Source organism: Plectropomus leopardus, chromosome 11, assembly GCF_008729295.1.
Source record: "Plectropomus leopardus isolate mb chromosome 11, YSFRI_Pleo_2.0, whole genome shotgun sequence".
Lineage (NCBI taxonomy): Eukaryota > Metazoa > Chordata > Actinopteri > Perciformes > Serranidae > Plectropomus > Plectropomus leopardus.
Genome location: NC_056473.1, coordinates 7,750,631 through 7,822,719, shown reverse-complemented (window position 1 = coordinate 7,822,719; position 72,089 = coordinate 7,750,631). Strand labels below are relative to the sequence as shown.

Genomic DNA, 72,089 nt, shown 5'->3' with positions numbered 1-72,089 from the left:
CAGCCTATCCCAGCAGACAATGGTTGAGAGGCTGCTGGACTATCACACAATTATGGGTTGTATTTAAGCACTGTGTCACTTTGTGAATGTTATATGTGTTGAGAAAAGGTCCTTGTGACTTCAATCAATGCAGAAGTAATACGTTTGTGAGGGAAATGACTTTTTTCTGTGGAATTGGATCTTGGGGAGAATTGATTCTCTGAGACAAAGCAAGTGGTGTGCGTGATGCCTTATACTCATCTTTATTTCACACCCTGACAAAATATGAAATTATACCTGAATATTAACGACACGTCGGTTCCTCACCTGTCCATTTAGAGAGATTTTTGGGGAACTGATAGCACACTATAAATTGCTCCTAGAATAAATCTAATCACTCCTGCTTGCATGCTCCACTCTTCCCTCCAGCTCATCTCACCAATTTTCCTGTGCCATCAACTGTTGCTCTGCTCCATGTTGGCTTCATGCTTTGTCCAATATATATATAACAATATATCATAATTACTATTTTGACCATTTGGGGAAAATACCTTTGAGACTGTGTACAATTGTATATGATTCATCCACTGGGTAACATCTTGAGATGTAAGTGTGCAGTCAAATGTAAAAAATAGATTACAAAGGAGTCATGCTTGGTGCAAATGATAAATAAGGGAGATGTAAGGTTCTTGGGGAGAATCTTTGGCAAGCTGACAGATTAGAGCTGAGGCTGTGAGTGGGTGCACAGTGTTGTCTTCACACACCTCTGCAAACACCCACAGGCACGGGAAAAACAGGTGGAAAGAAAATAAATGGACTTTTCACTGTATCGGTAATAGATGGGCACAATTTACCTCCTGAAGTGTGACAAAATGGTGATCATGGACCTGCATAGAGAATGAAAAATTAGCTCCTTTATTAAAAATCTTGAGTAAAAGATTGTGCTGCTTCAGCTCATAAAGTAAATAAATCCAAAAGCCATTGAATCATAAGTCACTTTACGTCTGCAGCAGGCCCATCCCGTGCCTTGATATCCAGCTGAGAAAGATTTAGATAACCTCAGCTCACCAAAGACGTTCTCGTGTGAAGGCATACATTGATTTGTCCTGTATCCTGCTGACAGGCCGGTCGTTGCATTGATGAGAAGAGAGGACTGAGAGTACTGTTCTTTCCTCTCCAACAGGAGGTGAAATAAGACCTTGACTGGCACTCTTGTAGTCTCTGCTCTGCCTGCTGAAATATGATAGCTCTCCAGCAATCATTTAATCATGATAATCATGACTTAATCCCCTCTACTATGTATATGTGGGAATATGTCCCCCTCAATATTTGTAATGACCAGGCATGTCATCACATCCTCCAAAAGCTGAAAGAACGCTATCTGAACTGGTGTTTGTCAGTTTAAAGGCCCAGACACACCAAACCGACATCAAAGAACTAGCAGCGACAAAGGTTGACTTTTGTGCTGCCTCATGTCGCTTGTTTCTCTGCCAAAAAGTTGCACATGAACACACAAAAAGGCTACAGCAGACAGCCAACCAGTACATATGTTCAGGCCTTTGCGAGAGGAAATACTCTTCCATACCAGAGAAAGGCGGTCTTCTGTAATCGTCATTTAAAAAGGAAAAACAGAAGACTGTTATGACGCTAGTGGCACATTATCAACACAGTCCAATTTTAACAGAACATAGCATATTTACCATGTATAAGTAAGCTAGAATTGATACACACCATAAGGAAACGTTTCTGCCAAAGAGTTAAATAGCTAAAGAAAAATAATGTTACCTGATATGAAAAGTTTGTTTCAATCTCACTCCCTCTCACCTTAAGTCAATGTACTTTTTTCACCTCTGTTTTTCTTCCCGTGCGCTGAGCTGAACAGTGATCTCATTCACCGACGCTGATTTAACATGCCAAATCAGCTGAAAAAAAGTTGACAAGGGCTCTTGGGTCCGAAAACAGGCTACTCACTCTCCCAAACAGATGCACATTGTTAACTATTATGCACCCACCATGTGTGTGAAGTTACCGGGTACATGTATCCGTTAACACTGATTCCAGACATGGGTCACTTCAAACATGAATGTGAACAGTCTAGGAGGAAAGATCTGATCTAAGGCGATAATCTGAAGCATTATGTCCTGTTATATAAACATAGCCTCATTTACTTTTAGATTGCATCAGACTGTCTATATACTAAGTCGAGCTGCTGATTCTGGTGTCTGACAGAAGGTTTTGCCCTTGCTCTCTAGGGATAAAGAAGGACAGCCAACTTCTCTTACACTTCCCTCCAGTGCTTTATCTTTGGATCAGGATATGTTTCCTTTGGAGCACACAAAAAGCCAAAGGCAAAGTCAGTGTGATCCTTCAAAATGTTACTGCAGATATTTCAGGCCAGCGTTGTCTTTCTGTACCTTCACAGATGAAAATCTTAACCAGTTTTTTCTATAGAAGTAGGCAAAATTAATTATCAAGTACTTTTTTCTGTGGCTGTCATTGTTTAACACTGAGAAAGTGGCAGTGAGACATATAATGACTGCAAAAATTCAGACCTGTATAAAGTGGCACTTGGTAAGGTGTAGTATATGTAGGCTACTGCGCAGTTGTTCATTGCACAGTGGAGAGTACTGTTGTCACAAACAGAGCAGCAAAATGTCTGGCACAGTGAATGTGACACTTGCTGTTCATTGTGCTGAATCTAAAAGTTTGCATTCATTCACTCTAACAGAGACTTTTTCTCAACAAAATATCTGCCTACTGCTGTTTAAGTTTTTACAGTTTTTATTTTATTCTTTGAACAGAGCAGAATCCATATCTGACATCAGAATTTAATTTGGGCACACAGTATGCAGCAGCGCATTTACAGTGCCTACACTGTAAGATAGAACACTACTCTCCATCACAGCCCTGTTTTGTGATTTAGGTTGTTAAGTGGTTTTTTTTTTTTTTTTTTTGATAAGTGCTGTGTGAAGTTTTTTTTTTTTTTTTTTTTTTTTTAACTTAAAATACCCTGCCTAATGCATTGTCAAGGCACTCATGGTGCTTCAATGGACTATTATGGCAAACACCACCTACACACTTATCTTGTAGCAAAGCAGGCTGAAGGAAAAACTTTTTTGATATGTCTGAAAAACTAAAACAACTGATATCTGGGAACATTATTGGTTTAAAGTTTGATGTTGCGTTAATCAGGCCCTACTTATCCTTTGCAGAGTATCCAGTTAGGTAATTTTTAGTCATGCTCATGTAAAATGAGGATGAAAATGAGAGGCAGAGACAGAGGGAAGTGTATTCAGGTGTGACCAGCCTGCTGCCCCAGGGACACCGACGTTATTCACATTGCACCATGAGACTGAATCTGAGCTGTGAATAAATCATTCCAGTCAGCAAAAGCTCGGAGGAGAGAAATGGCAGCGTGAGAGGAAGATGGAGAGAGAGAACTGTGGGAATACATAATAGGCTGAAAGAAAGTTTAAGTAAAAATGAGAGAAACAGAGAGAGTGGTGAAGTTTTTTTTTAATGAGCATGCTTCATTTGTGGGATTTGGGGACTCATCAGAAAATTGCAAAGATCATATTTCAAGGTTTTTATCATTTATACAAGGTACCAGGTAATTTTATTGTTATTTTTCTTAAATGTAGTTTAAGAAATGAAATTTAAGGTGATCCTAACATTTAACATCCACTATATAACAACCTACTCATTACAAGAGTAGCTATACAATAATTATTTGTAACCTTTGAGACAAATGGACCAAGGATGCCCCTGACTGCAATGTGTACATCCATATTATTATCAGTGTTCATAAAAACAGCAATAATGTCATGATTCATACCAAATATTTCCATCCATGGGCTCAAACAGCCACATACCAATTACCTTGAAAACCATAAAGTTCCCGTCTCCATCAGTGATAGAAAAACATCCCAGACAGCTGAAAGTAGGCCCAGGAGGAAGGCAGGGGGAAATGAAAATGTCGGATGATTACACAGAGAATGTAATACAAGACCATACCAAAAAGGCCCGATTGCACTGGGCAGAGTTGATGGTCTCAGGTCTTCATCTCCCAGTCTCAAAACTGCTGTGAGTGAAAATGCCAAACGTTATCTTGTTCACAGTAGTTCAGCGCCTGTGCTCTCCTGGCTGGCATTTTGATGGTGTAGGTGAGAGATGAATTTGATGTCACTTCTCCTGGATTCGCCATCGACATTTATGTTGGCATATGATCAATGAACATCAGCTGTCTTTATTGTTACATTTACAGTATTTCATTTGTCACCAGCAATAAAGACATCTATCTACACACAGGCAGCTAGTTGCACTGATCCTTCCAAAAGCGGATCATGACTGCATGGTTTCCTCCAGGGCACTGTGAAACATTGTTTCAAACCAATCGCAAAATAGCCTGTGACTGACTGCACATGCCAAACTGTGGAAATCAGCACCTGCAATGTCTGCTGTTAGACTTCTAATCATCCCTCTCAACAGGATATTTTGGGTCGTTTAGTCTCACAGGAGATTTACTCAAATTAGCCAGTAGATGTACAGTATATTTCTACCCATTATCATTTATGATTTTAGTTTTTTTAAGACTGCATTTTTTTTAACAAAAATTATAAGTTTTTGTCCTGTTATGCTGTATCATGACTGTTTTATTTAGGTTTAAATTAACCTAAGTCTTATCGTGAGACATGTATCAATCTATCTATCTATACAGAGTGAATATGTTCAAAACAACAGCATTTAGTTGAAGTGTTTTTCTTATTTTGCACAATGAATGAATATTACATACACCGAAAATAATTTTATTAGTATGCAGAATATGATGTCAATTCCACTACAGCCAAGACTTGATGATCACAAAAATTAGACAGAGAAAGAAGTGGATGTATTGATATCGGTATCTGTTATCAGCCATTTGATTTGTTATATATCAGCATTTAAAAAAATAATCCAATCTCATGTATCCCTATTCATTATGCCGGCTTTGCTTTTTTACACAAAACCAAACAATAGTGCCATCATGTTGTCTTAGTGTGGCATTTTTAGATAGCATACTGGAGTTAGGGAAGCAGACATTTTGGTTGCTGCTCTTTTTCTTTGAGTTAGCTGCTTACTACTGCTTGCTACTTTTTGTAAATCCTGGAATTGCACATCGACCCCCTCCCCTTACACATTTCTAACACCATATTTAGGGAGCTTTTTTCCCAAAATTTCTGTAACTTTTTTAAAAACTGGCAGTCTGACATTCTCACCCACCGTGATTAGCTAGCTGTGCAAAGGAGAGAGCGTTAAACTGGGTTTAGCTTTTTAAAAATCTCCTTGTCCCTTCACACAAAAAGTGCCACAAATAGTTGAACGACAGAGTGCAACACAATGAGAGTGAATTCCAGGAGAGCCTTTCTGCTAATGTGCCTGTTATGTGCCTTCATGATTTGACTCCTGTGTGGGAGAGGCTGTACATGATGAGGTTCACAGGAACCGTGGCTTTGACAGAAATAATAAACTGTACTATTCTCATTCTCAGCCAGAGCAGAACTAGTGAGACACAACTAACCCTGACACACATAATTAAGCTAAAACAATACATGCACACACAGCAACACCGGGTCCTCGGCCATCACATTAATGGCATATCAATAGCTGTCCAGCTGAGACATTGTTTTCCCATCCATAAGCATCTGACTGTGAAACCGTGCTTTGCATGTGAGCTTGATGAAAAGAGACAAAACAATCAACCACCGCTGCAATGCAGTGAAGTTAGAAGATTAAAAACACCAGACAGCTCTGTTTCTGTGCTGATTTTGTGTGCGCAATGAGCAATCTGCAACTCCAGACCAAGACACAGCTTCAAAGGTGAAAGCAGAGAGATCAAGAGCTCTAGCTGTGTCTGTCTGGAAAGTGAAGCTGCAGGATGATTACAGCCAACTGGTTCAGTTCATCTACTCCTACTGAGGTCATGAGGAGTCCCAAAAGACAACTTCAGGAGGCAAAAGTTTAGAAATAAGCACAGATGGTAGTCTCTTTATTGACTGACAATTCAATTAGGTGTATCTGAATTACCCTCATGGAACAAATCCAACACATTTGGCACTCCAAATGAAGACAACAATCTTATGCAAATAATAGTCACTGTAGCTTTTCTTCACGTAATACAGGGTTTAGGTTTTTAAAAACAAAGCCACAGAAAGAATAGATGGAATCGCAGAGAGTGATAAAAGAAAAAATAGATTGTGCTGCTGCATTGTTATATAGATCTCTGACTCCAGCAGTGGAGGGGGGCACTTTGTAAGCTTGAAACCATCTTCAAAGTAGTGCAGAGGCTTATCGCTTCTGCTTCGTTTAATAGTTTTTCCCAATTTCAAGAGAAAAGTGTTCAATTTGGAAGCTGGCGTTTAATTTCCCCAGCTGCTTTCTATCAGAGGTGGCACTCGCCAAACCTTTTTCCCAGCTACGTTGCCTTCCTTCACCAGGGAGGTGTCTGAGATTGTTTCGGGTTTACTTCTATTCAGTTCATTGATCAGTCATGGGACCTACAGATCCAGTCTGTTCACTTAAAGGTTCAGTGTGTGGGATTTACAGGGATATATTTACAGAAACACTATATAATATTAATAACATTTGTTGGTTTTTAATCTCCTGAAAATAAAAATTGCTGTGTTTTTGTTGCCTTAGAATGAAGTGTTTATATCTACATACAGAGCAGATCCTCTTCCACATGGTCCACCATGTTGTTTCTACAGCAGCCAAGAATGGACAAACCAAACACTGGCTCCAAAAAGGGCAATTTGCGTTTTCACATTTTTAATTCGTGCACTGTAATTTGTCTCCACTCTTGGCACACAGGAGAAGTTTCACTTGGTTGCTGTTTGCCCATTGTCACTAAATCCTACAAACTTAGCCTTTAAATAAATATATAGGAATTAAGAAGGCATTGCTGTCAAAGAGAGGGTAAGATTTAGAGAAGTCATTTTGGTAAATCCACTCTTTTATATTTGTTCTCAAAGAGCAAGAATCTTATGAGAGAAAAATATGTTTAAATGTTCCATATACAACATTCAGAGCATTCAGCAGCAAACCACTATTTGTGATGTAAAGATATAGTGGAGTAATGGGGTCCTGAGCAGAGACTGAAGTCATGTTCCCTTTGTGTGTGCTGTAATCTGAGCTTCTCTGTGGTTTGTTATGGTAAGCTTGTCTGGCAGTGCTTGAATGTAAGTACCAAGCAGCAACCTCTAAGGGTGAAAAATGAAGCCATAAGGAAATGCCAAAACTGCAGTTCCTTGTATGGCCACTTGAGGCTGGCTCCAAAACAGAGTCAGTCCCCAGAAATAAACATGTATGCAGCCTGGTACAGAAAATGGTTTTGCTCTCCACAGCTAATTTCAACATTGATGACAAATGTGCAGGAGATTTTTTTTTAAATAACTCAATCGTTTACATTTTATTTAGGCCCACAGTCCTGCAGGGTGGTCTGCTATGAGTGACCGGTTGTTTGCCGTTAGTGAGATCCACCCCTCACTCGTCCACAGCTCCTACCTTTTGTCCAAATATGGTCACTTCTGGCTCAAAAAAAGCAAGCTGGTGACTGCAAAAATGTCTAACTAGAGGCCTCAACACGGCAGTCCACAACCAGTGGGTGACATTGTGGTAGCTATGTCCATTATTTATACAGTCTATAGTTAGAATAGGTTTATATTCCTCATTACCCCCACATTGCACTGCACTGATACAGCAGCTACTAGCACTGTTGCCAAAGCTAGCACTGTTTATGGAGCCGGCACAGCCGCCGGCACAGCCACTTTCACGTTGAGAACGGTGTCCACACAACTCATATGGTCTGAATTTCACGAAGAGCCCCTCTTAGTTTAAGGATGTATGTTGTTCACGTCAGCTGCTTTTGGAATTCCATTAAGATGGTTATCCATAAATCTCAAGAAATGGAAGTGATGTGAGTCTATGTTTTAAAAAAATAGTTTGAAAAGATTGAATATTTACAGAATTTGCTGTATATTATAAAATAGAGATTATCCACTAATTGTTCGAGATGAAAAGTCAATTTAAAATTGCACATTTGAGATTGACTTTTCATCTTGACCAATTTTTTTAAAGTTTTTTTTTAAAGATATGTTTTTGGGCTTTTATTGCCTTTATTAGATAGGATATAGTGTAAAAGGAGGAGAGAGAGAAAGGAGGACATGCAGCAAAGGGCAGAATCCGGACTCAAACTCACGGCCGCTGCGGCGAGGATACAGCCTCTGTACATGGGGCGCTCGCTCTAGCAAATGAGCCACCAGGCGCCCCAATCTTCAACTATTGAACGAGGCCATATTCAACAAGTTACATATTGTATATTTTGTATATATTCTTACTGATATTCTTGCTTATGTATATATTGTTGTTCATTGTTGTAGTTTTGTACACATATTTGTGTTTTTATATTTTTAACTTGCATACTAGTTTGATACAATACATTGTAGTATAAGGCACAGTTTTATAGATTTATATTTTACAAACTTTACACATGCACATTACCCTTATTATAATTTACATTATTACAGATTAGTGCTGTTAGTCTATTTCTGTATTTTACATTTACTGTATGTTTTCATACCTTCATACTTAGCTTATTTACATACTGTGCTAATTGTTTATTCTTACTGTATTTCTCTATTTTATATTTTTATATCCTGGTGCTGGCATTTATTTCTACTTGCAATAATTCTCTATGCTGGCATCAGAGTGACTATAGCGAACCGCAGTTCCCCCCCGAGGATCAATTAAGTATTTTTGAAATTATCTTTGGTAAAGAATATCTTGTAAATCTGGTTAAAATATTATATGTTTTTGCATTTGTGGTCGTTAAGGAGAGTTGTGCAATGTGTTTTATTTTTGCATTGCATTCCCACACTGCTTTGCACCTCACTGTGTGCACTCTTGGGTGCATGAACAAGACACTGAATACAGTACAGTGGGGTACAGTGTGTGGGATGGAGGAGGCGGAGACAGACAGGCACCATACAGCTGACAGTAGCGTTTGAAAGAGAAGCTGCTGCTATTTCCTCCTGATCTTAATGTGCTGACATGTTAATAATCAAAGGGCAACACTACTAAATAACTCAATAATTAGACAAAGACATTTAAAAGGTAATTGTTGACCATCCAAATGTTTAAATTACCATGTGCCTGATATGATCAGAGTGCTTTAAGTCTTTTTCATGCATTTAGAAATGATACATTTCCACAATACTCTTTAATCACATGACAATGAGCAGCCGTGCAGACAGATGTGAGATATGGTTTTCATCAGACAGGATTTTATCAATTCAGCGCCGTCTGACGGACAGATACACAGATAGTCGCTCATGAAAGTCAGGAGGTGTTTTTTTCCTCATGAAACGGTCGAGGGTAAATTGATTTGCCTGGGGAAAGGTACAGGTAAAGAATAGGCATGTCACTCAACAATAGGCCCTTCACTTCTTCTGTCTCAGATTTCTGTGGACCTTGCCAAGTCTGGCAGGTGACCGGGTGAAACATGTAAGACTCCCTGATCACCTGAGCTCCCCAACTGTTGCCATGCCAACAGAAGATATGGCCACAAGGCATGACGAGTGTGTGCTGAGATTTGTGTCAACCTCCTGGTAATACTTGCATACTAGGCTGTGTACTTACAGTGTTTAACAGAACATAATGTGCTGCACTGTCGAAAAAACACACTGTAGATGCAAATTTATACAGTTTATATTATTCCATGGCTAAACTGAGTAAAATCCATTGTCAGTATCTGCATTATGTGATAGGTGCAAATTGGCTGAAAGGTCACTTACTCATTTGTTTTGAATTTTTCCTATCTTACATGATTATTGGCTTAATGCGTTCAGGTTGTTTTCTAGGATTTTTAATGATCCAACCAGATCTGTTCGTGGCAGTCTTTGGTTGTTCTAAGATGAAAAAAAAAAAGAATGGAACAGACAGAGAACCTCCTGTGCTCTGATGCAAGGATATTAAAAGATGTCAAATTATCATTTTAGAAAGGTTGCTATGAGTGAAACTAACATATTTTTAAACCTGGACCTCATTTCTCCATGATTTTGTGTCTATTTGACTACTGGAGACGACAATTTTTAAAATTCGTCTAGCTTTGAAAGAGACTGCTGCAGTCGCAGCAGGGAAACAGGCTGCAATGCAATCCCGTATGGGTCATTGTGCACTGCTAATTTACATCCATTAAAGGTGCTTATTTTTGCCACTGACAGGCTCAGGTTGTTATTATAAGTGTTTGACAGCATTTTGGAAAAGACCCTGCAGATAATTTAAAAGTCTTTCCTCACATTTTTGTTGTTTTGCATTTTGCATACTTTTTAAAATTATGGCAAACAGCAAAATATTTAAAAATCTTTTACATAACATTAAGCTACCAGGGTTTCCCACACCCATTTATCTGTGCGACAAATAGATTTTCAATTGTTTGAAGCTTTAACAGTTGGTTAGGAGTGCTATTGAAATACATATACCATTCGGTTATTCATTGAACCACTCTGTCAGAGTGCAGAGTGTACTCTGGGCACAGGTGGAGCAAAAAAATGCTCGGCGCATCGGAAGTGAATCTTAATTGTTCATTCTGCTGGGTCTAAAAGTTTAAGTCTACTCACAGCTGCTCTTCCATCGATCAGATCTGAAGGACTGATGGATCAGGTATCCATTTCGTGATTCATAAACTGATGCATGAAGAGCTTCACTGCGTGCTGCGTTCATGGAACTGTTTGCTGTCTCCATGAGTAACTTATACATAAAAACATGGTAAAATAGCCCAGTTTCTTTAAGGCTGGCGTCAGCTGTATATCTCAGAAGATAGTGGTAGTCAACATGTTGTGCAAGAGCAGTATCTGCTGTAGTGGACTGTAAGCTGATTTCTGCCCTCTCTGGAGGAGGATGTTGTCCTGTTATACTGCTAATGAGTATATGCCTTCTAATGAGCACAAACCCTAATTAGCATATATCCAATTACTTCAGAGCTCAGGTTCCAGGCTCTTTTCAACAACTAATATGTTGTAGGAGCAGTTATTACCTTCCAGCTGGGGCTTGGGAGGTAGTCTGTCGTCCACTTTGATCTCTGTCCATGTGTCCAAGTATCCTTGGGCAAAATACTGAACCTCAAATTACAAGTGCGTGTGAATGTTTAGGTGAACAGGTGGCACCTTGTATGGTAGCCTCGGCCACCGTGTGTAAACGTGTGTGTGAATGGGTGAATGGTTGGAGGAAAGGCGCTATACAAGTTTAAGTCCATTTGCCATCCATTTGTCATTACATTTGAGTCAAAGAGCTAAGCATTGGATATTCAAAAAGAATAAACAGGGTGCCATTTTAAAACACTTAGAGCACTGTTCTGAAAGCATTTCCAAAATCCTCAAGTTTCTTGTTAACTTCTGGATTGACAGAACAAAGATGATAGCCAGAAATGACATGAATCAAAAATAAAACATGGTATTATCTGTATATACATTGGTATATATTCATGTTGTCTTCTAATATTTTATATTTTCATATGAAATAATGTATTCATATTTTATGTTTCCCAAAAAGAACCAGGGCTTTTCATTTCTGGCTACTTGGATTTGGAAATACAGTTGTAATTTGGGAAATGGGATGAAAATTGTTTTCATGCAACACACTGAATATGTTGTCATCCTGATCTTAAGTGTTTGTGAAGACTCTGGTAGAACATCTTTAGAGGTCCAGTGTGTAGGATATAGTAGCATCTAGCAGTGAGGTTGCAGACACTAAAGCCAGTGTTTGGTTTTTCCATTCTGGGCTACTGCAGCAACACATGGTAGACTCTGTGGAAAAGGACCCGCTCCATTTGTAGATATAAATGGTGTCTTTTAAGGTTACAAAAACACAACAAATTATAAACTAATTAAAATATTTGTATAAAAATCATACCATTTCTGCCAATGGATTTCCATAAATCTTATACACTGGACCTGGGTTAGGGGTTAGGGTCTCTGTGTTGTTGAGTGATTATTTTACAAAATTTTGGATGCTTTATGACTCAACTGGAAATGCAGTAATATATAAGAAGCAAAACTTGTGGCTGTAAAGACAACAGATGTACGTGTTGGTTGACCATAATGTAGCAGGACGTAATGGTTGACTCGGGCCAAAATTTCCCATGGAACAATACAAAATGAATTATCCACCGTTTCCCAGCAGAGCTACAGCAGTCTGTGCTATATGACAGCATATATCAAGGTCTGAAGGTAAACACAGAATTGCTTGACCTCTGAGCAATTTTAATGAGGTCAACGAGCAATCAAAAAGCTACAACTTCAGAGGAGTGACATTTTGTGGCATTAAGAAGGCAGTCGCAGTGGAAGGATTGCTGTTTGAAAATCTCTGACATTGGTTATTTCATGCCATTCAGCGCTCCTTCCTGACAACAATGGGAGGTAAAAGCATGCAATCTGAGGGAGAGTGCTGCAAATGACGCCCACTTTGACCCATTTACTGTACTGTTCAGTATGCCTGAAGCAGAAAGGCGTGAGCAAATTAGGTTTAAATAAGACTTGACAGTTGGATTAATCTAGATTCCTCTTTAATAAAGTATTGATTTCAAAGTAAATACCACCCTGTATTACCTGGCTTTCTGCTCTTATTTTGTTCTTTTTTTGTTTGCCTTTGAGATCCCTAGTGGAAAGGAACAACATATTACCATAAATCAACGGATTCCCAAAAAGCTTACTGACATCATAATTTAAAGGCTTTTAAGCTACAAGGCAAGGCTACATCATCTGGGTAATTTATCACTGTACACCACCATGCCAATGGACATGGTAATTTAGGATTGATTCTTTGCATATTCCTCTGAGACGCAAAAACCTGAGTGCCTTTCACCATAGCAGCCGGAAGAAGTTATAGCTAACCTATTACGCGAGGACATTTCGACACACTTGTGCTGTTCTGTGAAGGATACGGGAGACTCCTGGGATCACTAATGAAGCCCCTGTCCTTTGATTTAGTGATGCCCTATTAAGAACCAATGTAGCGGTCTAGAGCTCTCAGTACTTCTCATGCATTTGACTCCTGAATAAATATCTGACACATTGCTCCCTGCTAAAATACTATAAGCCCGTAGCCCGTTTAATGTTTTGCTGGTCTGGAAAAGCTTGTAAGGGCCTGGCTGAGTTTGAGAGACCGTTGGATGGACAGGGAGAGGGGAATTTAATTATGTCCATTAAAGCCCCTTCCTTACTCCCTCTCAGACTTTGTCTTGTAGTCTGCCTCCATGTGCCAGCCTGGGAAGAGGGAAAGGCGAGCACAGAGGATTTATGGCTACCTCTGTGGCTACTAGTGTGAAATTGGTGCCACAGTGGATTCAACTCTCACATGTCAGAAACTGTGCCAAATAAAAGTCCGTCAGAAAAGGAAGCAGACATTTCAGTGAAACAAGTTATTAAACTATGAAAATGTAATGGCAGGTGTTGATTATGCCTTGCTCTTTATTAAGCGCTATCCCCCTGAGCTCTCTATCATCCAGCCTTTTTTTGTTAGAGCACATTTACCACTGTCGATCCTCAGGATTTTAAACTGCTCCGTTTGGATCAACTTTGATCCACGGCCAGCTGTCCCTGCACCACTGGCATGCTGGTACTTTACCAATCAGCCAGAAGGAGTCCATGTAAACACCACTTTGATCCCTCTCAGTGACGTCAACCACACGAACCCCCAGTTAGAATAAATGAGCCTCATTCTGCAAGGAGGAGAGAGATTTAATAACAGTAGCGATCTGTGAGGCTGTAAGGAGTTTGTGCCAATGGCCGTGTTTGTTGTCAGTAAAGCTCACATGCTGCGGGGGCAGTGAGAGTTCAAAGTTAACACACCAACTGTCACCTGTTGGGGGGGCAAACACACCACCCACTCACACACCTGTGTTTCTATTTTAATGCAAATAGGATGCAAGACAGGTTTACTTTGTGTGTGATACTTTGACATTTTATTTCTATAAAAAAGGACAAGACATAAAAACATTTTTAAAACACATTTGAAATGGAAATATTATCCAAATCAACTTTTTTTAAAAAAAAATATGCACTGATAATCTGCCTCCAATGTACAAACTTGCCCATTTGCTATTTTTGGCAAACTTCAAAAAACATGAAAATTGAAATTCTGATACAAAGACAAATATGTTGCAGCTGTTTGGAATGTTGCATGAATAATGAACAGCATTTCTGGTTCACTACAATTCCAGTTCCATATATGATAAAAATGTATGTAAAATCACATTTAGGGATATTTGCTTAAAAAACAGCATTACATACAGTGCATGACTAAATTATCATCCCCGAGACTTTTACAGGTTTACATATTTTTTAATAATGAAGTGGTTTTAAGATATAAAAAGGCACAGCATTTCCATGTATTCTGCAAATTTCCAGCATGATCGACATGCCAGCACTGCATGGTTTACGACTCAAACAGATCACAGATGGCCAGGTGTGTTTTAGACACAGACAAGGCTGGGTACAGAGGGTCAGTAAACCTGTGCTTGAAGGAATGCATCAAAGCTAGACTGCCCCCTGGTGTCACATTAAAGAATGATAAAACACCCTCATCAAAGTCGAGGAACACTCCTACCCTCTGCAGCCCATCTGCGTCCACAGGAACCGCCACCTTGTTATGCAGAGCCTCCACCTTCCTTCTGTCACAGGCCAGGCACCAGGAGTACGAGTTGAAGCCCAGACGAGAGTTGTCCTTTTGGCCTTTTCTCTCTATCTGACCCTCACACAGCCCCACCTTCCAGCGGCCTTCATCTGCAGATACATTCACCTCCCAGTACCAGCGCCCCTCCTCCAGGGCACAGGAGGCCAGGACCTGTGGGAAGGAGCTGAAACGAGCCTCGTGGTCCATGTAGGCCTGCTGGGCTTCACTGTAGGTCACTTTCCTGTTGTTATCAGACAGATGCAGCTTTGGATGGGCTGTATCTGCATCCAAGGAGGGAGCAGTGCCATCTGAACACAGGAGAGGAAATTAAAGAAGACTTTAGATGAGAAGATGAAGACTAATTGAACATGCCACCTTTGAGGCCAGCAGGATACATTCAGTGCTTTGGTTTAATTAGCTGTGATTCATCACTGAGTGGTGAACGGGTGTGGGTATAAAAGAAACACTTGTCTCACAGAGCAGTCTGTAGAGGTCTCTGTGTTGTCCTGGCACAGTGATGATGACTGTGTCCAGACGTTTCTCGGTCCACCTCTGCAGACAATTCAGACGGCCTTGATCTACTTCCTCTGGAGCCTCGGACTGGTCCACATAGTTCCCCATATCACTAGACCTGGTGACGAAGAGCAGAGAGCACAGAGAGCATGAAGATTTAAGTCTACTGCATTTCTTTATTCCCTGATGACCCTCTCCAGGAATCACACAGGGCAGGTTTCAATTAACCCTCAAATTCCACAAATTGAAATGGATAATATAAAAAATGCCTAATGGAAACACGTCAAATTAGAAAAATGGAAAAGGTTTTTATCCTCACATGAGGTGGTATTTCAGGTGATTCGAAAGAGCCATATTTTGCAAAACTGTAATGTAAACACTTTTTTTTTTTGCTTTTATAGGTCACATGATGCTATGGCTATGTGCTTGTCGGTAGGAATTCTCCCTCGTGCATGATGCAGCAGACGCTGCAAGAGGTGTTGCATCGAATAACTCTAAACTAAAAGTTTTGTGAATCATCTGGAAGTTTTGAATCAATTCCTCTGTGAAATAAACCTGCTAATGTTTTGAACATCCATCGCCATGCTTCTTGGAATATTGCCGCGAGAGCAAGAGTCGCATAACATTGTTAGAAAAGTCGCAGAACATCACTACATGGAAACATCATCTCGCATTTGTGTTTTATCGACATTTCGAAAATATCGCTTAAGATTCTGTGAAATCGGCAATGAAAATCCGCCTATAGTTACAAAAAACAATACTAAAAAGTGCTTGAGTCTTTGCCACTTTTAGAAAATATTCTTCTGAAAGCTGTCTGTGAAAACTGGCACATTAAGCGATTGACATGTTCCACAATCACCTCTTTACATGCAAATAGGGACGTTGAGAGAGAATCACTTACAGTTGGGCAACCTTGCTGTATTCCTGTTGTGAGAAAAATAAAAAAGACATTTCCTTTTGTTAGTGTTCATAAGCCAACAATACGTCTTATATTTTACCAACAAAAACAAACAGTAATGTATGACATCAGACACACCATAATGAAGACCTGGTCCTGAATGCGTTTGTCCCCCTTGGCATCAGCCAGCGCCTCCAGGGTGTGGAGGCCTTTCTGAACGGATTGCAGGGAGCTCTGAAGGTGGCTGAGTTTCTCCTCTAGTCCCCCCAGAACCCTGTTCTCCTCCTTAGTCACACACCCCAGAGCTGTTTGCTCCTCCTGCTCCAGGGCCTCTCTGATGGCTCTGTACTGCTGCTGCACCCCTGCTCGGGCTTCACTAAGAACCACCTGGACAGATACAATGTAAATCAACATGTTATACAATAATCTCCATTCCTAAAAGGCTCTTATTGCAGTTAGAGTTGGTGTTTTTCCAAGCAATATGAAGGCCAAACTTTAAAATTAATTTTTTTTACACTGCTGATGTTTTTTTATAAATCTGACTTTTATAAGCCTGGCATGTGTGATTACAACATGTATAACCATATCCTTGAGTAAAATAAGAAAAATACAGGACAGGCAGGTTTAATAATAGCACAGACATGTTTAAAAACTCATTGAAAAAATAGATAAAAACATCCCGGATCAAGCAGTTGAACTGGATGGACTGACCTTCTGGGAGACATTAGGACACAAGACTCTGATGCAAATTCAAAAAATGCCCTGCAGGAATTGAATGATGCCACCAGCAGCAACATGCCCGAGGAACTGGATGGAATTTTCATAGTAGCTGCTGATTTTAATCATCTCACCCTTCAACTCCAAAGATGTAGCAGGATCAAGGACAAAAACAATTTAAATTTTTAAACTTGGTTGAAAAATGACCATTAAATCTACCTTTTACCCTCTACCACAAAAAAAGATTTCTAAAAAGCTACGGAAAAGAAGAGTCTTAAACTTAGTTTTAAAAATGGCAACATTTGGAGTATTTCTTACGTCCAAGAGGAGCTGATTTCTGCAGCAGGCAGTATAGTGACTAAAAGCTATTTCACTACATGTGGTTTTAAAACTGTGTACCACTAATTGACCTGTCCTTGCCCTTTAAGGAAATTGTGTTGCATTCAATGGTTTCCTTTTTTTAGGCATGGACAAAGTGACTCTAGAGGGCTACTGTGGTTTGGAGACAGCACAAGATAGTGTGTCATCTGCATAACTATGATAAGCTACTTTCTAGTCTTAAAGAATTTCACCAAGGGGGAGCATGTAAAGACTGAAGAGGAGCGTCTGTATTTTTCATGGTACTGAAAATAATACAGTCAGGATTTCTAAATACCCTGGTATACCCTGATACCACACAGGCCTAACTGTTATCTTTCAGTTTCAAGTGACATAAATACATGCATGATTTAATGTTACTAATGGAGCTGATTCTCTTACTCTGAATGTCTCTTTCTTCTGTGTGAGTTCAGTCACCCTGTTCTTCATTTGATGTTCAGCCTCCTGCAGCTGCCTGATCTCTTCCTTTAGGTTCCCCTGAGGAAAAAATGTATACAGACAATAAAACAATAGGATATTTATTGTTAAGGCAGTGTTTACATCAATCTCAACTTTATCCACAATTACTGTGTATCTACAGTTTATATGTTGTGCTGTGAAGTCACCACTCACCCTGAGCTCTCTCTCTGCCTCCCTGATGCTGATGCAGATGTGGTCCCGGTGCGAGCCAATGACCGTACACACCGTGCACACACACACTCCACACTGTTGACAGTAGATACGGTTTATCTCCTGGTGCTCCTGGCACCTCCAGGGGGAAAAATCCTCCATGGGAGGGACCAGGGTGTGATTCTGAAAGACAGGGGAGTCCAAGTGGGGATGCAGGTGCTCTATACACATAGATGCTCCGCACACCAGGCAGGTCTTCACAGCAGGCTGACACCTAGTTTTAGGGCAATAATGACAGGGCACAAGGCTGTCATTTTTGCTCTCTGACCCTAGGAAGTTGCCAACACAAACTGGGGATCCTGAGGCAGCGGCAGGATGTTTAGTGGGTATCGGCGAAGGCTTGCTGACAGGATGTACAGGAGACTTCATTTTACCTGGAGTTGAGACTCCAGGAAAGGAATCAAAGCTGGTGGACGAGGCTGGTGTCTCTGGTGATGTAAGAATTCTTGTCACCTGTGTGTCTTTCTTTGGGGTTGCCAGAGCAGGTGCATCACAAATATCTACTTCATTGGAGGTGTCAGAGTCATCCAGTGAGATGATTTCTTCTGATTTATGCTGGTTCGGCTGGATTGAGATGTCTTGGGGCACATCACTTGCAGGTACTGCCTCGCTGTCAGAGATGTCGCTGGAGGATGTGCCATCACCACGCTCAGACTGTGTAGATTCTGGGGGCACTTTCTTGTTGGGTGTCTCTACACTAGTCGACTGCCCAGGTTTATCTGAGAAGGAAGTGGTGGGGGTCTCCGTGTCACTGGACCGTTCGCGGGGAGATTCGACAGTTGATCGCTTTGTGTCAGGTTGCTCTGGTACAGGGGTGCTGGCTTTTCTCTTCCCTAGAAGTCGGCTGCTGAGCGAGGGCCTCCGCAGAATGGAGTCAAATGTGGTTTCATCATTACTGGATGTGCCTTTAAAAACAAAATACAAGTGAAGCAAAACTGGTCAGAGAGGGTAGACTGAGCACTTATACAGCAATACTTCACAAAACACCTGCAAGCTTCATTCTGCCCAGCACAACTGTGCTCAACTTTTACTGCTTACTGGGCAGTTCTACTTTAGGCAGTTTAAGCACTGACTGTTTAGCTTGTTTGCACTTTTGTGAGTCATTATGTTGCCCAGTAAGCTGATTCAGGAAAGCTGGCAGCCTGCCATAAACTGGCATGCAACTGGTAGTGACTAGAGCAACACTAAATTTTGTTGATGAGATGAGAAACTGTATTCACTGAGATATGGTCATGTCATGACTAATATCTAATCTGCTTATTACAGTTAGTATCAACACAATTGTCAGATCACAACTGGTATTCAATTTAAAATGACTGCCAGAGCAGTTGTGATTTAAAGTCACTGTTTAATCCTTGATCCATCAGTCTTAAATTAAGCTGTGAGACATAAATTAGATAATGTAGAACTCAGGGGGGCACAATGTCAAATATTTGTATCCTCAGGGATGGTCAAAAAAAAAAAAAAATTGTCACACAATAACCAATAAGGTACAGTCCCTTTAAATTAAATATCTTTGAGCTGACGTGACAAAACACAGCATTTGAGGAAGTTATTGTGGGCTTTGGGAAATGCTGATCAACATTCTCACCATTTTCTAAAATTGAATAGACCAAACAATCAATTGATTTATGGAAGAAAATAATTACCAGATTAATTGAAAATGAAAAAAATCATTAGTTGCAACTAGGCCTGGGCAATAAACCGAAAATTTATCGATACCGAAATTTACGACGATAACCGACGTCATTTTGCCCATGTCGGTATATTCGGTGTTTAAAAAAAAAAAAGAAAATGAAAGTTGGTTTTGGTTACGTGTAGGTAGGCTATGTTCTCATGTCCCTTTAAGATGCTGTACTCCGTCGGAGACGTGACTCCGCCCCACCCAGTCTGTAACAAACAGGGAAAGAGAGGTGAGGAGATGGAGGACGGTTTGAGAGTTGTAGCGGCTGCTGCGGCGGCTGAAGTAGACGAAGTTGATGTGGTCGAGGGAGAAGGTGAGCAGCTTGTTCCAAAAAGAAATGCTTCATCAATCGTTTGGCAGTATTTTGGGTTCAGAAAGGACGATGTCGACCAAAAAAATGTGAAATGTAAACTGTGCCAAAATGCCAAACTGTGACTTGTCGCCACAGTAACACATCCAACCTCTTCCACCACCTGCAGTACAACCACGTGATTCAATTCAAAGAAATAAAAAAAGCTCAAAGCAAGAAGCGATCAGGACCAGCAACAAGTGCTTCCACCACCAGGCAGCAGCCTATAACCAAAGCATTTGCTAGTACTCAACAATATGAGCGAACATCAAAAAGATGGATCGAAATCACCAACGCTATAGGCTACCATATAGCAAACGACATGGCTCCCATTGCTACAGTGGAGCGCAAGGGGTTCATACACCTTATGAAAACCATCGACAAGAGATACAGCCTGCCATCGCGAAAATATTTTTTGAAAACAGTGATTCCCAGGATGTACAGAACAGAGAGAGAGAAAGGGTCACTGCTGAGTTGAGATATATTAAGCACTTTGCAGCCACATCCGATCTCTGGTCCAGTCGCACCATGGAGCCCTATATCAGTCTGACAGTACATTACATCGACGACAAATGGAAATTGCGCACCAGAGTGCTTGAGACGGCATATTTTCCATCTGATCACACGGGAGAGATGGTCGGACAGGGCTTAAGAACGATGCTGTCTGCATGGGACATCAGGGAAGAGGACCTTGTCGCCATAACAACTGACAATGGCGCCTATATTGTGAAAGCTGCCAAGCTCAACGGATGGACGCGTGTGCAATGTTTTGGACACCGGCTGCACCTGGCAATTGGTAAGTGAGCAGATCTTAATGGGGATATCTTTTGGTGCTGACCTGCTGTTACATTGTGTGTTTTTGTGTGTTCAATTGTATAATGTAGGACATATTAAAATATTAAATTCTGTCTTTTTGCCACATAATAGAGCTACAGCAGTAACGTTTTAGCTAAAGAATTACAGTTAAATGGCTATAGCTATTTTTCCTTCTCTTAATGTGTGTGTGTGTGTGTGTGTATGTGTGTGTGTGTGTGTGTGTGTATGTGTGTGTGCATGCATGCTTGTTCTTCAGAAAACGCCCTGAAAAATCAAGCCCCTGTGGAACGGGCAATGAAGGTCTGCAAAAAGATCGTCAGTGCCTTTTCTTACATTTGAAAAAAGAAGAAGGCATTACAGAAGGTACAACAAGAGATAAACCTGCCAACTCACAAGCTCAAAACAGCATGTCCAACCAGATGGGGATCCATGCAGATGATGACAGCAAGGATCCTGGAGCAGAAGAATGCCATCACACAGGTAGGCTATGATCCTTGGTACTCTATTGTGTGTCTTTTAGTGACTGGGCTCATGTAATGATTTTAGACTTTATTGTAATTGCTCTGATCTGTCATTTAAGATGAAAAGCGCAATATAAATAAAATAAATAATAATAATAATCATTATCATTATTATTATTACAGGTCCTGGCTGATGACAAGGCATCAAGGCATCTTGTTCCAAAATGGTCAGACCTGGATGTCTTGGAGGCTGTAAACAAAGCTCTCGCTCCATTGGTGGAGTTCACCGACGCCCTGTTGGGTGAAGAGTATGTCACCATCTCATCTGTGAAGCCTGTCCTACACATTCTCCATTCACGAGTGCTGGCTGAGGAAGAAGATGATGTGGCGCTGACCAAAGCCATCAAATCTCACATCCTTGCGTACCTTGATGAGAAGTTCTCAGATCCCCCCACTGTAGAGCTTTTGGACACAGCCAGTTTTGTTGACCCAAGATTCAAAGCAGCATACATTTCTGCATACTGTGTCACCGCCATTCAAGAGAAAGTGAAAACAGAGATGAAGTCAGCAGCTGCAGTCCACACAGGAACTACCGCAGAGAGCACCGAGCCTCAGCCTTCTACATCATCAGAAGCAAAAAAGCCAAAGAGATCACTGGGAAGCTTTTTCAAAGGAAGTGAGGCTACCCCTTCAACTGCACCCATTGTGTCATCTGAGCAAGCAGTAGAAGCAGAGCTGAGCAGCTACTTAGTGTCTCCTGTGCAGGATAGTGAGGGAAATCCACTAGACTGGTGGAGGGAGCATCAGGTACACTTTCCCACTCTAAGTAAAGTGGCAAAAAAGTACCTTTGCATACCAGCCACTAGCTCCCCATCTGAGCGGGTTTTCAGTTCTGGAGGAAACATTGTTACATGCCTCAGATCCTGCCTGAAACCTGAAATGGTAAACATGCTAGTGTTTCTTAGCAAGCACCTGGAGTAAACACTAGTGCATAGAGTAGAGTGATCACATGCAACAGCAGCCATGAGTCGGATTCACATCTACAACACTAGTCTGAGTAAACAGTTTAGGATACCAAGTCTGCTGCTCCTTTTTGAGGCAACCTGTTCAAGACCCTCTTATTCGTAATCATCAGTGTTATATTGACATTTTTGCACACGGCACTATTTAAAGTATTTGCTTAAAAGAGTTTAAAGCTGTCAATTGTCACCTGTCACATGGCAGTGTTTAGTGTTTATTTGCAATATTTTTTTCAGTGTTCTATTGACATTTTTGTTCATGACATTATTTATTATTTTACAAGTGACACTACCTCCAAGGCCTTTACACAGAGATAGGCCTTTGCACAAGGCATTGTTTAGCCTTTAATATTTACTTAAAAGCAACACTACCTCCAAGCCTTTGCACATGATGGTATTACCTTTGCACAAGTCATTGTTTACTTGCACAAATGTGAATTTTTTTTAGTTTACAAGGGATGCAACTTGTTTCTCTCATTATAGAGAACCTGATTACTTGACAACTCGAATGTGGCCATTTTGGAGTAAGCTCTTTGTAATATCCATATTTAGAATTTGTTTATAAGAGATTGTATTTTTAATACTTTGTGTTTGCAGGAAATTTAAGTTATCGTTTACATTTCAAGTAATCTGTGCTTATCAGCTGTTCAATAAATCTTAACAGCTAAAAGCACTTAATTTGTATTTTCTTCATTTATTTTCAGACAGTGTGGTTTTACAGTCCTTTAAAGTGGCAAAATAATTGCAATAAATAGGTCCAGGGGAGTCATACTATGAATGTAACTGCCACAGCCCCATCTATGGCCAAACTTTTTTTTTGTGCAGGGGGCGCAGGGTTATCGTCCATTTAAAGTTATCGAGGTGAACTGCTCAATATATCGTGATATTGATTTGAGGCCATATCGCCCAGCCCTAGTTGCAACCCAAATACCACAAAATTATAAACACGTTAGAAATTAATGAGACCTTTACTCTCACTGACTGTTTGCATAAGATAACCAAAAACTTTTGAGAGATTAGATAAAGTCCCTGACTCTGTAAACAAATATTGAACTCATGACCAGTGAGTTAACATTATTCAAAAATTATTAATTTTATTAAAAAATGTATGTATTGCAAAGATGCAATTTTAACTACCTCTGTTAAAACCAAAGGACGTGTGTGGAATAGAATATTTATGTTATAATTGAGGTGCCAGTATTGTATTGAGGATTGTTTGCTTGTCTATGTGTTTCCCCCCTCCCTAAACCTGACCCAAACCTGGGACTGTACTTTATTTATCAGACGAGGAGGATGACTGGAGTGTGATTTTTTGGAAAAAAAAAAAAATCTTTTCAGTCATTCTCCCTCCACTATAAACAACTTTTTTATTATTTTTTTTTTACACCAAATGTAGGAAGTACTGGAGCCAATGCAACAAGGGCATTCGTTATTACCAAAACAAACATCTAACTTCTAAAGCAAACTCAATATAGTCCTTCAAAGTGACGTGTTAAAACAATCATTGGATATTTTATTTCTGTTTTTATAGTTCCTGGCTATGATAAATGGTGTGGTTTTGCAATTATTTTTTTTTTATGAAAACATGTCTTTCAAACCCGCTTACATGATTTGCTTAACAAAAGTTATTCAAAATAAATATAAACTACTAACATTTAAAGTTGTATGTTCCCCCCTATGCAAAAAAAAAAAAAAAACCATAAGTCCCTCCCCAGTACTATTTTTATTTTTATTTTTTTAAATGCTAACCAGATTTGAAACACCCCTTCTCCCCTCATAAATAACGAACAGTCCCTAACCACCGAGGCAGCGCTTGCATTAATGGTGGGAAACACTATTCAACTGACAGCATCAGAGTAACAGCTTATTCAAGTAGGTCAACGTTAGTTCCGGGACAACTTTAGCTAGCATTAGCAACCAACTTACATTTTTAAAAAATAAGTATTATCGCAGGCCAGTTAAAGAAGCTATGTAAGTTATGATTTCTAACCAAGTCGTTAACGTTATCCAAGTGATGCCTCAAGTTAATATAGAGGGAGACCACTCACGTTAGCTACGTTAGCTAGCGTTATGTTAGCCAGTCCTATCTTGACGTGTGTATTCGGCCACTTTATGACCTGTCCTCCTTTTTATCCGCCGGACAAAAAGCCAACGTTAGCGCAGTTTAAACCGTACCTGCAGCGCCGCGAGGCTGAGTCCATTGACTGTTGTTGGGCGGCCGCTTGCTGCCAAACGCAAACGGCAGCGTCTGGTACACTGTTTTGCACCTGAACTCCGGACAGTGGTACGGCCCGTCTGGGGACACACTCCACAAGTCTCCGATACACCGCTGACAGAACCGGTGGTTACACTTCAGAGTGACGGGGTCCCGGGTCTGCTCGTTACACAGGGGACACCTCGCCGGGGTGTCCAGCGATGCTCCCATTTTGTTTTGGCTGATATTTAGTTTCTGCTTCCGCGATGCGCTGCAGCACAGGCGGGGCTACATGTTTGAATCCCGCTTCCCCTCCCGGTAGTGCCTGTCTTAAAGGTACAGTCCATCAATGGGTGGATCTTTCAGTACAAGTTAAAAAACAAACAAACCACACAATAAAAATACTCCATTACAAGTAAAAGTCCTGCATTCAAGGAAAGGAAAGGTACTGAAGTATTTGCAAAAAAATATACTAAAGGCATTGAAAAATAAAATTATTGCATCGTTATTTGTATAATTCTATTTAATATGTGATTTATTTTTTATTTTTTTGTGGATTAAAGTCAATCAAAAAAGTAACTAGAACGTTGGTGTGGCTTTGACCGGAACACATCTAATGAGCCACAATCGCTGAAATCTGTGTGTTAACATTGAATCTTTATTCCATAACAATGCATGGTATTTTAAAAGTCCATTTTGAAAAATCAAAGCAACCAGTAATAAAGTTGTTCAATAAATGTTCCTTAGTAAAAAAGTACAATGAGAATAACTTTTATCTTTTTTTTTCTTGCCACAGATCTCAACTTAAAGCTATAAAATTTTCCCCCAGTGCCCATTCATATCATGACTCATCATTCTGGCTTGTCCCAAGGAACCGTATTTTACATTTTGTGATTTACAACAGCAGTGTGTTTTAACCATAAAAGGGCTACAAACATTGAAGCCTCCAATGAAATCTCAACGTAGAAAGCTGCAAACATTTTGTGCACTCACTTATTGTACTGCCAGGAAATGCAATTAAATGAAATGAAGTTATTTCTCATTTCACCTCCTTGATACCGCAAAGGACTCCCATGAGGACCATGAACCACACACAATCAGCCATAAACCTGGATAGGATCAAGTGCTGATCTGAAAGGCTGCCAGTATTGAGTGCTGTGAATCAGAGTAATAACCTTCTAAATATTCTTCTCTGTTCCCGAAGACAAAAGCATCTGAGCTGCAAGAAATATGTTTTTGCTGTTATGCCTTAAAGCATCAGCTGCAAAAAACAATGGCCAAATGTGGTATTTTCTCTCCCCACAACATTCTTGTCTTTATGGTGGTCTAGACATGTGACTTGGATAGAAAAGGCTATTGTGTCTTGTGAGTAAGAGGTTAATCTTTCATAATCTTAAAAGAAGTTTTATCTCTCAAAGAGTCAGCGTTTTCTTTGCCTGCGTTGCCTCGAAATATGAGGTGAAAGTTGTGGCCTATCACCGGACAGCTATATTTAAATGTTGTGCTCTGTCTTTTTAATTAATTATTAATGGAAATTGAGGGTTAGCATTGAAATTTTTTTTAAAAAAGTAAATGAAAACATAAATATACACAAATACTTCTATAAAATTAAAGTTTACTTTTAAACCAAAAGAGCAAAGAAGTGTTCACTCTGTGAACATCCTGTGGCTCCTTGCATAATACAGGAAGTCATTAAATGATAAAGTTTGTGGCTCTCCTTTACTTCCTTCTTCTTTTTTCCCCTTAAACATTTATATGACTATTGGTGTGGTGCCAGTTTTTTGTGTAAGGTTAGGCTTATAAGAACACTTTAACCAACAAATATATCTATTCACCAAACTAGCATGAACATTTACTTTGTCTTGACCTTGAGAATAGTAGTTTGACAAAAAACTAACTCAAGGACGCTAGCTTTTTCTGGAGCTTTTGACTGTATGCGGTCAACATCGGCAAATGAATGAGCTTGCAACATCCATCTTCATAACAAATGACCAAACTCATGTATTTTTGAAGACTGTGGTTGAGTTGGAATTGTTTAATTAAATCTAACATTCATATTGGAGAATTGCCCAAGTCCATTACGGGATGCATGCTGTCTGTAAAAACAAACAAACCCTAAACTCTTCATTTATGGTCCTGTTAAACTCAGTATTTATTATTATGGTAAATATACAGGCAATTTGTATGTTGTGACCATTTGCTCTATGTAATTAATTTTAATATCCTGAAAACAAAGGGAGTTCATATGGTAATGTTTTCATTTTTACAACATTTATGTACCCATGAAGCTTCCTTTTCTACAAAATTCTGACAGTTCAAAGATAACCCTGCAATCCATTATATCCAGACCTGGGAAAAAAACACCTCTGACACAAAAAAGTGCAACTTAATTGTCATTCAAGCTGAAATTTGTACGTCAAAATCCAAGATCCACCAAGCCTGAGTTTGCCCACATGAACAAACCTGACGTCACAGCAACATGGCTGCATGCACAGTGAACCACATGCAGAATTACCTTTTCATCAGTTATTTCTTTCTAGTGTTATATGTTGTGTTTGTGTTGTGAAACATGCTGGAACAATAGCTGCCATTTCCATTACCACTGAGTTTATTTGCGCTTGATATTAGTCATGTTTGTCACGTGCAAAACGAATGCACACAACAATCCTGTGCTTTGGCTTCAGTGGTTCACCCTGTTATGCTTGGCACCAGTTTGCACAATTTTTAGCTGTTATACATTATTTAGTTTTGCAAAGACGAGCAAGACAGTTCACACGCCATTTCTCTTCGCTAATGGCGCTGTGGCAATTGATGTAGGTCCGCTTGTGAAGCTCAGACTTGACATACAAACAGCATTTTACTGTGGGCGTTTCCCAAAAAGATGCACCAGGATGCATTTAGTTGAAAAGTCAGTCATAGCAAATTTGACTTCTAACTTGCAATGAATTGCTGCATTAGTGTTAAATGTGTCACTTAATGGCCATATTTGTCCCTTTAAAGGGGTTCTCCCAGCAGTCTGTAAGGTGACTTGCATGAAACAGATTTTTTGCAAAGATGAGAGCAGCAGAAGCTAAGGTATTCTGACTATAGTGCATGGGTCAGACTCTAAAGCGCAGGATCCCACATTTTCCATGATGCAAACTGATTAAACCACAGGTCACACATAGTGCATTCCATCTGCACTGAGAAGTTGTAAACTACCAAGTTCCCAGTCAGAAAATTTAAACTGGAATGCCCCCTAAGGTTGGATTTCCAATTGGGAAAGTTGTAATGTGTTTTTGTCATGGAGTGTAAAAATAATAGATGCAGCTAATGTGACGTCACCTATTAGTTTGTGGAGTGTTGTATTGAAGTGTCCAATTTGGCAGTTTTGCCATTGCTACCTTTTTTTTTTGTTGAGCCAGAAGTGGCCATATTTCGGCAAGAAAACATGTTTCTACTATAAAGTTGGGCACTTTAACGTGGAGGTCCATGAGGATTGACTGGCTTCTGAAGCCAGCCTCAAGTGGCCATTCAGAGATCTGCAGTGTTTGGTACTTCCGTGTTTGCTTTATTTTTGTAGTCCCAGAGGTTGCCTCATGGTTTTTGTCAACTGGTATTGCTGACAACATCTTGGTTTTCTGACTTGTTGTGTTAGAACGCAGTCAACTTGGGTGTAATGTCAATCCCAGCTCTGACCTCCGACCTCCGAGGTCAATAAAAAGGCAGCAATAATGCAGTTATGTTCACAGGCTGAATACTAACCATGAAGTTATCTTCCCATTGGAAATCAGTGGAGGGCCCCTTTAACAAAAATTACGAACAAAAAAAAATCACAACAGCATTTTACAGTGAAAACCTTTATTAAGTGTTCATATATTCTTAAAGGAATCTCTTTAATTGCTCTAAGGTTAACATCCTTCTCCATATCTGCTAATTTTTTGGTACCTATAGATATCTATTTACACAGGAACATATCCACAGGTGACGCTGGGACAGGCCTTACTGATCCATTACCCTATAGACTTAACTCCTCAGGCACTCCAGTCACTTTACATAATACTGCAACTCCATCATGTTACCCTGTATGTCCCAACAAAACAAAGGGAGTCAAAGAGAGGAACAGAAAGACAAAGACAGACAAATTTAGCTACACAACAGGACATTTGTGTGTGAGGCTGGCATATTGGTTCTCTAGCCCAACGATTGCACACAACACATTCATACAAACACTCACATATGCATGCACTCACACTCACTCGCTCACCTCCACAGACCTCCCTACACACACATACACACTCACACCGCAGCTACGAGTCCTGCAGCACACAGTCCTAATAGCCCCCATCACAGTGTAGATACCACAGACTATAAAATATTAAATTTCTCCTCAAACTGAAGCGCTGTGCAAAGTTAGCTAGCAGGGCATTTAATGGATTTAGTTAAAATTCCTAGAACATCTTTAATATTTACTGTACATACTTTTTAATACAAGTTTTTTTTTTCTCGTCTGGATGATAATATTCTTATAAAATATCTTAATTTTTTTTCTTCTAGTAAATGAAGAGGAACAAAGGGGTGTATGAGCAAACTAAAACTTTCATTTCATTGTCAAACTTTACATATGAAACACAATAGATTTACATCAACCCGATATTATCTGAAAATGAGCACTTTTCTTCTTTTCACAAATAAAACATGACACACATTCTGACGGTGGTACACACGGCTAAGTGTTAACATAGTTTAATACTTGTAATTACAGAGTTTGTCAATGTTTTGTTTGAGTGTACTGTGTGTGTGTGTGTGTGTGTGTGTGTGTGTGGTAGTTGTGTTTGTGCGTATGGGTGCGTGTGTTTGTGTCTGTGCTCGTACTGCAGGTGTACAATGTCAACCCTGTGCCTTCTCAGGTAGGTAGTGGGTAGTCCGTATACTTCTCAATAGAATAACAGTCTCCGCCCCTGCCATGGTCTATGCAATGTTGTGCAAGGGTTAGGTCTGTAGACACACTGGGATAGAAGTGCATTGGGCTCCATCTAAGTGCTGGGGATGATGTAGGGTCAGCAAGCAAAATGGATGTAGTTTGAGGGTAGGTTACACTAGGATTTTGGCAGGAAGGTGTGAAAGGCAGGCTGGCTGGTTCCGTAGTATTCCTCTCCGTCACAGACTGGGATGGCCTCCCTCCTCCGAGCTGATGTTGAGGGCTGACTGGTACTTCATGAAAACAGACACAGGGAAATTCAGGAACCTGAAGGAACGAGAAGGAGAGAAACGATGCGTTTGTGAGTTCTTAATGGAGTGGTGGAAAGTAACTAAGTATACAAGTGCTGTACTACAGGGCAATGTTGAGCTACTGTAGTGCAATTTCCATTTCATGCTACTTTAAACCTCTACCACATTTACTGTAATTTAATTATTATTTACGACATCTATTGCATGTCTATCCGTCCTGGAAGATGGATCCCTCCTTAGCCGCTCTTCCTGAGGTTTCTTCCATTTTTTTACCTGAGTATAGCAGTTTTACTCATAATGGAGTATTTTTACATTTTTGTACAAGTACCTTTATTTAAAGGTATACTATCCAGGTATGCTGGTTACTGTTTGTAAACAAGCTCACTAACAAAAGTGAAGGTCAGAGCCAACCCCGGATCCACTCATCTCATCTCTTACTTGGTCACTACCTTTTCTTAAAATCTCTGCAGATAAATACACGACCACACACTTCAAGTGGGTCATAAGTAATGATTCAGAGGGATTACCTCTCTATTATACTATAAATTGTTTTTTAGGAAAATCAGAGTATACCTCTAAATAGCATTATAAATGTAAGACTTTAACTTGTATTAGCACCTTTATTAAAGTGAGGAATGTGTGTACTTCTCCCACCATTTATACTATTTTAATTATTTTTTTTTGCATTATAGCATATATTATATTTATTATCTCTATATTAATAAAGACAAACACTAAGTGTCACTGATTAATTAATCACATCATCAGTCTGGCCTAAACTGTAACACAGACTCTGCTTCTGATCAACACTACTGCAGTCACTTTACCTTGCAATTTTTGTCTCCATATGTTCCTGTATAGTTTTTCTATTTTTTATTCTATTCTATTTTTTTATATACCTCCTATTATTTATTATTATTATGCTTTATCAATGTATCTTTACTGTTGCCTGTCTTTGTGCTGCTACATTTACTTGACAGTTATAGTATCTCATTACTTCATTGGTAAAAATGTTCACATAATAAAACCTATAAACTCATACACTGTAATATGACATCATTATAGATAAAACTACTTCGCAGTCTAAAGTAAGAAAAATTACCCAACCAGCTACAACATTAAAATGCTTCTTACAGAATATTACATCAGCAATAATGATTAAATATTATAAAATATAACACAGCCAGGGGCCATTCTGCTGCTCAGCAAGAACTTTTACTTTGTAACTTGAATAACATTTTGCTGATAATACTGTACCTTTACATGAGTAAGATTTTGAATACTCTGTGTATTTTTTTGTTTTGTTTGTTTTGTTTTTGCATTATGCTGCTTTTACTTAAGTTAAAGATCTAAGTTCTTCTTCCACTGCTGGCTGAATAGAGTCTACAGGAGGCAGACAGTGAGGAGTTGTCATGAAAATTAAATTACATTGAATTAACACTGCTATACTGCAAATGGGGACACAAATGACATTTCATGGAGATCAAATATGAAAGAAAAATCACATGCATGATTGCTTACATAATGTCATACACTGACTAATCAACATATATATATATATATAGATATCAAGATGCTGGTTCTGGTATGTCCTTACTTACCTAAAGATTTGGTTAGGCGTTGCCTCCCTCTGCAAAAACAGAAACACAGAGTAAAATATATAACAACAGGGTTCTCAAGGTCATGCTATTAATAGACCCCCATGTTCACGCATTGCCAAGCACATGCATCCCTCACTATGACTGGCTGCACTGCACAGTAGCACCAGTAGATGGCACCAAGGATGAGCTGACTGGCAAAAGACTATAGAGCTGTGATGAATTATTCATAAATGGCAGATTTTCCAGATCTCTAAAGTAAGGAATGGTACATCAGTACGACACTAAGGCTGTTTATTTACTGGCAAAACTGCTGATGGCCCCAATTTAGTTTTCTCCTCTGCTATGACATTGTCTGGAAATCTTCCAACTTGTCTTTTTTTCTTATATTTGTCTTTTGAAGGTCACTGCAGTTTGAGATGAGAAAAAAGAAATCACTTACATCTCCTCTGACAGTTGGTCATAGCACTCTGTAGTAGAGGATATTAACAGCTACATGCAGATGATTAAACACGGCACCATGAAGACGTTACACGATTACTTCTACTGTAATAAGACAGTGACATTCCCAGCTCCTTAGCCCCTTTAAAATATGTGTTGTTTTTTCCCTTTCTCTCCTTCATTCTCATCCCTTCTCCACACTTTTGTTTAATGGGTTGTTGGTTGCCCATGCCTGTCTGATTCCATTACAGTCTACAGGGCATGGACAAACTAATCCCATTTCCCTCTGGAGGGGCATACCTGGACCCAGGCCTTTTCACAGTACCTCACTGTGTACACCTGCGATGTAATGCAGACATTACATATGCATGGACTCCAGCATATAGGCCAGGCCATTACCATGACTAAATCATCACATCCCCTGAGAGTGTGGAGGGTATGGCTGTGGCATGAAAGTGAGGTCTGATGGTGGTAGGGACTCTGTAAACCCCCCAACAAAAAAAACAATTGATCAATTTGATCATCATCACTTAAATTCAGTTAGGAATCGTAAGTGTTTTATGTCGGCCTGTTTTTTAGGTGTGTGGACAGTAAAAGGGGTGGTAGTTGAGGGCTTAAAATGAGTGCACGTTATTGATGTTTGTGAGCGGCTGTGGCTCAGGAGGTAGAGAGGGTCGTCCACTTATTGGACTCGGCCACCAGTGTACGAATGTGCGCTTGAATGGGTGAAAGTGACAAGTAGTGTAAAAGTGCTTTGAGCGGGTGTGAGACCAGCAAGGCAATACATATGTGCAAGTCCAATGATGTCTGCACATCTTTTTTTTTGCGTCAAAGCTGTTATTCAGAGGCTGGCGCATGCAGTCTGTTTGCCTATGTTCAAATTCATTTATAACTTCCTAAATTTATTTTTATACAGACTTCATCAAAAGCTCATTACATCAGAACATAACTTTCAGTTGTCATAAATAAAAGAGCTTATATAATAAAGTTTGCCAGACTACTGTATGTTTTATCACTGCCTTAATGAGAGTACACTTTCTGTTTTCAGTCTGGTAGGAAGTCATGGGGGTTGTGATAAATGTGGAGTCTGTTCTTAAAGAGCAACTTTAAGCCATAAAGTATTCTCATTTTCTTTAAGTGTATGCTTTTGCCAGCCCACTATAGCACAAATTGCATTGAGAGTGCACTTTGAGAGCAATTTGTCCACTACCACTCAGCCAAAAAAAAAAAAACAAACCCAAAAAAGCACTGATTCCACATCAGTGACTGAGATATATAACCTAATACATGATTTAAAGGTACAGTTCACCCCAAAATCAATAGTGCGTATTTTTTTCTTACCTTAAGTGTTATTTATCAATCTAGATTGTTTTGGTGTGAGTTGAGTGTTGAGATATCAAAGATGTCTGCCTTCTCTGAAATATAATGGAACTACATGGCACTTTTTTTGTGCTGCCCAAAGGGGTGAACTGCCCCTTTAAAATAATTACAAATCCAGGGGAATCTGTTTCCAGTTCTAAATACATTTACTGTTAACAGTTAGAGCAATATTTATGGTTGTACTTAACCTGTTCAGAACCCAATTATGTTTATTATGGATTTCTCATATAAAATTGATTGCAAAATAATAATAATAGTAATACCAGGACACTTTGACACTTTATTATATGTTGTTTTCTTTTCTCCTGTCCATTCCAATAGACAAAGAATATTAATGCAAAAATCTCTCTAAAATGAAAATGACAATAAGTGGTCTTAACAGACATTTTTTGGACAAAGAAATTGAGATTATTTATTTTTCAAAAATAATTTATTTATATTAATAAATAAAGTGATGCTTTGTAGCACATTACATATATATAGAGAGATTTGAATTTTTGTCATTGTGACTCAAAATATCATTAATTTCTCAAGTGCCTCCCAAAACTAGTCCGTGGAAAACCTTCACAGATGAATATTCTGTGAACATACTTAAAAAGATACAATAAAAGCTTCTTGCATCATTAGAAAGTCAAATCTGAACAGTATTTCCCCACATAAACCTTATTTTTCCTATTCATATTACGCTGACGTTCAGATCCATGATATTTATTTAAAAATCCTGAATAAAAGCTGTCAATCTTTCATGTAATTTCTTGACATGTATAAGTAATATAACATCTGGTGTTTAAAAGTTTTTAAAACAAAAATTATGTATTTATACTACATGGAGAATAGACTGAAATGTGCCTTGCGCCTCCTGCTTTCCTCACAGTCGGCAATGCTTGTTAAAAAAGGGGGCGTGGCTCCACTGCAGTCCACTTTAGATGAGGTGGAACACTGTGATTGGCTGACAGACATCCCATAAAATAAGTCTGTGAGTCGGGAGAGTTGAGTGACAGCAGTAAATCTACACATCCTAGAAAAGTTCTGTCCATTGAAATGGAACGGGGGATCTGAACAGGTTAATAAACTCTAAGAATAGGTAGCCGTATCATTAAAGAAGCTTCCTAAAGCCAAAATCAAGTATTTTAAATTAACATGCTGGCAAGAAGCAGTCCTGTTGAAGACACTAAATCCCAACATGCTCCTGGAGTGCTACTCTGAACCCGACTCTGACTTCAAACACAGTGCACAAGCGAAGAGTGAATTTCCCAAAGCAGATCAATAAAATATCACTTTTTAAAATCACATTAGTACATTCTCACCCTTGCTCTCGGCCAGCAGCTCTTCTGTCATGAGTCCGTCCTGCCGGTTCCCCAGGACGAAGGCCAGGAAGGAGAGGATGAGAGCATCCAGGATGCCCATGATAGCCAAGATGTAGGCCCAACGCACTGAGCAGGCCCCCAAGCTGTATTTGTCTGTCTGCTCTCCGCACATCCGCCGGACCTCGTCGCTGTCCCAACCATCGGGATAGATCATGCAACCCAGTACCAGGCAGACACCTAGGGAGAGGAAGGATGGGGGAAAGAAGGACAAGAGAGTTGTCAACATTAGGTAGGAAAGTGGATGAGGGAGGAGGAACAAAAGGGAAGCAGAAAATAAATGAGTTTGGGGGTAACAAATGAGGTCAGGCATAACGAGATTTTGTGGGGAAATGAGAAATAAAAAAGAAGAATGATCATTTCAAATGCTTTAAAAAAAAATTCTCCACCTGAATACCCTCCTCTCTGGAGATGTAGCTGTTGCATTTATCACATTGATTTTCATTCCCCTCCCTTAGGTGGGAAATAAGTGTCTAGACACAATGAGTGCAAGAGGAAGAGCAGTAAAAATAGCAGTAAACAAGCACAGCAACAGATTATTAGAGTGTAGTATTTGCTCTGATAATATGAAGTGTCCTCATAAACTGCCTGGGATTTCCTCCTGTTCACTTAGTTTACTTGTTTTCGCTACATATGGATGTCTCTCACACTTCTTGGATTTTAAATAGTGGTAATATTAGACTTTAACTCGCTGCTCTTCCTTCTCAGTTTTTGCCCAAAGGGTAAAATCTCTCTCATCTTCAATTTGGGTCTCTCTCATCTTCAGTTTAACAGAGAGTCTTCTCTGAGGTGATGCTGCGGCACAAGAAAAAAAAAAAAAAAGAAAGCCCATGCAGCCTTTTCTCTTCCTCTTTTGATTTTTTTTTAACTAAGCTCTCCTCATTCTCAGTTTTTGCCCAAGGGGTAAAATCTCTCTTATCTTCAATTTGGATTAGGTTCTCCTTTGAGGTGATGTTGCTGCAGAACAGCAGAAGACCTGGAAAAAGAAGCTGACTGCACAATTATCCAGAGTGCATTGCACATTAATAATAAAACACACACTCCCCACTTCCTTATCCCCTAAACACTTGCTTGCTATGTTTCCTCCCTGAATGCTGCTTGTTTGTGTAGCAGGGTGTAGGCTTTTGAGCATTATTCTAGTTTGCTACCCGTGTAATCTGCATTTTTAAAGACCTGCATGCTGCTCTCATTTGCAGACCTTTTAAGCAGAAATGTATGTGTATAACGTTTCCTTATTTGTATCTTCGTGGGTTCATGCACAGTCTTACAACAGGAATTGAGATCTTCTTGCGTGCACACACAAGCTGCCCACACTCACACACTGCAGTTTGTTACAGTAATGCTGCAGTCTTTAATGGTGCCGAAAGACATCAGGGGGTGTTGAGAGACGTTTCAGCGAGAGAAAGCGAGTAAGAGCGAAATTACAGGGCGATATGTGCTGCAGACAAACTGCATACCTAACAGAGCAGAGCATCCCCTCGACTCCTCTTCTGCGTTCCCCCCACAGCTCGAGCTGTCATAACAAAATTCACATGCACACAGAGGTTCAGAGAGCAAGGACTCAGGTACTTATTCAGGCTCAGATGGATGGATTGAGGAGTACTGCAGTGAGCGATTCAATCTCAAACATTTCTTTGCCATTTGGCACAGAAAATGTTTCTTTAAATTGCTTAAGCGCTATGTGAGCAAACAAGATGAGACCCTGGTTTTGTTAGGAGTTTTTGCTTTTTCCAACAACAGACCCTTTTCACTCAAAAACATTTAAAGGTGTAGTGTGTAGGATGTCGGAGGATATATTGGCAGAAACTGAATATCATAAAAAGTATGTATAAAGTATTATCACCTAATAATAAGACTAGTTGCATTTTTGTTACCTTTGCTACCATTTATATCTACATAGGGAGTGTGTCCTCGTCCATGGAGTTCCCCATGTTGCACCGCCATGTTTCTACAGCAGCTCAGAATGGACAAACTAAACACTGGCTAAAGCTATTTGCATTTACTTATCAGTCAGCATAGTTAGCAGCCTCTCCACAAAACAGTGCAGCCTTTCCATCATTGGCCTGGTTTGCATTACTTGGTCTGACACTGGCCCGGCCAGGCGAGCGCTGCAGTGATTTGCTTCACTCAACCCACCCGAGCGCTATATACAATTCAACATCACAGTCTGTCAAACGTCCTCTAGAGTTTACTACATGATTCAGCTTCTGTGTGACTGTCACTGAGGCCTTGACGCACATTGTGACCAGTGACAAGGCTGACAGTGAGCAGGTCCACTTCTACCTGCATCACATGAAACCAAACCTCGACAATCAGTGTGGTGTCCACCTCTCACTAACAAGCCTCCAAGACAGGAGTTGGCCGGTGGCTGCAGAGGCTGCAGAGCGGGCCCTGATATTTACACAAATATAGCAGTGTTGTTAAACCAAACCACCTTTTAATCTTCTCTGTAAGTGGCCCAGGGCAAACCAGAATATATCGAGCTCCACTACATAACAGAGACAGTCCTTGTGTTTTCTTCACAGTCAGACTTTATGGTTTGTTCACCAATACAAAGTGTTTGACAAACAGTTAGCAATAAAACAACAGCTATGCTCAACTGCAGGGAACTTAGAGGAGGTAGACCAATACAGGCAGGCCAAACAAGCTTTAATCCAAACATTATTTTAAGGGTAACTTTAATATTTTTCAACCTAAACACTATTTTTCTTTTTTTTGGTGTCTTAGTGATTCATTGAAACAAGACTTGAAATTAGTCCGGTAGTGAGAGAGACTGCTGCAGCCAGTAGCTGCCACTGAAGGGGCCGTTTACACAGTAATGCTTCATGCATGAGACGTTAAACTTTTGTTGTGGTTTGGCCTTTTTGTTCACACGACAGCAGTGTTTTCGGGGCCAGAAATACTTTTCTCAAAAAAAACTTTTGAGACTGTGTTCCAGAGTGTAATCTTTTAAAAATGCAACCCTTTCTGTCGCCGTGTAAACTGGCAATGCACGGATCCTGTAAGAATGGTGACGTCGCATCCGCACCTTGTGCATGCACGTGTTGTTTCTCTATGGAGTGCCATTACAAAGTTAAACTGCCAACTACTGGCCTGGCATGCATACTACAGCGTTTTCACTTGTTTATGTGGATCCGTGTACACGAGGACCATTTTAACAATGTTATCACATGAACGCAGATTTTTTTTTTTTTTAAATGCAAAGGAAAGACTTTTCTGTTTTTAGTAGGGCCGTTCTCATCTAAACGTGGCCTAAGTGTCTGACATGTTGTCAGAAATGTTTTCCCTGCCAGAGGAGGCGGGACTTAAATGTGCTCTGTCTCTATCAGGTGGCCTAGGGGGGAAGTCATCCATACACACTCTGGGTCGTCCTCCATTGGGGGTTTGGAAAATCAGCAATCATTAATAGCGGTGCACTAGTATGAATTACTTTTTTTTTACTTTGGAAAAAGAATAAGATCCTACCAACTCTTCTCACTGCGTAAATGTTATGCATATCATGGGGCTTTATGTAACAGCTGTCACTCAACAGAGGGAGTGCAATGAAAGACCAAATAACATTTGATATTCTGCGAGTCAATACACATTTATTTTCTCTCTCCCTCGTGATGCATTCACTACAAAGGTAACAAAAGCTTTTCCAGATCCTTCTGGGTGTCTCCTGCACGCCTTTAGCTCAGTTCAACGCCATCATGAATATTACATTGAAGCTCAGGAGGAGAGAGGAGAGGCGCGCACAGCTCTGGAGCAGGTGAGAGACAGAAAGAGACTGAGGGTGCAGGAGAAAGACGAATAAAAGAGGCATACACTGACTGAGAGGCTGATAGCATCAGGGGACGGAGACCAAAAGAGAACAAGAGATACAAGAGCAGTAAAATATCTGTGACAGGAATGAATGCTATAAAATATCTATCATATCATATCCCAAAGCCTGCTTCTGCTCGGGAACATCTCTGAGGGATGCACCGGCCAGGATTACACCAACAGAGGGTGCCACATATGCCGCTCCTGTTTCCAGAAACAGCTTGTGGGGAGAGGAGGAGCACATGTCCCCTCCATACACTGTAACAGTAAGCCTGGAGTCAACTAATCCATAACCGCATAACACGACTCAACAAGCCCGTTCCAGCATCCACTTACATAACCAGGAGCTTCATCAAGATTCAAAACTATAGAACCGTACAGCATCCACCCGTGTTAATAATACCAAAGGAAGAAAGATGGGTTCACTTCAGGCTTTCACACTTACAGAAAAATTTTAAATCCTTTCATATAATATTATCTTGTTGGCAAAGCGGCGTGACGTTTATATGTATTTAAATATTTAAAACATTTCAAAAGACTTTCCTGCATACATGAGAATTGTGAATACATTAATGGTATCTTATAATATATTAAACATGCTCTGGTGCATTAATTCAAATGTCTGTAGGGAGGTAGTGTATGGTGAAAGTAGAGAAATCAACATTAATGCAAAATGTAGGTATTAGAGAAAATATTCAGCAGGAAACATACAGCACTGTGAGTTTACTATTCAAAGCAATAATGGACCAATTTTGTTGCTTTGTGTTTTTCTCATTACCAGAGATAACAAGTCAGATATGACAGTGAGTCATCAGTCAGTTAAGAAAAACAAACCTAACTTATAAAATGAATAGGAAACATGATGTTTTCATTTTAGTCCCTCAGAGTCAGAAAGTTCTACTTCCTATTATTTTGTAGCTAAATCAAAAGCAGAAGCCTAATTAGCTTGTCTGTTGTTGCCTGTCTTCTAAGTTTTTTCTAGTAAATGTAGGAAATGAGTAACCAAAATGAAAGTACATGAGGAAAGCTAAGGGGAAAGTGAACACTGCGCTAAAGGCGAATTACAACTCCTAATCACTTAATTATTAACAAGAAACAATCCAGTGATGTAGATTCACATGCTTCCCTGACTTTGGCTTTGTGTTTGTGTGTGTGTGTGTGTGTGTGTGCGCGCGCGCGCACGCACGTCTCATCTGTGCCAATTCGAAATGATTAGCCGGGAAGTGATCAGCAAGAAATGAATGGTCCAATATTTTGGTAATCAAATAATTGTTTAAGTCATTTATCAGGCAAAAGTGCCAAATATTCACTGCCACTCCACTGCCACTGTTCTTATATATCACTGGAGATTTAATAGCGTTTGTGCATCATTGATCTATTCAGTCCCTTTGGGTTTCAGTGCATTAACTCCAATTTTGGCCATTAGTGGAGATATATGAGATGGGAACCTCTAAACATCAGATATAAATGCTTTAGCTTTAGAATAGACTTATGATGATACATGATGAGAGACTCACTAAAAAGATATTTAATTGGGGAAAAAGAGGGTCATTTTTCAATATCAAATGAGGACTAGCTGGATGTGTGTAAATTCCAATGGAAATGCAGTAACTCACATGTGTGCCGTGAGTTTGGGTAGAACTGTTCTATAGGTTTTTTTGTCACACAGTAGCAGAAGGCACGTTTTACTGGAGGGGACGCTATGTTGGGGACAGTGTGGGTTTCAGGAAGCCAAACAGTGGCTTGTATTCTGGGAGTGTCCAGTGATTAGACCTTTCTGGACAGAATTTCACAAAGCATTAAAAAACATACTCAAAATGAACTTGTATTTGCAATTTTCCACACTTTTCTTAGGACACGTTGGTTTTCAGGCAAAGCGCTCTGATAGATATATGTTTGGTATCCTAACCTCTGCCTCCAAAAAAGCGCTCACAAGGCATTGGTTACTTCCTGAACCCCCCACTATACAGGAGTGAATAGATAGTTATTATTTATTATTATTATTATTTTTCTTTCTTTCTTTCTTTTTTCTTTTCTTTTCTTTCTTTTTCTTTTTTCACTTTATTATTTTTTAATTGCAAATGCTGACCATTGCAATTGTACTAGTTTTTACTCTTATAAACCCATGAGGGTCGGGCACCTGGTGTGCAGCACACGAAAATAACAAAAATCAATCGGTCAGTCAATCAATCAAATCTTCTCTGGCATTTTATCGACCAACCAATGAATTGATCGATCAAAATGAACCACCGGAACAAATAATTGTCAGTTGTTGTCTTCGTGCTTATTATAAAAAACACTTACACTTTATTTTAAGTTTCCTTATTTAGCATTTATGAACAGTATATTGAGACTTAGTAAATGGTTTGCAACATACTATAATGTCAGCAGTTACTAAACGTTTTTGTCAACAGCTGGGCCGATTACTCCTCCTCTGGACAACCATGAGAGAAGGCTGGTGCATAAACAGGTAATGTTGAACAATATAGTAGAGCACCAATAGTTGTAATAATATAAAGTTTTTATCAGAGAAGTTATAATGGCTTAAAAAATACTGTATTTTAAGAAACACTTAAAATAAATACATTATAGCTGCTTACAACTACATTATAATGTGTTGAGAAAATTTTTTTAAATGTTTATGTTCTGCTCAGGAAAGCTAAATATGGACGTAAAATGAAGTGCCCCCCCCCCAAAAAAAACCAAAACATTATCTCATTATTTTGACATCTGCTGGCTTCACTGAATCGCAACGCACTGAAGCAAAACTTGATGCTGCAGTAATAAATGGTGTGCTCCAAATCCTGGCAACAGAAATAGCAGCACACCTGACAGAATGCAGCTGTCAGTCGGAGCAGAGACGAGATATTAACTGACGGCATTATCCTACCCTTTCAGCTTTGCCCTTCTCCCCGTCTCTCTCCTGCTCTCCCTGGAGAGGAGCAGCAGACAGGCGCGGAGAGAGGAGAGACCGATTATGAGGCAGAGAGAGGCGAGAGGTGGTGAGAGACAGAGCCCGTGTAGGGTGCCATGCCTGGGCCCTGTGTGTGGCCGCCAGCAAGTACCCAGCACCACGTTAACGTCACGAGCACTGGCTAACCATATGCCGGAGCCCCTCGGCGGAGCTATTCTCAGCATTTACTCGTTTCTGCCTTCGCCACACACCTCTCTGCGTTTGTCTTTTTCCCACTCTGGGACCTTGTCAACGGAAACCTGGACTGAGAAATGCTTGTTGGCTAACAGCAGCTTATGTAAGAGACTGTAGGTAGGGCAGATTAGGTGCGGAAGGCTCCACAGGAGAGTCTGAGGGCAGGCAGGCAGATGGTACAGAGCGGTATGATGGCAGTAGATTTGTCAGAAGCACATTGGCTCTTTTTTCCCCCCCACAGAGATGACAAAATCCCATCGATACTGAAAGAATTCTGTTGCCACCAATAATCTCCATGTGTCATTTGCAAATCGGAGGTCCGATGTGACCTCCAAAGCAGAAGCTTGATTGGATTTGTGTCTTTGCAGACAAAGAAAAACAAATCTCATATACTGTATACTGCATTTGAAGGGTTTTATCTACCTCCATAGCATCTGGCCCATGTTTTACTATAACACCGTCAACGCAGCTGCATGCCCGAGCGTGCTTTCAGTGTTTCAGCATGTCATCAATTGCGCTGGGTGGCAGATGGAAATACACAGTTCTCTCCATCACTTACACATCTGCAGAACATCAAAGCAGCCATGAAACTGGATTCCCAATGTTTAACTCCCACAGTCCTTTGTGGATCCCATTTTCTCCTCTCTGGCTGTGACAAACTGAATTATGCATACACGCATCATCCCAAACTGCGCTATCTCACACTGCATATGGATCCACATCTACACACAGGCACAGACATGTATATCAGTAAACATGCCCCTTTTTGTGTAAAATATACACAGCAGCTTAAGTGCTGAGCATCATTTGTCACCTTCATAATGACACATCTTGGTGCTGGTGAATCAAAGAGTGTGCTCACTGAACTGTAAGCCTCGCTGGCGAATGAGCCCACGGCTGGCAGAGTGGCATTTAAGGTAAAAGTCAGCTCCAAAAAAAATAAAAATTGGCACAGACGCTCAGGGCTTTGAGTGTTTATCCCAGTGGGGCTCCCCATGAATATGTAAGTTTGCTTTAATACAATAGCTAACTTTAAACTCCCACAGGTGAAGCGGTGACCTGAATGTGGGCAAACTCTTCGGTTCAAAGTGTTGCTTGTGCCTTTTTATGTATCATTCATGAGATACAAAAAGACAGTAACGTTATTACTCACATCCAAACAGAACAAAATAACAGCTTGCCGTTGTTCTTCATTGGTTAGTAATGCGATCTGCTGCCCCTAAAGACACGGTTCATCCCTGACGCTTGTTGTCCGCGTTGCTGTTCTCAGCATTAAGCTGCAGGCAGAGAGAGACTCCTGCCAGTGCTGAGGCGCAGTGTGACCGTGTGGCTGGGTGCTCGGGATGACTCACGCTGCTGAGACTGGAGACAAGCAGCGCAAACACCACACTGTGGGAGAGAGCGAAATAGCCTAAAGTTTCGAGGACCAAACGGTTGGTTCTGCATGTTTTAACGGTTTGCCGACAATTTGCGTATATTTTACATTTTCAGCAGACTTTTTTTTAAAGCATGCTGGATGTTGGCGTTTCCTCAAGCACTTGAATGCACCAACAAGTAGGGTTTTCAAAAGCTCGCCTGCTCATGACTTCATTATAGTATCATGCAATGATTTAGGGGAAAATGCAGCAGGCTAAATTTTCACCGTGGCTCACTCAGTGTGTGGAGGCTCATGCACAGTTGCAATAACGTGTAGACACGTGTGTCCTAATACTTACAATATATATAAATCACAGCTTTTATTTCAGTCTTTTAAGGAGCATAAATGATGCTAAGAAACCCTGAACAGCATTAAAAATCACTGGATCACATGACTGAGGAACCTTAACGTATTAAAAATGTAGGTTTTGCCTACTGTTAGTTTATTAAATGACCAGTCAGTCAATGTAAGAGTGATTGCAAGCTCTATTCCTGCATTTTGAAGTTTGTTGGTTAACCACTGGATTGTACCGTTATATAAAGGTTGGGTGATTTCTTTCCCTGACAGACTAGCAGTAAAATGATATAGGCTACACTTTCATAGCCCTAAACCTTAGCTGAAGATTTTTTTTTGCCTCTAATGCATCCAAAATGATGTGTGGAAGCTAGAACGTCATAGTTTGATGCGTAAATCCACTGACCAAGTGTTGGTGTTTGATGACTTGGAAGTGAATGAGAATGTGTTGTATTCACCCATTTACACACACACACACACACACAATCACAGTTTGTTGGCAGCTGATCTGCTATGCAAGGCAATTGCCTGGCTATTGGGAGCAATTTTTACAATATAGTCAGGTTACAAGTGATGTGCATCTGGGATTAAATGTGATTATCTGCCACAATGCAAAAAGGATTTCAGTTCGTAGTTTGAGCCTGTGAAAGTTTGAATTCTTTCATCTTGCTCTGTTACCAAGGGAGCCTTGTCTTTTGGTTTGATCCTCAACTCAACATGCTTCACGCTCTGTAGGCTCCCCAGTTATTTCTGGTATTCTGCCATTTGCATTTTACACGCTATGTATTATGTAGGCTTCCATAATCATGAGGATGTTCCAGTCTCTGATTGGTCCTCCTCATATAATTCTCAGAACTCAAAAAGGAAATTTTGGTCCCCAGTTCACCTAGAGAGCTACCTCTGCAAGTAGAAGTGTAGTCAAATGACAAGGCTGTAGAATGAGACTAATTAATCTAATCTTTCAGTCCAGACTCTAATGAAGTGCAGGCAGCATCAACCCCCTCCCTCTTCACGCTGGACAATCAAGACTTCTCTCTGGCTCCAGAAATGAGACAATGAGTACCAAAGAATGACGACTTAAGACTATGACAATGATATGACATAATTGCATCCAGACAAATGGGCCAATTAAGAGTGTATGATCTATATAGGAGGAGTAAATGGAGTGTGAAAATGTGTCACCACTTAAGTCTGCTCCATGGCCCAGGTCTACTGGCTTGAGGAGAACAAAGGAAAAGGGTTAGAAATGTGGGGATAGTGCAGTTTTATGAGTGTTATAATGTATTTATGTGGCTATATTAGAAAAAAAATATGATAAATATATAATTTCATATTTTCACACAATATGGACTTGAGATGAACATTTGTTTCAACAGCTGGCTGGACTCAAAGTTAAGACAGCTCTCCAAAAAATATATATATTTCCGAAGTGTCAGGGATACAGCGGAAAGTGGAGCAAGAGAAACTTTAGAAACTGATTCCAGCTATCTCCCCCGGAAGATGAGGAACATGCGTCTTGAGATGAGCTGTCCACAGTCCAAATCTATTTCTGCTTCAGTTGCTGGCAAAACTCGGTGGTTTGCTGGAGGGGAGCAAGGAGCTTCTAGGCATCCTCTGTATCCCGCTCTGTCAACATCTTCAGCAGTTTTCTGCACAATGAGCACATAATGCCCACAGCTTACCTATCAATTTAATTCCAAGGATTAGAAGGAGCAAGACATGGCTTATTTCATCAAATCAACTCTGTTGCATACCAGGGCAAGTCTTGGAAGAAAACTTTTAAACTATCTTGCAATGCTGCAAATAATCTTCCCACATGAACACATACCATAGCATACCTGTAGGCTGCAGGAAGCGCTCTGACTTTTACAACAGGGAATAAAACTCGACAAGAAGGGAATCTTTAAAGATATAGTTTTGACAACAGCTTCAGAACAATCCAAAAAAAGAGACTGAGAAAAAAAAGACTTCTCTAACAGAAGCATGTGAAATATTTTTTAAACTAGTGATAAGCAGCGGACAGAAACGAAGTACATTTACTTAAGTACTGTACTTAAGTACAGTTTTTGAGTATCCGTACTCTACTTGAGTATTATTCTTTTTGGAACCTTATTACTTTGACTCCAGTACATTTCTTGAAGGCTCTTGTTACTCATTACATTTGCTTTGAAGTAAAGGTCGACTGATTATCGGCCTGGGGAAAAGTACTTTGAATACTAAAGTATTTTTTTAAAAGCAAGTACTCTAGTACTTTAACTCAAGTAATAATTTGACTCAGCAACTTTTACTTGTATTAGAGTAATATTTGACCGGTAGTATCTTTACTTTGACTCAAGTAATAGAGTTGTGTACCTTGTGCATCACTGCTAGTGATTTACTAGAATGGGTTAAAAAGCTTTAACAATGTCTTAGTAGTGTGTAGACTGGTTGATCAACTTCCTGACTATAAAAAGCAGTCAGGAAGTGACAATAGCATCAGGAGCAGTAATATGGCCTCCAAAAAGAAAGGTTTTGACAGACCAACAGTAGCTGGAGCTGCTGGTCTAATGCTGCCTCAGTCAGTTTATTTGTTTGTGTTGTGTAACTTTGGTTAATGCAAACTAACCCTTTAAAACAGGAAAGTCACATAATAACACAAACTAACTGATCAGTTAGATCAGCAGCTCCAGAGAGCTTAAATCTTTTAAGAGAATTCAATTTCTCAGTAGATTCTGGTGGCTTTGAAGACCGTGATAGAAATGCCTCAGCACTGAGGTGAAAGTTAATATAACGTTCACCTGATTTTTTGACGTGGGGCTTTTTGAGGTGGCTAAAACACGTTTTGTTGCCATCTTCTACAGTACATAACTTCCGTTGTGGTGCTCCTGCCTGCTTCTCCAAACGTGCCTACCGTCATATCTCTCCTGTTATACACTGACACACTACCAAATCCGACACGTTGGTCTCACTTAAAATAATCTTGGAAATAGGTTGCCTTGAGAAAGGAAAGTAAATGTAACTATAATTCTTAATTTATGTTTACCTGTATCCAAATATTAGGTTCACTTGAAATGTATCTGTATTGACTTTGTGAAGTTGTTGCAACTTAAAAATGACCTTTTTCTTTTTGAGTGTGAGCAACTTCAGTAAACCAAGTTCATCTGACTTAACTTGATCATGACAAAGAGGATTTTGCCAATCATGAAATTATGAGATGTGGATGTTGTTTTCTTAACATGTTTAAGAAAATACAAATATGATGGACTAGTTTGCCATGAGCAGTGTACAAATATATATCACAGTAAAGTTGGTTTACTGAAGTTTCTGAAACTTAGAAGGATTGATTTCATTGCAACAGCTTCACAAAATTAAGTAAATATAAATACCTTTTAGAAGTAAACTTAACAGTTAGTTATAAAGTAAACATGGTTTAAGATTAATAATTATCTGTTCTTTTATTTTTTAAGGCAGCCGGTCTCCTAGATTATTTCAAGTAAGATCAACAGTACCTCATACAACCCTAATTAAATAGATCCAAACTGTCCCTTCAAGCTAACCTATCTATATCTGTCTACATCACTGTCTCATTGGAGTTAATGATCAATGACTTGTTATCGTTAAAAGCTGTTTTTATAAAATGGCTAAATGGTGTTTCAAAGAGTGTGTGTGCTCTTAATGTCCACACAGATCATCCGGTGAGACGGCGCCTCATTATTACACATTGATTGAAGGAGGTTTTAGAGAGCAGAACAGGCTGCCAGTGTCTTCAGGTGAAGCAGGACAGGCAGCAGGAGGGACACACTGTGCTCTGAAATTATTGAGGGACTCCACTCAAGTGATACAAGGTTGACACAAGAGTGAGACATGTGCCTCTTCAGTAAATGGAGCACTTCAGGTTAAAGCAGAGGTGGGGATGCAGAGTTACAGCGTGGAGGAGGGGGGGTGAATCGAGGGAGGAGTGCAGCGTAAACCGCAGTGAGCAGGCCGGGGTGGAGGGTTTATGTAACAGGTCCAGATGCAGCCCGTACCTCCACAGAGGATAAAGATTATTGGCAAGGGCAATGGGGATCAAAAGAGACCGTTTGAATTCTCGGTGAAAATACTGACTTGGCCACCGATTCAGGGACGATGGAAGCAAACAGCCTCGGCTCAGACGGTGCTCCATCAGCCAACAGTTAACATTAGGAGTATTCACTGGGGACAGTCTGCGGGCTGCAGCAGAGCACCAGCCATAAATGATGTAGTTAAATTGTTTTTAACAGCATTTCCAGTGAAAATGACTCATTTTAAGAATAATAATTGAAATGATAATTTTCATAAATGGTCCCTCCAGCCACTGCTTTCTAACATAGCATTGCTTAGGGGCTAGAATGACTACTGCAGCTATAACAGAAATGATTATATTCAGTGGCAGAATGAAACTAACTTCAGTACAAATTCGAGGTACTATTACTAAACTCGAGTATTTTAATCTCATTACACTTTCTACCCCTACTCCACTACAGAGGGAAATACTGTACTTTTTACTCCACTGCAATTATTTGATAACTTAAGTCACTAGTTACTGTATAAATCAAAGTTTTGCACACAAACCATGAAATATGAAAATACTAAAGTACAGCTGAAATAGTAAGTGGATTGATCAGAAAATTAATTAGCAACTACTTTGATAATCAATAAGCAATTCCTCATGCAAAAACATTTGAATGGTTCCAGCTTCTCAAATATGAAGACCCGAGGTATTGCTCTGGAGTGTAAAACTGTATCAACTGGAAATACTCAAGTACTATACAATAATGAGGCACTGCACTACTGTAGAAACAATGTAGTAGACTCTGTGAAAGAAGACCTGCTTTGTTTGTAGACATACTTTCTAAGGTAATGAAAAAACAGCAATTCTTAATTTCAGGGTTATTATAAACTAATGTCGTTAGAAATATGATAACTTTTCTGCCAATATATCCCCCTAAATACCACACACTGGACCTTTAAGTTCGCACCACTGCGCAGCTACACGCATCACACCCTATTATTTGCTTTACTGACGCTACAGCACTGAAAGTTTTTTTTTTTTTTTTTCATGGGTCACAGTGTCCTTGCTGTCCCACCTCATCCCTCCCCCTGTGGAATAAATCAGCAGCCTCCGTCCCCAGCCTCTGGCCTGAGCCAGGCCACTTCTGAGATCACAAGGATTAAGTCAAATCTATAGTCCCCACCGCCTTCAGAGACACAAAACACAGGGGACTGATGATGGAGACTTGGCTGGTGTTTAGAGTTTATATTCCACAGCGCTACATCTAAACTCACAAAGTGCAGCTAATTAATCACTATTGATTTGTTTGGTTTGATGTACAAAAACATTTTGGGGTTCTTAGATTAAAACCAACTGTTCTGCATTTACAAATATGCAAAACAGCAGCACATGGCCATCCCTGTGAATCTCTTCCAGTCTGTAATTACCGGGAAGAAACTCATGCACAGTACATTCATGTAAATTGCATGTGAATGTAATATGATGTTGTGTAAAAATCCATCACCCGTCCTTCTCTGCTGTCCACCATCATAGTTTCCTAATGCCTCCCGCCGGCTTTAATTAGACAGTTCAACTAGCTGTATGTGTTTCTAATTACAAAGACTCAGGAGTGGAAAGCTGTAAATGCAGAGGTGATTTGACAACAGGTTAACTGGATAGATGTGAAGAAAACTGGCAAGAAAGTAGGATTGATTGTTCCTCATTGTGAGATTGTAAATGAAAACAGTTCAAATAGGAGAGACAGGTTGAAAGACGCAGACAGAAAAAGAGCTAAGGAGAGTCACGGCGGCGAGTTTGCTCTCTAAATTATCTCCATCTTGTACTTGGATGTTGAGCCGCCTGCTGCGAAGGTGCCACTTGTGGATTAGTGCACAAGGCGGTGTTGTGCATCCAGTTGATTTGATTGAAAAAAGGTTGTGGGTCAGCACATTCGGTTTCGGCGCTGCCCTGAAAAGTCCCGGTGAGAATACAGATTGGCTCTGCAATTATCCCGAACCAGTTGTCATCACGTCTCTTTATCGCCTGACTGTCTCTGTTGTGTAACCCCAGACTACCAGCATGGATTTCAGCCAAAGATTTCTGAAGCATATTTAGGATTTAAGAGCAGTTCCACAGTTTTTCTTTTGCTTCAAAATCTCTCAGGTCTTGTTTGTTTTGTTTCTTACATCAATATGAGCCCATTTCTCATTCTCTTATAGACACAAAGAGGAAACTTTTTTTGTTTTTTACTGGTATTTCATAGTTAAAAGCCCTGATGCACCGTGCTGTTGTAACAGCAGACAGCACTCTCCCGTGTTGTTTCACTATCTTGATGCTACACAAATCTGCCCCACTGGGTATCTGACTTGATGTGCTGTAGAGAGACATTACTCCTCTCTGTGTAGCTGCAGCAGCACAACTGACTGGACGCATCAGACTGTTTCTAACATGATGATGGTAGCCGCCAGCCCCCAAACTGTCACAGGCTGCTGTAAAATAACAAAAAGGTCCAAGGTAAGATTAACCTCCTGTCAAGTTTGGACATTCCAGTGTAGCATTTGTGAAAGTTTCAGGTTAGTCAACTGCACATTCTTACAATTGGATAAATTTAGACTACCCACACTGTAGACAGAGGAGCGCACCTGGAGCAGTTTTAGGGTCAGTGGAGATTAGGGGCTCAGTCCTTAAACCTTTGAATGGGGCTAGATGTATCAATGCATGTGTGCTAAATATTGACTTGTGTCGGTGCGTCCCTCTTAAATCTTTGTCTGAGATGAAGTGTGAGGTTATTTTTATGCCTACTGGAAGTGAATTTATGCTTCCTAGACGAGCGAAGGTATGACACTCCCCCTGTGATAGGATAGTACATATTGCCCTCATTGCTTGGTTTGGTAAATGTTTTTATGTTTTTTTGCAAATTTGCCTACTGGACTGCATTCATGATTGCTAAGAAACACCTGTCAGTATAAGACAGTCCATTACAACAGCACTGCAGTACAATTCATGTTTGGCAGGGGGCGGCGTCAACGGCAAGCCTAGTTTATCCAACCTCAACTGTCTTAATCACATTAACATAGGTACGATATTTTATCATGAATTTAACATAGATAAGAAACTGAAGAGCGTACTGAGGTTAAACTCTAAATAAATGAAAGATTCTTTGTTTGCAGGGAAAGCATGTTTAACATAGCCTATATATGTGTGTGTGTGTGTGTGTGTGTGTGTGTGTGTGTGTGTGTTTCCACAAAGGAGTGACTTTGTTGGGACAGCATGAGTGTTTGCAACCCTGTAAAATGTGAAATTATTTTATGTCTAGATTTTAACATTCATGTTCAATTTCAAATTTGCATAGGCATTCTTACCCTAAGGCTCAAAGATTTTAGAGCGATGGACACAAAGCATCCACATAAAGTGGAAGACTGACTGACTAAGATTACGCTGAACAGCGTGGGAATAAATTATGATATAATGAAGTTGTGTAGATTTCCCCCAGATGGCCTGAATTACTAGATTTGTAACTTATCATTCTTTTATTTACTTTTCTTTTCTTTTTTTTTTGTAGAAAGTAAGTCATAGAAGAGTCTGAAAAGTCTCTAAGTCCAGCGAGAAAGTTGCCAAGTTGGCAACACTGTATGAGAGGGGCAGGGACAGCTATGCTTGCCAAAAAAAAGATGAGTTGGTTGTATTAGTTCATAATTCATATTTATATTAAATATTTGGCAGTAAAAGAAAGACCTGTGGCTAAAACAAACCCACCCGTGTCTGTGGCCTAATAGTCAGGCCTGAACATATGATGATGGTGCATACTTATGATGACACCACAGTGATGCCACAGGTAATTTATTGATCAGATTGAAGTGTAATTTAAAAATTGGTAGACCTGCCAGATTAAAAGCTCCTCAATATATATATATATTTTTAACTGAAAATGCCATTTGACAGTGTTGATCAGTCACTGATTTATTTCTCCCATTAGTCATCCTCTTGACATTATTCCCATGACATTGCTTTCTAAAATTATTAATATGAAGAATATTCATTCAACAGCTTTAAGAAGTGGAGATGTGGTGACATTTTGTACAAACTACCAGCTAATGCAGTGACGGGAAGTTCTTGTGTTTTGTCCTTCAAAGTACTTTACAAAGTCAACCCAAATTGAAGTGAACTGAACTATGGATAAATAATAATTCACTGGCATTGATGTGAACCCAAATCTTCAGGGTAAACAAAGTCGAGTTGGGTACAACTTTGATGTGTCGTTATGAGTTCAATTGAGTGAACTCAGTTAAAATGCAGAAGGTCATTCAAGAACAAATGACAAAAAGCTTCAAAGGGCAGTCAAAGATGAAAAATGAATTTGTTAAAAGTTAATATAGTTACTTTTGGGGGGTAATAATGTAGTTTAGTACTTTGAGATCAATTCAATTTTGGACAAATCTTAACAGCACCTCATCAAATTAAACACTTTTGTGCATTTCAATAGAGATGTGTTTAATTTATATGCAATTTTTTTTGCTGTAATGTCATTTTGTTTTGCACTGGAAACTTGAAGTTGTGATTCAACAAAGAAAAGTCAAAAAAGTTAATCAAGCCCTGCATGGATGGTCATGTATTAGCATGCAGACAAAGCAAAGGATGTGCATCTATACTGTCTCCCTAAAAAATGAATGGGTGAAGCATAAACATACAGGCAGGAAGCAAAGCAACTTGCAAAAGTAACAGAATCAGCCTTTTTCTCAGTCAAGCACTAATCTGCTTTTAACTGCCTGATAGGTATCCAGACCAAAGTGCTCATTTACAGCATTAATCTGGAGAGCTGGAGCACACAGGTCTGGTCCTGCTGCAGTGGAAAGTGCAGCTCTGCGACGGCTGCTCTCATGCCGAGCTCCACCTCTGCATTTAACTAAGCTGTAATGCTCCTTTCAAACAAGCCTCTTTTAAAAGAGCTAATGGGAGCGAGAGCCACAGAGAAACACAGATACATACAGAGAAAGAACGAGGTGACCCAAAGTACCAGCATGTCTTCTCTGAGCTCTGTTTTCTGATTTGTTTACTGTCCATCTGTCTTCAGACCTCATACTACTCTCACATATGTTGTCTCCCTGTTCTTTTTTCGCAGAATTGCCATCTCTGCTTCCCCTTTATCTTCCTTTCTCACGTCTGTCAGGCACTACAGGTTTAAGGTTTTGATGTGTTGATCCCTCTTGTTTGATCTTTATCCACCTTTATCTTAAGTAGATTTCAAGTGAAGGCACTCATATATTTCGTATAAATACACTGAAAAGAATATAGTGGAACTGAAGAGACGTACCAGACAGCCACAAGTGCCTTCTATACTGTATGCATGCAGTTTGTATGTACTGAGAGCATACTTGTAGCTCAGATCACCAGATTATTCAAAGGTCTTTTTTCAAGCTGCTGTCATGCTCTGTTTATATCCACAAAAAGTAACGCACCACAATATAACATGTGATCATACGCTAGGGATTTGTGTATAACCCAAGTATTCGGGAAGGCTGCAATCAAGTGACAAATGCCCTGACGGGTGTAAAGAGGCAAGTAGACCAAATAGCTATGTAAGAAGGCAGGCTGAGGTGGTTAATGGGTCAAACAAACACAGGACTTTCCCCCACGAGATCAATGTTTAGAAAGGTGTGAGCTTTGGGTGAACTTTTAGTTATTTTAAGGGAAGCCATCAGCATGTTTCTTTTCCTGAAGACAACCGACATAGCTTTTCTTGCCTAAACCTTACCTACATAACTTCACATTAAGTAGCTGATGTCATTTATAACGCGCTAATTTGTTAGATATCATGCGTACCGTTATATAAGGTTACATTGCAGTGGTGAGGTTAGAAGTTGCATGTTGTAATATGGTTGAGAACTAAAACAGTTCAGTAGTTAACAGAAAAAAATGTTTTTTGCTTTTCAATTGTGAGGATTTGCTTTTTTCTCACTTTGTCTTATGTGATAGTAAACACTTTTACTTTTTGTTTGTTTGTTTTACTGTTGGTTGGACAAAGCAAGTAATGTAAAGACATCACCTTAGACACAATCTTCTCACAAACCAAGTCGATTAATTTATCAAACTGATGAATCTTGTATATAATGAAATAAAGCATGAAACCCTCACACTATAAAAAAAAAGTCCAATTTTAGAAAACGATGTCATGTGCCATAACAAAAAGTACGGTCATTTTTGGCACAAACAGCCATCAGAAATAGACTTGTCTGTCGGACATTGGAGCTGGATCCCTCCTCAGTTGCTCTTCCTCAAGAGTGTGTTCATATGCTTTGAGGGTGCACAGTGTGCCTTTATATTGTCAAGCCCTCTTAAGCTTATTGGAGTTTGTGATATTGGACTTTAAGATTGAATTGAATTAAACTGAACTTGTACAGGCCAAAAGATTTATTGGTTTTGAGCAACAACAACAAAAAAGTTCTCCATGAGTTAACCTGCAGTTTTTCATAATTAAAATTTAAAGTCGGAAAAACAGTTCCTTGCTCGTGTTATCATATTTACATAATCATATTGCCAAGAGTATCTCATCAGACAGATATTCATATGTTCAATTTTACCATAGCTTATTATCAGAGGAAACCCTGCAGATGCTGCAGAAAGCCAAGGCTTGTGCACAATCTCAAAAGTCATCCCTAATGTATTAACTGACATCAACAAAGATTCAGAGTTTCCAAATGCATTTTTTATCGTTTAGCACCCCTTTGAACTCTAAAGCAAATCTTTTATCTCAGGGATAAAAACAACATCTACACAACCAGGCCCACACTAACAGAGCACAGCAAAACAAAAAAAAAAAGAAAAAAATAGACATCTGACCCCAAAGTAAACGCAGTCCTTTGAAAACCTGCCTGTGTCTCTCCAAATAAGCCACCCTCGGTCTGCACATTTGTTCTGCTGACTTTACAAAGCTCACGTCTTGCTTATTCACAGGTATGACTCATGTGTTGTTGAGAAGAAACAAAATCTAATCAAATATAGAAAAAGGTTGGTAGTCGGCATTACAGCGTACATAGACGGGGTATGAAATGGCAGAGTAATTATCGTTGACCTCACAGTTCTTAGTTAATTGGCGTGCAGACCCCTGAAGGACTGCAGCTATGGAACAGGAAAAACGGGGAGAGCAGCGGGCAGCAGTGGTTATGAAGAGAAAGGAAGGGGAAAGAGGAGTTGAAGAAAAGAAAAGGTATGGAAAGAGAGTGCAATCGCGGATACGGTGAGGTCAAAATGAGCAAGTTAAAGGAGCTGAGATGCACAGAAGGGTGAAATTGTGTGGAGGTAACAGAAAGAGATAAGGTAAAGGAGCTTGTGCATCATGCATCTTGCTGTGCTCAGCTCGGCGGAAAAAAAGCACGCACTTACATCTGCATGCTGTGGACTTGAGCAGATGCACAGACAGAAATAGCTCTGAGAGGTAAAAGAAGGATACGAGTCCATCTAGGGCAGGATGGACGCAGGAGCATTTCTGCACTCAACTTTGTTTGGCTGTGGTAGACGTTTTCAGAGTTCTAATGTGTCCTGGTGGTTTGATTTCTCATCAAACATTCAGCCTTTCTTTTTTAAACCTGGGCTTCACAGACAGCTCTTCCTGGAGATGATGTGTGTGTGCTCTCATCGGCTGATTCGCCTGAGACAATCTCTGTGTGACGGTGTGAATTTGTTATATGTTGTTAGGTGTTTATCCACAACCTCCTGACCGCAGCCCAAGGGGATTTGTGGAAGCTGCTGCCAGTGTGCTATACTCTATATCACTTAAATTGCGTATACGTGGCCAACACATACAGTGTGACCTTGATATTGAGTTAGCGTGTGTGAATTGCCCTTTTACTCAATGAGGCGTGGTGTTGTTGCGTGCTGTTTTTCCATATCATGTCATTCGGCAACAAAGATGAGGAAAAACTATAAAGTGTAGCCAACAGTGAAAACATGCACTGGCATTTTTTTTAGAGTTTGTTCTATTTTGCTTCTTTAACATGTCCCCTTTCTGGCTAAAAAACATTAAAAAAACACATTTAGGTTTATTTTATTTCAGATTTCTGTTCTGAAAATATATGCTAATGTAGCATTATTAATTAGATAATGCCTAGTTTGCATATTTAACATAAGATTTCAGAAAACTAGTAATACAAAAAAATAATTGTGTAATGGTGTGTGTCTTATTTTTGGTCTAAAAATGTATGGAACATTACAATGCATATGTTTAGAAGCTGTTCTCTCAAAAAGAGGTTTTCCTTATACTCTGAGCCAACAATCTGAGCTCCAGTGGTGCTTGCATACATCAGTCTATGTATATTGTGAAGGTTTTTACATATATTATTCATAGCCTGATTTGTATAACATTTTAATCCTAAAAACATAACAATAGTTTTCATAAGTTTTTATGGCTGTTGCAAGTGTTTTCTGAATTATTGAGAGATAAAAAGAGATATCCAAAATCCCATCAGTAAAAAACTTATACTCTAATGTGGCAACAAAGGGCAACAAGAGTTTTGAGCCTGGCTTTATCCATTGTTCAGATTTCTGTTCTTGAAATGTATTCAAACTAGTGCATATTTTATTAGATAATGGTTCAATTGCATATTTAAATATACGTTATCAAAAAACTTGTTATATAGAAAATGATTGTCTTATTACAAGTAATCAAATTGGGAAGTTTCACTGTGGTATCTATTGGTTAAAAATGTAACCCCATTCACCTGTGCTGTCTCTTGAAATGGGAAAACAAAACTGGCGCTGGTTAGCATGAGATGAGATGTGGCAATAGTAAATAAAGGAAAAGAGAGCAATACAGAAACAAGACAGTGGTTTCCCACTCTGTTTTCCTGTTTCTCTTGTACACACAGACACACACACACACACACACACACACACATTCTGGCCATTTATCACTATCAAATTGATGATTTGTATCTCCTCATCAAAACATCAGCTGACAGTAAGGGGCCCATTACAGATGCCAGTGGGCCACCTGTCCTCCACAGGGCTAGTAAGCGAAGGCAGCGTGAGTTTAACCTTCAGCTAAAGCGTAATGAAGTTTGACAGTGCTAAGCAGCCATGCTTCCTCATTAGGCATCCCAGTGCCAGCTTGCCGTGGTCAGGGTCTCTCCTCTTGGCTTTCTCTTTCATCTCTTAGCTGCAGAAGCACAAAGCCCGGCGGTCTCCTCATTAAACAGGCTTATTGCATTAATTCAGCCCAACATAACACACTGAGCTGGAGCTTTTCCAAATAATCCCCCTCCCTCATTTCTGTTTGTTGCGAACAGGAAGCCGGCTGCTTCGACCACTGGCTTCAACTGAGCAGACTGATGTTGGGAATGTTTGGACTCCTTTCAGATGATGAAGGCCTCCGCTCACGCTGCATGACATTAGCTCACAGTTACAGTGACAAAATGCTGCCAGCAGCTGAACCGCTGACCTGGACAACATTTAAACACCCCTCAACACCCTCACCATACAAACACACTCACACACACACACCTGTTAGCTGAGGATAGACTGCAGAAAGACCCTTCACATTAGATTTGGCTGCATTGAAGATTTCAGAGGGGAGGCAAGGGACAACCCCTTCAGTATTAAGAACATGTGCATTTGTCCCCCTCAATAAAAAACATGAACACAGTGGAGGGCATTTACTTTGACACAATTAAAAAATGAAGTTGAAGCAGAAAAGGCATAAATTAGTGCATATTAAATCACCAAAATTCAGCAAATAAAGCGTTTGATGCTCAAAATTTTCTGGCGGAGGACCCCCATGTGTGTATGTGTCTCATTAAAATTGCTGCATTTGTAAATTCTGCATTGCATCATCCAGTAACACTGCACCATCGTGAAAAGAGATGTGCACTCTTCAGAGGTGTTAGTTGCATTTTGGTTGTGGTGATGTATCAGGAGAAAGGGTAATAATGAAAATGGTGAGAAACTGACCTCAAGGTAATGAAAAAAATAAAGCAAAGACTGGCTTGAGCCACAATACATGTCCCTGAATTGTAGTTTTTTGCATTTGAATTTTACTGGAAAAAAAAACTAAAAATGATGATGTGATTGTTAATGGGGTCTGTACCAAACAAGCATTTTCGCTTCCACCCAGATCATGATTTGTAGGCTGGAGCATCTCTGTAGCACCACAATACTTCATTTCTAAATGCATGTTGTGACATGGTTTTACTTGTATCAAAAAGTCGCAGCTCCTGCAATTTTGATGAAATTTTGATCAGTTGTGCAGCCCTCATCTTAACTCATAGTATCTGCCAATACAGAGTACAGGTCTGAAGTCTTATCGGATAGAGAGGTAGATTTGATCTGTGTTCCTCACTGTGTTGATTAGGATCTTTTTCATGTAAGGTTAACATTAGACTGTGGACTGCATCATAACTGAATTTGAAAAATGATCATGACTGGGCAAATGACAGCAGAAAATATTTGACAAAGATATTAACAAAGCATTGGACCCTTTATGGCCAATACCTGATTAGCTTACAAAGGTCAGTACTGGGCCTAATTGCAGGTTCCTAATTGAAAGCTGCTGCCACTCCGTAATGGACTGATGAGTTTTCTGATACGCATGCTGGTAGGTATTGTAGACATTAATGAATAAGGTTATAATTTTAATGAGAAAGCAAACTATAATCAAACATTACTTGGGGTTGTTATGACTGGTCACTTGAGACAAACAGAACTGTGGTTTCTAACAGTCCTTCAGGAAGCAGGGACCTCAGGAGTAACTAAGAGGCTCCAGACTGAAAGTTGAAACAGATTTGTATGTCTATAATGCGACTGTGGTAATATTGGCTTTTTGGGTTTGGATGAGAGCTTGTTATCTTTGGACAGATGGCCAGTCACACCTACTTTCTTTGTCTCTGAAATGTTGTAAAATATGAAAACACCCAGTTTGAGACACTGAGACAATTACGATGTGAGATGCTTTTGTCTCTTTGTATTACAGTTTGCTTTAAATCAAATGTGTTCACTAATTGCGTGGGAGTGTTGTACAGAACAATTTTCCACAACAATGCAAACACAAGGCAGCAACTAACAGTTATTTATTGCACTGCATCCACTTTTCATAATGCTGTGATTTGTGGTGTTTATAGTGTGGTTTTGTTGTTTGGCTAAATGTTTTTTTTTTTGTATTGTTGTATTTTGTGACACAGCTGACTTCTTCGGTCACAGGAAGAATGTCAGAATTTTTTCGGAAAATTAAGTAAAATCCCTAATGTTATTGACGTTTCAAGTTACAGATGTGTTGTTTACATCAGTAAAATACTGAGATAACAGGGTAGGTCTCACAGGATGTTATTTAGATATTGTAAAATACAGTGTGATGAGATGATTAACTCTTGTATACATATGTGAATACACCTGTAGCGTATACTGTTATTAAGTGACAGACTGACTGTAAATACACCAGCAATGTCCTCAGCCAGACTTCAGCACCATGAACAGCACTGTGTGTTCAGCAGTGTGGGCTGACAGCTCCAGGGGAGATCCTGGACAGCTTATCTTCACTTTGGCTGCTCATATTGACAGCTCATTTATCTAATCAACCCATCAGTCAAATTAAAATCCACCCCAGTTTAGGGGTTTTCCAAAACCTTAAGGAATGTTAAGGACCCTAAAATAGAAAGAATGTAGGCCCCTTAGACACTTATCATGTCCCTAAGACCTTTTTTGTCCCCTTCCTTTCAGAAAATATATCCTGTCACAGTGTTAAGTGCAGCTATGAAGATAACTGTCACGTTTTTTATATGCCTTCACTGCATGTTGTGGATATAGCGACAGTGAACTATCCTCTAAGCCCCTTTCAAGGTCCCCTCCGCCCCTGCACCCCGCTATAGGAGGCTCTTAAAGACACTTACCTGATGCTGCTTGCATCCAGCCGCAGATCTTGTACACGGTGGAGGTGCTGAGCAGGAAGAAGAGACTGAAGCAGCCGATGCAGGTGACAACCAGCATCATGGACATGCCGATGAAGAAGGAGGCGGCCTTGAACGCGGTGGAGGGGATAGCGGCGAACTCGGTGAAGCTGCCCTGGCAGGCCAGCTCTCTGGAGATGCCGTCTCCGACGCAATAGTGAAAAAGGCCGAAGTAGCCGGCCTGCGGCGTATCCACGCCATCCCCAATCCAATAGGGCTGTGAGAAGATGGTCACGTTAACAATACCGAACAGGATAGTGAAGATGGCCCATAAAAGTCCGATGACACGGGAGTTGCGGACGTAATTGGTCTGGTACAATTTCGCAGCTTCTGCAGATGGTAGCATTGATGCGGCAGATCCAGGTATCATTTTATGCAATCCCGAAGACTAAATGAATGTTGCGATCTCTCCGAGCATAAAGCGAGGACTTGGCATTTATCGCACGAACCGTTTTTTTTTTTTTTTTTTTACAGAATCATCCCCCCAAAACAGCGAGAGCAAGCGGAGGATCTATACCCGTGCAACTGCAACACAGCAACATCTGTCAGGCGCGATCAAGTCATGACGTCGCATCCTAAAGCCAGGCGGTGAACCGAGTGAGGAGCGAAAGCAGAGAGCTTGAACCCTGGATATGAGCGAGAACTCTGACAACTCAGCGACTACAGCTGCAGAAAAAAGGCTCCTTCCCGCTTGCTCCGTCTAGCCGTCAGACGTGCACATCGCTGCCGCACTGTGTCGCTCACTGCTGCCCTTGGAAAGCCTCAAAAAAACCTCCGAGTGAAATTTATTATTCACCCCGATCGCGGCTATACGCATACACGATGCGTGCAGCAAAAGCCCAAATAAAAACAGCAACAGCCTATAACAAACGGTTTGTGTTGTGTCTCTGAATGGGGTCGCATCCAATAACACATTAAAGGCCTGTACTTACAAATTAATGCAGCCAACCATAATAACCATTCACAAAATACGACGCCCCCCCTTCAGGGTCGTTAAACGGGAATTTATTCTCCGGTTTATGACAGCATCACCGGGCTGCCAGTGATGCTGGGAGTCAGAGAGGGAGGGGCACAGGCGCTACAGACGCAGAGGCAGCTCGTAATGTGCGTGTCTATTCGTGCAAACACACACCTTCTGGATAACGCTGCGTCAATGACCACAAAGCTGACGACATATCCTAAACATGCTGAAGGGGAAAAAAACGGGCTGGAATGCGGTCAAAACAGGATAACAGCTTCCGCCTAAATCTGTGGCGAGTGGTCCTCATGTCAGTGTTACCTGCCGCGTTAAAGACGCAGCCAGCACCTCTCGGCTTCATAGCGCGCTGCTTTGATGCCAGGAGGTTATGTAACACTTCATGAAACTGCACATGTTGCCCTGGAAAGGAACAGACTGAATACACTGCACAGCACAAGCACTGAATAGACTTTTTTTTTTTTTGCCTATAAGTAAATTAATGGGCACCGTCTATATCAATGTTTTATCAGAAATCCCAGTTCCAAAGTCATTAATCGTCTTTCTCAAGAGTGGAAGTCAAAAATAAATCATCATTTGAAGAAAATAATGCTTCTTCTGGCACATTTTCTACTTCTAGTAATAGTGGTTGTTCATTTGAGTAATGAATTTAGGCTACAAGTGCTCAGCCTATACAAAGGTTGCAAATAATGATTCTTTTTATTGCAGTGTCTGTCTTTTCAATTAATCGATTAGTTATGTAGTCTATAAATTAAGTCAATTTGTTGTTTGGTCTATAAATTGCCAAAAAATGTGCAATATTATGTTCATCGTTTCCCAAAGCCAAAGAGTCCATGAATGTCTTGTTTTGTCCACAACCCAAAGATATTTAGTTTAATGTCACATAGGAGTGAAGAAACCAAAAATCTGTAACAAATTTTCCTGTAAAATTATAGTAACCCATGGCAGCTGTGTTGCCAGCATCCTCCTGTCATCTTACAGTGTCACTACTGTAAATGACTTCAATAATATAATACAGTTAAATTTATTAAAGTATTCTACGGTAGAATATGAGGGTCGCAGTGTAGTATTGGCACCAAAACGCATAAAGATCCACAGTTTTTTTTCCTCTCAAAAAACTACATTATTGTTCAAATTTTTGCAATATTTTTGTAGCAATTTGTTACAGTGATATTCACATCTAAGTAGCTCAAATCAGAAAACTAAATACTCAAACTGATTAATCTATCACATAAATTGGTGATTAATTTAATAAATTATAACTAATTGATAAATCATTGCAGTTATAACCTACTGTTGCAATGGTTATACAAAAGAATATAAAGTAGCTTGCATAAACCATTTACTAAATCTGACTTAGATCTTATTGCAATGCAACCAAAAGAGGTCATCAAAGATTAAAGACATTTTAATAAAAATATCACCCTTAACTCATCATATTATGAGCAATTAACAGTTTCTGACCTTAATCACATTTCAGAGAAAGCCTGTCCTCTGCAAGCACACCATTAAATGTACCCATCACAGACTTTGAGTTCTGCTTGTGAAACAAACGAGAAATTTTCCTCCAAACCTTTTTGAGCAGTGCCATTATAACTGATTATGACTATAATGATTTATGCCTTAAATCCTCATTATTTCAGCATTATCAGTCTGTGGTGTTATTTCTGTGTCAGATGCATTGTGCTTAATTTGTCCCCTTGATGGCTACTCTGCCTGATGCCAGTTGCTCATGGATTAGCGCTCAGAGGATTTACTGTTAGAGTTCAAGGCTGATTTTTGAAAGCACAGATGGATTAGAGTCCATTCATCAGAGTGAGAAGAGGCAGTAAGTTCATGACAGCAGTGCTGTCGCTACACTGAAATATCTGTTTCATAATTTGGTTTACTTCTAAAAATGCAAAATACATGCAACCCTGTAGATGAAGAGCAGCAAACAATGAAACATCAACATTCATATATGATACAACACAAATGTATGAGCACAACCTAGATGTGTGTAGGCTATTGATACCAGATATATCGAATAATTGAATCATTCTGATGTTTGTGTTTTGGTAAATATTATATTTAAATGATGTATGATGAGATGATGTACATCTGCATCGGTGTTTGAGATAAAAGGCAGCATAATGAGGCTCTGACATTTCAGTTTTTACATATTTAATTAGAGAAAAAAAGAAAACTTACACTATCTAATACAATCCAAAACAATAGCTCTTTTATGACTCATATGTTCTGATTTGTTGGTCAGACAGGTGTTGATTCAGTACTGGTTATTTTAAGGCCATACAGTATGATGATGCTGTACTCAGTGGCGGAGTGTAACTAAGTATATTTACTCAAGTACTATTGTTCAGTTAAATTTTGAGGTACTTCTACTATACTTGTGTATTTCCATTTAATGCTACCTTATAATTCTACTCCACTACATTTCAGGAGACAGTACTTGTTACTCCATTGAATTTATATGATGACATTAGTGACTTTACAGATTCTGATTATTAAAGCAAAATGCAAATTAACAAAGAAATTATGATGCATTATTGTGGATGGGACTACCCACGTGGGCGTATTATGAGACAATGGGTCCCTGGACACATATTTGCAAAGGACCCCAACACCTCTCCTACATAGGAGCAAGACACACAGACTTCAGGCGTTTTTGTGTCTATTTGTGGTTGTAATGCATCTTTTTTGGTGGTAATTTTTTGTCTTTCTTTAGTTCTTTTGTGTGTCTTTGCCATCATTTTCTGTCTCTTTGTGGTTGTTTTGTATCTCTTTTTAGTTTGGGTCTCTTTAAAATAATTTTGTGTCTCATCTTATTTTGGTAATTTTGTTTCTCTTTAAGGTTATTTTACGTATTTTGGTCCTTTTGGGTTGCTTTGTATTCATTCTGTCTTTTGTGATTGTTTTGGGACTCCTGACATAATTTTGTATCTTGTGGAAGTACACTAGTCTTGCTTAAGGTACATTTATGCCCCCTTTGTTCTGTTGTGTTGCTCTGTAGTCCTTTTGTGTCTCTTGTGATGTTTTGTTCTCTTTGTAGTGGTTTGAGTCTCTTTGATGTAGATTTATGTCTTATTGGGGTAATTTTGTGTGTCTTCAAGGTATTTTAAAAAAATTTTTGGCCCCTATCCTGCAGTGGATAAAGTAGTTAAAGTAGTTAAACTACAAGCTTCAACATGAGTGATGCTAAGGCTGCACATTAATGCACCACCAGTGCTTTAATATACTGTATATTTTTCTGAAACAGGCTACTTTGCAAAATGAGTACTTTTACTCTTGGCTCTTTAGTTAGCCTATAATTTGATGCTAATACACAAGGACAGATAAGCGAACGAGCCTACCGGGTAGAGGCCCAGGAGCCTGAAGTGTAAGAGGCCATGGCCTTCACTTGCAAAATGCCACTCAAATTAACGAATACTGACCAGAAAGAGACCCAAAATTACCCCCCCCCATTTACTTTGCAGACCCAAACGACGACAAAAACAACTACAAGAAGATACAAAAATTGCTAAAGTGATTACTGAAACAGCTTGACCTCTCACAGTTTATGACCACAATTTATGGATTTATGCATTTTAGATAAGGAAAAGAAATAATCTGCAGACTTCAAAGCAAATGTAACAAGCAACAAAAGCCTTCATAGAAATGTAGTTTAGTCAGAAGTACAATGTTTGTCTTCTAAATGTCATGGAGTCAAAGTAATATGGTCTCTAAGAATAAAAATAAAAACTCAAGTAAAGTACAGATACACAAAAACGGTATTCATGCTGCCTTTATGTGCTCCTCGGAAATATCGTATTTACCGTATTTACGAATTACAAGCACATGGACAAATTTTGAAGGTACCTCAGTTGCAGAGTTGTGACATTTGGGTGACGTTACAGGGCAGCAGAAATGGCGGAAAGCATGGAAAAAGTGTATTTCATTGTTTTTTTTTACTAGTGTGATTGCAGCTACTTTTAGTAGTTGCACATTTGTGTAGCTAGCTAAGCAAAATTAGGTAATTATAATGGTACGATATTTCCGAGGAGCACTTGAAGGCAGCATTAAGTATGTTACTGAAGTACTCGGCGCTGCTGCTGGGACCGAGGACCAGGAGATATAGTACAGCCGCAATGACAATCTGGGGAAAAAACAAGCTACGACGTATTTCCTAATTATGCAGCAGAGAGGACTTTTTTCGTTCCAGTCAAATAAACGGGAGTCTTTTAAGGAATCCCAAAATGTCTTCAAAACGGAGGTGAGTGTTGTCAAACCTGCTCTTGGTGTTTAGGTTTGGCTCGTGGCATTAAGTTGGGCTAATTTTAGAAATGGACACGCTAACGTTAGCCCTGTGACTATCATGAGTGCAAGTACTAGAATTTTTTAATGAGAAGCAAAAAGGGGAAACAAGCAGGGACGTTTATTGTAGGCCAACGCCAAACGTCGAAACTATTAAACGTCGAAAATAAAATTCAGATGGAGTTTTACAGTAGCTAACTTTAGCCCCAAACGGAGCTAACAAGCACAGGTGAAGTTAATTAATTTTAGTGAGGCCTCCTCCCACAGTCAATTAGCCTAGTTATTAATTGCACCTGTGGTTTTCCTGCCATGTAAAATAATAGAAAGCTCATTTTATTCCATCTATGTGGTGTTTAGTAATGTAACATTACAGTGTAACATGATAAGCTTATTTGACTGGTGTGACTAATATGTTAGCTATAATATATCTCCACAACAACATGTCTCTATTAGGCTATCATGTCCAAATAACATATCACCTTACAATATATGGAAATTACTCTTTAAGACCACATACTAGGACCTCAAACAAAACCAGACTTTGCTCTAAATGTCTGGACTAAACCTTCACTAAAACATTGCCAGGCTTCTGTAGTGGTATTATTCAAAATTTTCAAGTGTGAATGTCTTCTTCTCTAAGATGAGCTTCTGAGATGAGAAAGACACTTTTTACTGTTAAAGGCCGTTTCAGAAATAGTCTTGTTAAAATCCAGTGAGCTTTTCTTTTGAAAATCCAATGAAGGAGCTTTATCTCAAACTGAGTGCTTTAAGTATTTGATGTTTTCTCTCTGGTACTGTGAGCTCTCCCACTGATGCTCCTTTTTATACCACATCTTCTCCAGCCTTGCTCTTCCCTCCTCCTTTGGAAAAACTCCTTCTGGAAACTCTCCTGATGGACCTTTTTCAGAGCAGACTTTTTGACTTGTCACATCAAGTAAAGCACAGGTGATATTGATAACATTAGTGATGGCTCAGTTACATTAAGTGTACCATTAAGCTACACAAGGAAGCCAGTATGCACCATAACAGGGTCTTCCAGATGTGGATTACAGCAATCATTAACCCTTAAGAACTGTTTGGTGTATTTTACATGCTTTTCATTCTTTATTCTTTGATAATTTGGGCTGTATTCATGCATATGGTATAGATTTAGGCAAGATATGGTTATTTTTGTTTTATCTTGGAATTTCCAGCTCAGCTCCTACAATAAGTCCAAAATACACTCTGTAAACAAAATTGTTACATGCTTCCTGTTAAGTGCAAAACATGCGCCATTAAAACCTCATTCAAACTGGAATTTCTGATCCCACAGCCATCAAAGCACAAAAACATGTTGTTTTATTTCTGGGTGTCATTGTGGGCTTTTGCCTGGGAATGGGCTAATTTTTACTATTTTCCACCTGATGATGTCTTTTTTTGAATTTGTTTTAACCATATTTGGCATATGGAGAAAATACATGCTATTTCTACTAGTTGCACTGTCACAACCACTGTTGCTGCAAACCATTGACATATCCCAGGCTGTGATAATCAAAAAAGCTTCTTATTTGCATGTAGTACATTTAAAAAAAAAATAATAATTTTTTTTTACATTTTTTTAAAATCTAAAAACATAGTGGCTCTATGACAAAAACCCAATGAAAGTAGAATATCATATTAATGTGTAATATTTTTTAAAGTCAAATTTCAAACACCTGTTCTTTTCCCTCTGACAAGTTGAAATGTCCGCTGTAAAAAATGTTGGTTTCCTAACTCCACAGTGTCACATTTGTTGTGAGACTGTTGTAACAGTCCCTGCCATCTCTCCTTCATGACCACAGTCTTTGTCGTTCTCCTTAGTTCTTGTTCTTCATAGTTTTCTTCATGCCCACCACCTCTTTCTTTTACAGCAAACAAAAACTAAAACAAAAATGTTATCATTAATTATGAAACATGTTCCCCTATTTCCTTATTTTCTCCTGACATATCAGCAACACTTTATTAGTTTGCATTATTTACCTCGTTAAATCAGTTTATAACTTTGACTGTATCTACAATGTCCAATTATTTATAACAACAACAATATGAAGGCATAAGATAAAATGTTGGCTTCACCAGATAAAATATCTGCTGGTCCAATTAAAAAATACCCCTTACTTTACTTTCTCTGCTATCTCTTTCTGTCATGATGATTTAATATTAATATAACAATACTGACATTAATTAGAGAATAAAAAAGTGAAAAATGGTTCCTATTGCTGGTATCTTATTTCCACTGGTCTGGTGGGTGAAATTGGTGGAAAAAGCAGTAAGTAATTGTTACATCACAATCAGGACTGCAACTGATGATTAATTACTTAATAATGTGGTGCATAAAATGTCAAAAAGTAATGAAAAGTGTCCATGACAGTTAGATTAAGCTCAAGTTTACACCTTCAAAAGTCCGACAAAAAGCCCCAAGTTGGAGATATTCAGTTTAATCTATTAAAAAACAAGTAACACTGGCAAAAAAAATCATGTTTAAACAGCTTTAAAGTTGCTAAATCATTTTCTGTCAGTTGACTAATTGATCAACTGATAAATTGTTTCATCCCAAATGTCAAGTCATTCACTGCAGGCATATCTAGTATCTAGTACATAACCTAATTTTCTGCATGAAGATGCTGAAAATATAAATGTCATTGCTAAATGCGTTGAGGAAATAATGCAAAGGTTTTTCTTGTTTTTGTAGAAATTAAAGGTCTCTCATTTACCAGGAGGGGGTGCTATCGCTTTGCTTTCTAAATTTACATCACATTTCCACATTTCAGTGTGGATCTGACAGAGTAGTGTGCAGCTAGCAGGTCTTACTTTTTCCAACAGATTTCCCTTCTTATAGATTTTGTACATTTATATATTAAGAATTTCAAGTTGGTGTTCAACAGGTTTTCTTACCAAAACTCAGGTTTTGAACACAAAAAATCCCTGCATGATTTACAGTGATTGTAGTGCATTATCTGTCCACCAAGGGTCAGTGTAACCTAACATTAGACTGTGGTACAGGATGGTCAGGAGATAGCATCTAGGCTTTACTCTCTCTCCTCCATATTACTGCACCAAAGATATTAAATAATATTAGTCTATAAACACAGTCTTCCTGAAATTATGTCATACTGTGTTTTTAGCTCTAGCTTGCTGTTGTTCAAAAATGCTCTATAAGATGACCTATGATGTCACTAATCTCTAGTAATCTGTTGTCTGATCCCTGTGAGAGTTGAAGCCCAGATATAAAGGCCATGCCTCTCACGCGCTGTGCCCTCTGGACCACAACCCTCACTAAGCTTGGTGCTGTGCTGAATGATATCAGAACAGAATAAAGAAAGTATTTGAGAATCAGCTTTAGCTTTTGTGCTGCATGGTGATGACCAGTGACACAGAGCGGATAATGATGGTGTTACCAGCTGAAGTTGTTACTAAGTCACTGTTTACCATCATTTAACAAGATTTGGGGTCCTTCTCTTTCATTTCTTTACATCTGTCTAAGTTTTAGCTCTGCAAATTCGTTAGATTTGCCTGGGTTTGGCTAATGAAAAAAAGTATTATCACACTTGCTTGGGGCCTCCTCAGCCGAACTGGATTATTTCAAGAGGAAAAAGCCACTGGACTGAGAAGAGGCCAGAGAAAAGACAGACTGCAGAGTGTGCTGTGACAGTGAATTGGTCAATGTTTTCCAGAAAAACCGGGAGATTTTTTTGAGGCAATGCCGGGACAGAAGAGGGAACGATGCCTGCGAGAGTTGAAGAGAAAGAATGGTTGGTAGAGGATGAGAGAGATTTGCCTCCATGAATTTTGGGATGAAAGATAGGCTTGTGTGTGTAGTGTGTGTGTCAGTGTGTGTATGTTTGAGAGAGAGAGAGTGAATGAATGCCAAAGAGAGAAAGCCTGGGTGTGTTGAGATAAGCATGGGTCGTTGGGAGGTTGTTGTTTTCCGGGCACAGTATGCGTGTATGTGCATGCGCTTGTGTAAATGATTGTCTTCATGTGTGCACATAACGGTTGTGACGAGTTGTTGAGTAGTGATTTGGGACAGCAAACAGTTCTTTTAGAAATGTCGACCCTAAATGGCGCCACTCTCGATAAGCGTCTCCCCTCTTCTCTCTCTCCCTCAGCCTGCTGCTCTTTTGCTTTTCCCCAGATGCTATTTCTTCTGTCAGAATTAAGTGATTACGTGTTTCAAAGTTTTTCCACTGTTGTTTACTTGTAACTTTTTTTTAATGTGGCCAAAAGTCTTTCTTATCTTCTTCATGCTTGGAAAAATGCCTGTTTATAATGTCTTGCTGCCATGCAGTCACAACTCACTCCACCGCATAAACCCTGTGCTAAGACTCAATTTGCTTTTCTGTAATGGTGGATGGCAAAACTATGTGGGTTTGACCATCTGTTGATTTGTATTAAATTTACAAGGAGGACAGCGAATCTACTTCACTATGCTGGACAGGAATTTACAATCTGGACAGTGAACGAAATCTTTTAAATTGGCAAAGTAAACTTACCCATACCACAGTGTTTAAGGAATTGCTGGAACTCGTATATATAATTTATATAATTAAGCTGAAAACAGCCAAAACAATTAGTGACATTTAACCATTCAATAGATGACTCATAAAAATAGAAAATTAAAAGAACAAAGTGTGGAACTACTTTTGAAAATATATTATTGCTGTATCTTTAAATGTGCATGTTTAAAAGAGGTATGACTAGCAAATATGTGACAATTTCTCTGAATTGAATCACTGAAATGATTGATGGATTATCAAAATAAATTTTCTGTTGATCAACTTATTAAGTATTTCACTATTTGTAACAACTTTAAGACCATCCATTAAGCCACAGTTCAGTCTAGACCAGTCCATGTGATTATTTCTCCTATTTAAAGTTCAATCAACGATTCTAATCAAATGCAATTTTTGTCAAATTAATTGAATATGTTCTCATGTTCTGATAGCTATCTGTGTGTGCTGAAAAAACATCTGGTGTTCATACACTGCCTTGGCTCTGTAAATGGGTAACAAACAAAGTAGCTCTAACCGAGACACGCAACACTATTCCAGTCAATCAGCAAGGGGGGGCTTTCGTGCTTGTGCACAGGCCAGGGGAAAGGCACTGTGTACAAATAATGGACATAGCCTTTTGTGAAGCCTCTAGTTTAACATTTTGACTCCCAAAGTCTTGTGTTTTTTGAGCTAGAAATGACCTGGGGTGACTGTATTTGGACCACTTTAAAAAGGGTGACTTAAATAAGAATTCAGCTCTGTACAGTTGTCATGAATAGGGAAATTTCTCCAAAACTGTTTCTTTTATGGGGCTGTAGGCTGGTTATGCTGCAAAGATGGGCATTTTATGTGTGTCTATGGGGATTGACTCTAGTCGACATTCAAGGAACTGCACTTCTGTGTTCGTTTTATTTTTCAGCCCCAGAGGTTGCCACTTGGGCAAAGACCATGGATGGATAAAAAGAAAGACAGTAATGGTTAATGTGGCATATGCTAACATGGAGAACTCTAAAGTCCATAGTTAACAATCTTACTCTAAATTTGCTGACTCCAGATTCGCCTTTTAGGGGAAATGGACATAAACAAAAACATAACATATAAAAACATTATTCCTAGATTTGTTGTTATCCAGATAAATGTGAATATTTATCATGTTGTAGAATTTTGGTTCGAGCCTCCAGCCATAATTTACAATAATTTCTGATTTCCAAAGGAAATAAATGCTGAAATCTGTCAAACATGTTGATGGATATCTTCTCTTTTATTTAATCTTGTAGAAATCAAATCTACTCAGTGAGAAAAAACATTCATTGATAGTCGTTGGCAAATCCTATGTATGTGCATTTTTTTCCTTTTTCCCCTCATTTAAATTGGCTTGTGGTGTTGGTGATGCTAAATCACCACCATCCTGCTGTGTGCCGACTCACAGCCTCAACGCCTGAAAGGGCTGGTTGGATTGTGAGGAAGTTTCCGGACTTTTTATTTCCCAGTTGAAAATCAGTCTTGTCTATTGTAGAGGTGACCCCCACTGAGTCACACAAACACTCCCTCGCAGACTGTTTACCATCACAATGCTGACACTGGCACTTTCCCTCGCTGTCAGGAGGACTCATATTTATGTATTTTCATTGTAATTACATGGCAGTGTTTTTATATTTCCAAAATGCCCTTGTTTTCCCCCACTGGCGCTTTTCATCCACGACCGCAGATCAAACTGAGCCTCTGCCAACACTTTGCTTCCCCGAGCCACTGAGAATAAAACCCACCAGTAAACAAAAGATAAAACACCCAAATGAAAGCTGGAGAGGGAGCAAAATCAACACAATGAGAAGGATTGTTGAATAGTGGCGGGAGTGTGTGTGTGTGTGTGTCTGATGCTGGCTGGTGTTGGAATTTGTTGATTATAGAGTGGGAAAATGTATGGTTGTACTTTTGTGTGTAAGTGTCTCTCAGTGTGTGTCTGCAGTTTAGTAGAATGGTCTGCATTGTTTTTAAAGCTTGAAATGACAAATAGTCTAATTAGCATCTCTTCTAGTAAAATAGCTCCTGGAAAAGTCTTTGCATTTGCTGGAAAATTGAAAATTCATTAAATGAGCTTAGACATTTTTTTTATTCTCATTATGCTAAGAAAATTGTGATATTCTATATTTTTTGTATTGCAAGGAAACCCAATGAAAAGACGAAAAGCAACTATCCAAAGCCTTATTTAGCCTATTCTTCTGCAGCAGAGCCCAATTATTGTCCAAATCACAGCATCACATCACAAGGCTGACATGTCCTTACATAATGACAAACACGGGTGCTGTAGTTTTTTTGTTTGCTGTCCTGCTACCATAAAACATCACTGAGGGCTGATCTATAGTTGTATGTAGGCTCTATGCAGAGCTAGTTGGCAGTGGAGTCTCTAAGCCATGTTGACTTTTTTATGCGCTTCAAATAAAAGGCAAAGGAGTTAATAAATGTTGATCAACAGTTGACATGGTGAAAAAGAGTTTTACAAATGTATTTTTGCACAGACTTTCTCAGTTAACATTTTCTTGATTTGGTCCATGTTCACTGAGAAAAAAAAGCAGCCAGAAACATAAAGAGCAAATGTTATGATTACAAGCAAACCAATCCATGTTGATGTGGTCGGAGGGTTTGCGTAGCCATGAGGTGTGGTAACATGTGATGCCATTTTTCTCATAGACTTTCAGTAGGCACATTTTTTTGAGTGTCAAACCCTGCAAAATTACTATCAGAACTTGATCCATTCAGTTTGATAACATTTGAATAGTCCAAAAGAGGTGCACAATTAAATAATTTTATCCCTGGGGAGTGCTAAACTGGAATTATTGTTGTCCAGCAGAGTCCCTAGTGTGCTTGTTTTATGGGCCTCCATGATGCGAAACCTGAGCCGATCATTCAGGTAACTTTATACGCAGCAGTTGAATGTGTTTGGCTGCATGCACCATTGAGCAAATTTTATAGGAATAAGCAGGTCCAACCTCCAATGCTGTATTCAGTTCTTTTTATACATTCATGGTACACATATACACCGTGCCTACAGTATAGATTCAGCGCAGAAGTATTAACCGACCTTATATCAAAACACACCAAGCAGTGGCAAAATTCAACCTGTGGTGAGCTGCCACACAATGGCTATGGAAAGCTGCAGCAGCTCCTTCAAGCTGCAGCCGTTTAATTTTTGGACGTTTTGCATCAAAATTAAAAGTTGGGGATAGTTTAACTTTTAGCTGCAAATTGCAGCCAGAGAGTACTGGCAGCTTATCAGTGAACAGAGTCCTGTGACCTCTGTGACATGTTGACCTATGTTACATAGAATTTCTTACTGCCTGAAACACATAAATACAC

General features: G+C 39.5%; 2 protein-coding genes across 2 annotated transcripts; both read right to left on the bottom strand.

The window, feature by feature from the left end:
* Nucleotides 1-14,001: 14,001 nt before the first annotated feature.
* si:dkey-29p10.4 (E3 ubiquitin/ISG15 ligase TRIM25) lies at nucleotides 14,002-24,657 on the bottom strand. The gene is made up of 7 exons (XM_042496857.1): nucleotides 24,362-24,657; nucleotides 17,801-18,762; nucleotides 17,570-17,665; nucleotides 16,232-16,480; nucleotides 16,097-16,119; nucleotides 15,159-15,313; nucleotides 14,002-14,990 (listed from the first exon to the last, which is right to left on the bottom strand). Exons 1-7 carry the CDS (start codon nucleotides 24,609-24,611, stop codon nucleotides 14,446-14,448), a joined length of 2,280 nt encoding a protein of 759 aa, XP_042352791.1. The 5' UTR covers nucleotides 24,612-24,657; the 3' UTR covers nucleotides 14,002-14,445.
* Nucleotides 24,658-28,872: 4,215 nt separating this feature from the next.
* LOC121950334 (LHFPL tetraspan subfamily member 3 protein-like) lies at nucleotides 28,873-60,110 on the bottom strand. The gene is made up of 4 exons (XM_042496292.1): nucleotides 58,902-60,110; nucleotides 34,318-34,554; nucleotides 31,193-31,221; nucleotides 28,873-29,607 (listed from the first exon to the last, which is right to left on the bottom strand). Exons 1-3 carry the CDS (start codon nucleotides 59,326-59,328, stop codon nucleotides 31,205-31,207), a joined length of 681 nt encoding a protein of 226 aa, XP_042352226.1. The 5' UTR covers nucleotides 59,329-60,110; the 3' UTR covers nucleotides 28,873-29,607; nucleotides 31,193-31,204.
* Nucleotides 60,111-72,089: the final 11,979 nt, after the last annotated feature.

Bases quoted from the DNA above. Each gene is read 5' to 3' on its own strand.
- LOC121950334 (XM_042496292.1), bottom strand. From the start codon at position 59,328: ATGATACCTGGATCTGCCGCATCAATGCTACCATCTGCAGAAGCTGCG. The intron at 34,555-58,901 runs GTAAGTGTCTTT...TCCTCTCCCTAG, and splicing joins CTGGATGCAAGCAGCATCAG to GTGTCTGCCTGGTACTGGGT.
- si:dkey-29p10.4 (XM_042496857.1), bottom strand. From the start codon at position 24,611: ATGGGAGCATCGCTGGACACCCCGGCGAGGTGTCCCCTGTGTAACGAG. The intron at 18,763-24,361 runs GTACGGTTTAAA...TTGTTTTTAAAG, and splicing joins TCAGCCTCGCGGCGCTGCAG to GCACATCCAGTAATGATGAA. The intron at 16,120-16,231 runs GTGTGTCTGATG...TTCTCACAACAG, and splicing joins AGGACCAGGTCTTCATTATG to GAATACAGCAAGGTTGCCCA.